The sequence below is a fragment of the Trematomus bernacchii genome, unplaced genomic scaffold, assembly GCF_902827165.1.
Source record: "Trematomus bernacchii unplaced genomic scaffold, fTreBer1.1, whole genome shotgun sequence".
Lineage (NCBI taxonomy): Eukaryota > Metazoa > Chordata > Actinopteri > Perciformes > Nototheniidae > Trematomus > Trematomus bernacchii.
Window position 1 is genome coordinate 6,090,973 of NW_022988066.1, and position 60,948 is coordinate 6,151,920.

At 39.9% G+C, this 60,948-nt stretch overlaps 1 protein-coding gene across 1 annotated transcript; it reads right to left on the reverse strand.

Annotated features, from left to right (window-relative positions):
• Nucleotides 1–31,031: 31,031 nt before the first annotated feature.
• ugt8 (UDP glycosyltransferase 8) lies at nt 31,032–58,278 on the reverse strand. Its single transcript, XM_034120751.1, has 6 exons — nt 58,085–58,278; nt 49,138–49,970; nt 42,287–42,429; nt 35,410–35,486; nt 34,379–34,598; nt 31,032–34,235 (listed from the first exon to the last, which is right to left on the reverse strand). The coding sequence occupies exons 2-6, from the start codon at nt 49,966–49,968 to the stop codon at nt 33,854–33,856; spliced, it is 1,653 nt and encodes a 550-aa protein (XP_033976642.1). The 5' UTR covers nt 49,969–49,970; nt 58,085–58,278; the 3' UTR covers nt 31,032–33,853.
• Nucleotides 58,279–60,948: the final 2,670 nt, after the last annotated feature.

Sequence of the window (60,948 nt, forward strand, 5' to 3'; positions counted from 1 at the left end):
ATCGACATGAGGAAGGACTCAACTTTAAAGTGTGTGTGCATGTGTGTGTAGTAGTGGCTTGAATTTGTTCAGTCTGTATGTGTGTGTATGTGCATGCCTAGTACCGCTCAAGCCATTACTGAGCAACCAGATAAAAGTAGTGAACATGCTGCCAAAACAAGGTGCTAAAAGACTAAAAATACTGACGGCTGAAGATTTGTCACACACCCACATGCACAGCATGAAACATAGCATGCGCACAAGCACACGCCTGTGCACACACAGACACCAGACAAAGGGCACAAGGACAACAGGGACATCTGTTCCACAGTTTTATCTCCTTTCTAGCAAAATGTTCTAAAGGCGCAAAGTGATGTATGAAGAGAGCAGTAACTAACCTTATTTAGAACAATGTTGAACTCCAAAATGCCACCTTCCACTCCCCTAAACCCAGTATGAATGACACGTTTTATCATTTAGGTAATCAAAGCCACACACAAGTACAGTATGAAATAGGTAAGGTAAGCAATTACAGGGGCATTAGGGAGAGGGAATGTATTTTCTGCTCAGCAAAAAGTTTTTGTTTATTCTTTTACATCGCAACATTTTGAAGCGTGTCGTTGTGAGGCCTGTTCCTATTAAGCAATAGCATAGACATCCATTTGAAGGCCTACTAGGGAGTACTAGAACTGCTGCTCGTGTGTAGTGTGTGTGTGTGTGTGTGTGTGTGTGTGTGTGTGTGTGTGTGTGTGTGTGTGTGTGTGTGTGTGTGTGTGTGTGTGTGTGTGTGTGTGTGTACCAAGTCCCCCACAGGCCCTTAAGTGGTGTGTATTTATAGAGTGTGCGTCTCTCGGAGGCACAGAGGCTGGTTATATGAGCCCCTTCTAATGGCTAGGAGGAGAGGAAACATCCACAGTCATGTTCCCACAAAACAGACACTCATGCATGCACGCATACGAGCATACACACACAAACACGGGCATCAGTAAGGCAGTTAGACGGGCTGTTATTCTGTCCTCTCTTGGATAAATTCTGGCCTCTGAGGGAAACACCTTGACCTTTTTAACATGATAAAAAACGATGCCAACAGGATAGTTCCATACCAAACTGGATCTGCATCACACTGCAGTGTAGATGAGAGGGAAAATGTTATTCAATCTAATAATTTAATCTCATAGTCTTGCTGTAAAGCTAGTGGCGGGGCGTAAGAGGCAGCAGGAGAGCAGTGCCCTGTACTATGAAGCAGGATTTTGGGTGACCTAGGAATCTTAGAGTTAACTCTGAGTTGTAAATTCTACGACGGTGATTCACTTCTTCCCGGGATAGATCAACATTGTGACTTGTAATGCACACATAACATGCTACGGAGCAGCTAATGTTGAAGGTAAGAGATCATCTCATGTAAAAGTACCGCCTGCTGACCAATCAGAGCTCGGTGCACGTAGTTTAAAGCTATGAAGTCATATTCCAGGCTACAGGATACATCAGCTTAAATGCAGGAAAGATGTGTGGTAATAAATCGCCGACTGTATGAGTATGTCATTTAATAGAATATTACAGCCCTTCTACAGAACAATCTGACTGTAATTACATTTGCGGTAAGCAAGCTTATCTTATAATGACTCGCAACATAAGTAACCGTAGTAAAGTAATTAAAAGCAGTGCACGACTCTGACGTGTCACACTTATAATTCTTATTTCATCATATCACATCCTTTTTGATCATATATTAATTTATTTGTGTCAAATAAGCTCTTGAGTTGTGTGTTGCCAAGCAAGTGCTGCAGACTGTATACAAAAGTGTTATTTTGCTAAGGGGGAACATTCTTCTATGTACGCAGTGACTGATTTTAAGATATGAAAAACGTTATACAAAAGCAGAAACACTCCGACGACAGGTGCTGGACAGAAGAAAATGTAAAAGACGGAAAAACGAAGTTACTCAGCAAATTATATAATACTTAGATAAACTTCTAATAAACCACAGCTATCTTTTAAGAAATGAATCTGTGCATCAAATGCTTCTAAAAAACTGGAAAGCTTAGCGAGATTGCTTTGGTTGGTAAATATCCAGCGTGTTGAAATGACTTCATAGCACAGGCCACAGGGAGCTAGGCTGACTCCAGGCCAAATTGAAAGTCCTGTGTGCACAACATTACACTTCACCGCTCTTTCTCTGTTGTGTGGCCTGCAATGACAGGTGTTGCTGGCTCCTCTTGTCCTTCAGCTGCACCCGGGTTACGTACAGTAAATGAGGTAAATGAGGTAAATGAAGAAAGAGAAGGGCCATATGGCTTTGTTTGGATCTGTACACAGGCCAGCCAGCCAGCCAGCCAGCCAGCCAGCCAGTGTGTGTGTGTGTGTGTGTGTGTGTGTGTGTGTGTGTGTGATCTGCACGCAGGCAAGGCAATGCTGAAACAGCAGCAATTTAACTGATGCTCCCACCATATGGTTAGAGTGATAGCATTAGAGAACCTGCACTGAACCTGAAAAGAATCAGAGGGAGAAAAAGGGAGTAGGGTGGACCAAAGCTGGAGGATTTGTAGAGCAGCCCCATTATGCTGCACTGGTATGCAAATCATGCACACATACAAACATGATTGTGCAAGGATACACATATGGTCCCTAATGTCCCTACAAGTGTGCAAGCACGTAAATGCAAATGAATGTTTGTGATCATCACATTGACTGAAGTGTGCTTGTAGGGAAATACTCTCAGGCTAGTGTGTGTGTGTGTGTGTGTGTGTGTGTGTGTGTGTGTGTGTGTGTGTGTGTGTTTGTTTCAGCAGTCTGGGTGATTTATGCGTTGAATACTGCAGTGTTTTAGGTGGGATCTCAGGGAATTCACAGCCATATGTCCTCATTTTCCTCCCTCTATCTTACACACACAAACACACACTCTTAAAAATGAACCCATATTTATACATACTGTATCACACTCTTGCAAACAGGCACAAACACTAGTTTTAGCTGCAAGGGCAAGAGGAGAATGTGTCCAGTTTTGGGAGTTTGGGGAATATTTTTGGCAACTGCTTTGGAGTAAATAGACAAGTGGGATGAAAGGATGAAATTTGGACAAGATGGAGTCTTAAAAAATGTAAAAAACCTTGTACCGTACCACTGTTTTGCTCTAACAGCATGGCATGTTTGTTGTGGCGTTCATTATGTGGGTGTGTTGTGAAAATTGCACTGATTGTGTTCAACTGATTAATGCATTCCCACCTGTGACAAAGCTAAATGGCTCAAATATATAATTTACTTATATGATCTATGGCGAGGACTGAGCTGGGGAAATCAAATGCAATTCATTCAATCAGGATACACAAAAGTGAACAATTAAAAACAGTTAATATAATATCATACCAGATATGAATAAAATGCCAATAAACCCACTGTTGATAAATGCAACAGGCCTAGGGATATCATTTTAAATGTTTTAAACAGTTATGTAGGAAGAAACTTAAAATTAATTAAACAACACGTGGTTAAGAAAAAAGCTACTGTTAATTTGGACATTTTAATATTTATTTTCAAAATAATGTCACACTTTTCCTCTGATTCACTTTCCAACAATAATGGATCTCAATTAATCAAAAATGGTCAGCTGAACTGAAACTTGACATACCTATTACATTTAGTTACAATTAAAGTTCATGAAGTCATTAGCTTACTGTGTAGTACTTGTAAAGAATTGCTGGGTCGTGGAAGTAGGAAACATGGCGACAGGAGTAATCCTCATGCTTTCCTGCTTGTTTTACCACAACAGTAAAGTTTAGGCTGGTTGTATTTGTAGCTAGTGTAAACTTCAGAATATAACATCATAAAACATAGCCTTTTGCTGTTGGGCAGCTAGTGCATACTCCATCCAAAAAGCTGCAAACAGACTCTAAAATCAAACTGAAGTGAGGAGCTTCTACTCCTGACTTTTAAACAGTAAGCCCCTCCTACAGACAAACCAAATTTAGATTATAATCAAACATATAACACCATTTAACATAATTAGAGGATAGAAGCAATATGGAAATGTCCACATATGATTCCAATTACATAGAAATGTTGACAGTCTAAATTGTTAAGTGTACATAAATAATGAACCCCACTCCCAAACACACCCCTGTAACTCACTCAATATGGTACTGTCCACTCCACACTATTAGCTCAATTGGATTCCTCCATTTCCTGTTTGACAGTTTGGACATGAACTCAAGGTAAGGGTTAGAGCTAGGGCTGTGCAATTAATCGTATTTTAATCTCGATTACGATTTTGGCTTGCAACGATTACGAAAACAACGTAATCGAAATAAAACGATTATTATTTTTTTATAAAAAAAAAAAAAAAAATGTAATTATTATTTTTTAATTTTTTTTTTTTTGGTTTTTCAGTTGAATTATACTTAAAGTTCAGGGTAATCAACTGTTAAAAACATACTGTTCACATTTTTGTTTCAATAAATGGATGTTTTCAAAGTAAATGGATAATCGTTTTTAATAATCGGGATATCAATTATTGACCAAAATAATCGTGATTAGGATTTTTGCCATAATCGCACAGCCCTAGTTAGAGCTCATGTTACAAACATGTTGGTAACTCAAGTAGAATATAGCCAATAGATTGATTTGGGCTAAATGAATAGGGAGCGACAAGTACATGTAGTTATTTTATTAAAACCTGTGAATGGTATACTAAACCCAGCTGAAGTTGCCAATTGGTAGCTAGTTAGCATGCTAAATTACACATGTGCTCAGGCAAACATGCTTAGCCTCAGAGGCCTGGGTTACACACTGCAATGGAAAACAGAAGGCTATGGTGACAGCTTAGCTACACAACTACAGTAGAACTATGCATTTATTGTTTTGGCAGGATGACATAAATAATAGACCTTCAGAAACTAGAGTGTGTTTGGCCAGTGTACGACCTTCTCTCAAATGCCACTGGTTAGTACAGTGAGAGTTCCAACACAACTTATTATTCAATATCAACCCCAGTCAGTCCAGTTCCAGCTTGCACTTGTACAACATTTCCCCTACAACTAGAGACCTATGAATTAGAATGTCAAAAGTGGAGGAACCAGGAGGAAGTACCAGAGTAAAATAAATGAAGACGTCATGCAGGCATTAGGAGAGCAGGAAGTGTATATGATGAGCAGTCTCACAACATGAGTCAAGACACTTTTCAAACACAGTGACTGCTGGAACAGATGAGATGTAAGGTGAGTATATGAGTGCATCAAGGTGTATCAGAAAGTAATTGCCAGCTTGACTATGTGTACAATCCAACTGTGATTTCCATTTCTTCTGCAGACAGTTACGACTTTTCGAAGCTGTACACATCTTCATCTGAATTTCCAAGTATTCAAGAGGCTTCATCATGTTGTTTGTGAGTATCCTCAGCAGAGCAAGATCGATTAGCCCCCAGTTTAACCCATCCAAGTGAAAGCACATCCTGATAGCAGGGCTCCAGAGAGAGGCAGAGAGGAAAAGATCCAAAGTCGAATTTTATTATTGACATTTTTTTCTTATATTAATATTGAAATATCTACATTCTGAGAGCCATCATGTTCCATCTCCGTCTCTATTTCCCTCTTTGCCTTCCTCCCCCTTTCGACCTCCTGGTTTCTCAAAGGAGAACTGACAGACTTGGCGTGCAGACTTGGGCAGACAGAAAAGCATTTAGTTAGAAGGGGGGGGTGACAGGGAAAAGGAAAGACAAAGAGTGAGAAAAACTAGAAGGGACAGAAAAAAGGGAGAGGAAGAAAGGGGAAAAAATCTCCAAATGGTTTCTGCTCATCTATCTCAGTGCGTTCCACTCCTCTTCAATTGCTTTTGCTCCTCCCTGCCTCTGTCCCTTTCTTCTTCCCTTCCTTCTGAAGTCTGAAATCTCTAAGGAAGCTCGCTCGTGAGGCCTAATTTATTTACCACCACCCCAGCTGTAGCACGTCGTCATTAATTTACCAATGTCAGATTGGTGTGAACAGTAGGACACCAGCCCATGCCAAGCAGCAACTACTCAGAACATACATGCAGTAAATCTCATCCATAAACATGTACTCTATTATTACTATTCCCCGCAGAGTTAAAGCACTTGGTATGAACCACTAATGAGCGCGATCCGACCTATATATTTAAATCATCGATGTTCTTCTAATATCAGCTGTTTCGACATTAGCATGAATCGCCCTCATTTGCTGTTTAACACCACTACATGGTAATAATGTGTTGTTTCCATTTGTTTAACAGCTAAATGAGAGCAGTTTTAATGAATGTGGAAAAGGAAAATAATCCTAGCCGAGCCAGACTTTTACATTTCAAGAATTTAGTCAAATGCATTTGCTAAAAACACACACACACAGCGATACGGTGTTTGGAAGACAGAGACCATCTGTGTTTGTGTGTGGGTGTGAAGGAAATAAGTGTATGTGTGTTGAGTAATGGAATTTGCTAATCTTCATTGCTCACTTGCCTGCTAAATATTCAGGCTAGTATTACATTGATTTTGCATCACTGGGAAGAACATTCCAATTCATTAAGACTCACGTGAAACATATACATTCATGATGTAAGAAGATAATACAAATTTGATGGAAACCTTTCAATTATACAACCGCGTAATGAAGCAATAATTCTCAATGCTGGCTTGGTTTACCACAAAATGTCTGTGTGTTGATGTATTAATTGATCATTTGAAAGTTAATTTTGAGCTTATTTTTGTATAAATAGTGGAGGAATATTCAGCTTTGCTTTTTAGCAGCAACAAAGGAGGGAGGAAGGCCATAGATGGTTTCATGGGGCTGAGATTAATGAGATGAAACTGCAATAGCTCGCTGGATTTTAACCTCTGTGCATTAACAATGTGCGATCTGCCCTGTTGAAATGTAATGTAATCTCAGTCTCAGTGGGGCGCAATGTAGATGTAAAGTTGTCAATGTGGAAATGATGTGTCTGTGTTGTGCAGCAGAAAATCCCTTAACCTGTTAAGTGGAGAGTAACTTTACATCTCTTTCAGACTGCAGACTGACCAGGGTTAAAGCTGCATTTACACTTCGATCTGACAGGGTCTGCACATGTTGTCCTACCAGGCTCCAAGACCCTCCCATGAATGAACGTGAGTGAAATGCTCCTCTGCTTTGGTTGACTTTAAGGCATAGGAATAGTTGGAGACTCAGTGAACAATGATTACCTGTGACAGTGGTCTAGAGAGTGTCACGCTGAGGGTCACTGAGTAAAAAGGATAAGCAAATGAATGATGCTATGGTGGCAAACAAACATAACTAGCCTTTAAAAACAAGTTTGTTAAACACTGAACACTTTATAACTTTTAATCAAGTGGCAACCTCTAAAATATTTAGCCAAAAACTGAAAATAAGTTAGTTGAATTGCCACTTGAGCTGGCTTGAAAAGCTATTCTATCCCCATAAACCCCCAGGGTATAATGTCAGATTTTACAGCAGAAATCAACATGTTTACTATTAACAAATAACCGTGTTGGTCCTTAAAACTGATTAACCTGTTCAAGACAACTGTGCTAGGGCGGGGGATTTTTATATAACTCACTAGTTTCAATTATATTTGGTCTTAAAGTTGTGAAAACTGAAGGGAGTGACCACTTTAACTGATGACAGCGTTCCCTGCTCGCCAGCTGTCTGCTCTGCTGCTCTGCTCTACCACTTATCCAATTATTTGCCCGTTTTTAGATTGGCTAAGATTTCGATGACCAGAGTGGTCCACTTTATCTTTTAAGAAACTGGTTGACATCATGGACAATATTTTAATGTGTATTCATTGTATGCTTTGAATGCCATGTTTACCCCTGCCCCAGTGCTACAATATCTGTGCAAATTAACTACATTATTTATGACGAGAGTTTGTGGAAATGGAAAATGACTATGGTTAATGTGTGTTTAAGGTTAAGAGGCTTAATGTCATTGGTTATATGCATAAGATACAGAAAATAATAGACTTAGTCAAGGAAGCCGAACACAAACAAATATGTTCTGATAGCTGCATAGCTGGAGGTTGTAAGAAAGAAAAGTGGCAATGTGCATACAATATTTGAAAGCAGAGAGCATGTCAGTGAGAGAGAAAGATGGGAAGGGTTTAATATTTAATTATTCTTACTATCCCCTGCAGTGAAGACCCCCCATTACTGATGTTGTGTGTGTCTGCATGGGTATTTGTGTGTGTGTATGTGTGTGTCGACGTGTGTACATAACTTCATGTCTACTTCATGTCTGTTAAAAATACTACCTGAAAAGGGCCATCGATGAATAAAACACAGAGTAGGGTTAGAGGATGATGTTTTATAGTGATGATGACACTCACGGTCACAAAATCACAGGCAAAGATCACAACTAGAATTATAATTAAACCACTGCAGCTTTCTTTGGTGTATTTTGCTTGACTGACTGAACACAAGTGAACAGTTAATTTGTATTTGTTATTAGTTTTTTGTAATTTAATCTGGTTTAAGTTGTGCAAACCAATCCAATGGAAAGTATTTGCCTTGCTCTGGTTCTGTACTGAAAACATACAGAGGTTTCCTAACAAACTGTAATCATCTTTGTATTGCATGCATACAGTGACTCAGGGTTTCCCACACATAGACTTTACTTGGGCGGGCCGCCCAGGTATATTAACGTCCGCCAAAGTATATTTCGCGATCCATTTAGGTTTAATCTTTTTTTATCCGTCTGCAAGCACAACGCCATCTGCGATCGATTAACTACCCCTCCTGTACCTGTTCGTTCTGCTGTCGTGTGAAGGGTCTGCTTTATGCGCTCCGCAGTGCGAGGCTCCGGCGAACAGTTCAGTTGCATACAGTATCATTTCATATGTCTGAGTGATTCTCCATGGCTTAGTTTAAAAAATAAATTGAAAAAACTCTCTAATCTCAGGATAATTCTCTTTAATTTTGCACTGCTGATTAATTCATTGTATCACTGTCCAAAGTAGCCATTATAAATTGCCAGAGAGAATGTTTTGAAGTCAAACCCACTCAAGTGCCTCAGGCTTTCTAAGTAAGACACCAGTCAATAAAGCTGAGTGAGTGTTTTCATGTCACAGAGGTGAGAATCTACATTTATACCGGAGAGCAGTTTTTAACAGACAGTGAAGAAATGCCAAAAGCATAAATGCAAACAGTGCCCACAGACACAGATAGGCAGAGGCAGCAAAGTATACGAACGCACACACAACATACTGTATATTACAACAAATGCCACTTTACTTTAACCTTAATACAAATGTACACAGTGTTACTTCAGCTGGTTTCCGGTGTTCAGTAATACCGTCTGGCTGCTGACTTGTGTTGTGTTGTGTTTATGTGTGAGCATAGAAGTCACAGCAGCAGGGAGGTGTTGATAACTTATTTGGCATTTTGACAGTGATAAAGGACATGTGTTGCCCTTAGCGATGCTGAAAAACACACACAGGCATGCAAATACACACTTACTCAATGTATGGCAGTCACCTTTTTATAAAATGACTATATAAACTCAAGAATTATATTTATAGAAACAGAAATATTGTACTACTTTGCCCACATCCTATTTGAAATAATTCCAGGGGATGTATTCTTTGACAGGAAGAATATAAATAAAGACAACAAAGTAAATAAATAGCAGCATTTTCTTTCTCTCTCTACCTCTCTTTTTGTCTCTTTCTCTCACACGCACATAAGCTCATTGTGTACACATATTTTGACCCACACAAATATTGACGCGCACAAAGACAATCACTTAGGCATGTTGCAGCATGCATAATTATTACATCCTCTGGGCAACCAAACAATTAAACAGAAGGATACGCTTCATAGATCACAGTTGTTCCTTTAGGGCCCAAAGATGGCTGCAAGTGAAGCTTTACTGTGTTGTCAGTACTGTCAACGTGGGGGTGTGTGTGTTTGTATACATATTTTAGTGTCACTATGAGAAAAAGTGGGAATTAAAGTTTTTTTTGTATGTTCAAAGCACACGCCCAGCGAATAGTGACATTCTTGACAATATCACGACATAGCACACAACGTACTATAACCCACAGAAATAGTGTGTGTGCACCCTGCTGCATGACAAACGTAAAGAGGGATGTTAACATAAATTAGATGGGAGAATTGCTTATATATATATATATATATATATATATATATATAAGGCAAAGACAAGAAAGAAAATAGTATTAAAGAAAGAGGTAAAAAATATTTTCTTTCCATGGGCACACACAGCATGAGATGCCACACAGTCTGTATTTTATTAGCATCAATCTCACAATATTTACGTCTTCTCCCCGTTTTCATTTTCCATCCTCTAGACCGCTGCGTTTATTTTTTGTTTTTTCAACCAGAGCGGCTTTGTGTTTTTCTAAACATTTAAGCGTGTTTTCTCTCCCACTTGCTGGAGCACTTCTGGCTGAGAATTATCACAGCGTGGTTCTGCAAGAGCCATAAACAGAGAGACAGGAGCCCACTCTTTCCTTATCTGAACATACACAATGTAAACACTCTCATGGTGGGTATGTTTAATTCACTCATCATATGACAAGAAACATCTGTTTGTGTTACACTTTATGTGTAGACGTTTTTAGTGTTTGTGTTGTCTCTTTCTTTTCTGTCACTCCTTTGATGGTGTTGTGTGTCTGTGCTGTCTCTTATCCCCTGTTGATTCTGATCTGAGTTGAACCCTTATCCGATTGGATCTTTCTCGCTCCCAGGGGGAGGGTCTGGAAATAGGCTTATCCTCTGATTGGATCGTTTGCCCCTGAGGGAAGGGTACAAGGGAGGTCAAAAGGCCTCCCTATCTTTTGGTTATGGCAGACAGCGATCCCGCATTAACAATCAAACACATAGAGACACTAAATACATCAAGGTCTCTGGGGATTACAGTGAAGTGTTTGATGGCCCCATAGAGAGCAAAAGCAAAGACATTAGAGTGTGATCGCCTCCACAAAAGAAAAACAAACATTCAACTTGTTGACCTCAATGACCTGCGAGAAAAACAGGAGCTATCCAGGATTTATGAGGATCAATCAGCAGTGTGTTGTGTTTGGGACATTAGATATGGATATGGTGGGATGCTGGCTTTGTGATGCTATGTGGTTGGTTTTTTGTCTCACAATACTAGTACCGTATAGATTTTCTGTTTAAAATCATGAACTGTTTTCAAAAAATATATAAAATCCCCAACAAACAAGTTAATAGGATGAAGAAGGTTGAGGATATCACTGTTCACAAATGAAAAATGAGTCTTCAGGTGATAATATTATAAACACCAAAGGCTATTGCAATATGTGAGGCACCTGAGGCCTGTAAACACAACACTGATGTAACAAGATTTCTCTAGGTTATAGTCTCTCTGATTCTTTTTCTGGCAACCAAGTGAATCTTTTTATTTCAGTTTTGGTCTCTACCAACTCCTGAGGTAATTATCTGTCTCGTTAACTGCTAAATATTCCAATATCTTCACAAGCTAGTCCTTAAATATCGTTGCCTGTTGTTAGGCGCTGGAAAGGGAGCGCACAAGGAGGATTATCAGATACCTGAGCCTGCTGGGAACAACATTAATAAAAGTGATGAGAACGGACTAAAACAGTAAAGCTGTTGGTTGTTAAAGAAAACAAAACCAGGTACTACAAGAAACAAAAACAGTCATGTGCTGAGGAAAAAATGCCTAGTCTAGTTACAATTATCTTTTGGGTCACCACCACTATGAGCTTGCCTTTCACAATGTACTGTACATATTTGATACATTGTTAACGTACCATTTTTGATTACTGCAGCTATAAATGAGTAAGGCTAAGTTAAAATAATAAGTCCATTAAAGCACACAATGCTTAACCGTCCTGCAAAAATAAGTTGTCAGTTGTTTCAATAGCAATGTAATGTGCAATTATTAGCCAGTAGCTAACTCAACGTTGTTGTTGTCTCCGTATCAAGCACCATTAGGCTGGCAACTTACTATTTTTTCAGAAACATCAAAAACAACATTGACTTCGGTGTGAATTTTAATGCTGATCTTCAATTTTAAATTAAACATGCAGTACATTTGCATGGCTCTCTGTCCTTAGAACACACACACACACACACACACACACACACACACACACACACACACACACACACACACACACACACACACGAACAGTTGGTGTATATGTAACACTTGTCTGGGAAAAGATAGAAATAGATCAAGACGTGGCTTGTCAGAGCAGGAGTTAGCCATAATGACAAGAGGTGTTAGAGGCAGAGGAGATGGGAAGGGAAGAAGAGAGGAGAGCGAAAGAAGAGGGGTATAAAAAAAGAAGTATAGTGACAGAGTGGGAGGATGGTGGAAAGATACAGTCAGGGAAAGTTGCTTGACTGCAGGAGAAAACATGATAAGACTAAAATACAGTTTTAAAATAAAAATATTTTAAATTGCCTATGTATAAAAAATCTAATTAGCATGTGACTTGATTTGAAAAGCAGAAAAATACACTCTTGAAATCCGAGACTACAGAGCAAAATATATATTGCATGGTTAATATAATAGATCATTAAGCGAAAAATGATTAACTACAATTAGAATAATCAATTTTATTTGTATTGTCCTCACATTCTTCCACCATTAGACGTTACCTTGGAAAACTGAAAACATTTGACGGCTAATTGCACTATTATCTGACATTTGATGGGCTTAAAAAAAGACGTGGTTGATATATACCTTTTTTTATTCTGATATTGCTGCTGCTTTAATTTAGCAGTGTGTGAGCAGCGCAACCCACTCCCAGAACCACAGACCCTTCATGCAAACCAGTTAGACACATCTGTTACCTATTGTAATCACATGTTTTGCTTTGATTGACCAGCTAACCTTCTCTAGGGCTCTTGATTATGGCATGACTGGTCTTGTCTGACCATGTTTTAACTCATTAGAATTACTGATTTAATGGACTAACTAATGGATTAATGCTAACAGATTTTCTTGATAAGGTCGGCAAATGCTCACAAATGTTTCCTGAATAACTGACACTTGGTGGTTGTTGTCTAGTGATGGAGATATCCATTGTCTATTGGATAATTGGTTTCAACAGTTCGTAAAAAAAATCAAAACAGAAATTGATCCACTGATATTGATAAGACAAATGTTTTTCATAAAAAGTCAATGTGGGTACCTATATATATATATATATATATATATATATATATATATATATATATATATATATATATATATATATATATATATATATATATATATATAGTTCTGACAGAATGACCTCTTATTTGAAAGAATAAATAAACCACGCAAACAACTTTTCAGGCTGATTTGCCCAGTCAGTTTGTTTACTCCGGAGCTCTATGTTTTCCCCAAATGTCTGCAGAGGATGTGTCAAGTTGGCCCCAGGCAGCCTGCCAGCTTACCTGCAGAAAGTGTCTTCTTCTCCGTAGACATGGAAATAAATAGCCACGGTGTTCACGGGAATCTATTGGTTTCTGTGATGGATATCTCCCCCTTTCTACTCTGCTGACCTTCCTCCTTAACCTTCCCTTCCTCAGCCGTTTAGCATCCCAGAAAGAAAACCTGACACACTCATCCATGCGTACCGCTAACATTACAAACACACATGCAAGGTGTGCATATATGCACACACCTGCATGCACAAACAGACACGCAAAGACACAAACAAATGAAGCCAAGCATGAAAGACGTGTTGACAGGTCTGATTTGATTTTACTTTCTAGGACATATGGCACCAAAAAGAAAAACAGATATTCAAATGTATTTCATAAGTTACACAACTTTGTCTAACACCCTATGAGAAAGAGAAAGGAAACAGCCACAGATAAGCAGGATCAAAGGATCTTGTGTTGTAGAAATACAGGAGAAGCAAAATAGAGCCAGAATATGAGAGAAGGAAAAAGCAAACACAATTTGCTAACTTGCTGAAACAAAAGTCCACTTTTCAGCCTGATGACAGGTAATCAATGTGGAGAACAGAAGAAAATATGATAACATGACAGATCACAACGAGAGCACATGCTGCTGCGGCTGGACACAGAGGTAAAGACACACACATAAACGTACTTACACACACATGCACACCACACACACATAATTTAAAGGTCACCAGCAAGTCTGAGTACCCAGAAGACGCCTGACAATCAATAGAAGAAAGAAAAAGATGGAACCACAAGCAAGGCTGTAATTTGGTATTTTGTTCCCTTAAAGACGAGTGAACTTGGTTTTTGTTTCAACTGACCTTCAAATGGCATCCGGTCTAAAAAACATTGAAGGACATTACATTACATTGTTTCTCTGTGCAGCCATCAAAGCATTGTCAAAATGAGATTGAAAATATAGGCCACACACCAAGCCAGCAATTTGACTGAAAGACAACATGTCAGCCCGGCAGGCCGCCACTTACCTCTCAGTCTGAGTGTGCTAGCTGTTTCAATCTTAGCAAGAAAATCGCCTTAATGGAAGAAAGAATATCCATCCTTCAGCGGATTAAAGAAGCCTAACAGCTCCCCTGCTATCATGGCTGGAGGGAAACTCTACTCTAGTGTGCCAATGTGCCATGCTCAGAACCAACTCCTCCCAAGGCTGGAGAACCCTGGGGCAAACTAGGTGCTAGACTGAAGGCTTCGACCAGTTCTACCAAAAAGAAGCTGTGGACCTCTGTCTGTGAGAGCAAACACAGCAAGAAGATTCATTGTTCCCTCTCATCATTCCAGGATTCCATCCAGCTTGCCAACAAATGTCACATAAACAGGATTTTCATGTATTACCTCCCCGAAGGAAGCGTGGAGTGTTGGTTAATCTACTCCATCCAGTCCACATCACACTCCTACCACGCCAACACATCAAAACGGTGACTCCATAGACCCGAAAAGTCAGGATGAAGAGGGCAAAATGATTCTGTTTTCCTGGTGTAAAGGACCAGGAAATAGCAGAATCCATTATGCGGAACTATCGAAGGTTGAATTGAACTGTTGTTCATGTGACACAACCATCATCCCTAATAAACAGTACCAACTGGTCAAACTGGACAACAACCGCTTGTTAAAGCTCCTGGAGACTATAGTCTTTATCACAAAATCAGCTTTTAGGTCAAATAAGGAGTATTTTGTAAGAATTAGATCATCTCTTTTGTTCAGCATTGTACAAAATGATTCATTATATTGTCTTCAAAATTCAATCAACCGTTTCCAAAAATACCACAGCTTCTCCTAAAACATGAGCACATTACCCCTATTCTCGCCTCATTGCACTGGTTACCCGTGGTGTTTGGAATTGATTTTAAAAGTGTATTCCCTGTTTTTAAAACAGTGAGCAGTCTTGCCACATCTTATATTATGGATTCTCTCGCCCCTTACACCCCTCCTCAAACTCTCCTATCTGCAGATCAGCTGTTGCCCTCGGTCTCCATGGCAAAGCTTGAGACAGAAGGTAGTAGGGTTCCATAATTGAGGATAACCTTCCATTGGGAGTCAGAGAAGCTACCTAAAGCTAAATGACGATGATTTTATTAATTTATTTTCTGGATTGCACTTTGTATTTTTTATACTTATTATTATTATTATTATAGAGAAAACAAGTACAAAATGCTCATTTGGGCCTCTGGCTTTCACTTAAAGTGGACCTATCATGCTATATTTGAATAATATAGTGTAGGACCATACCTATATAAGGCATATTTATACTTTTTTTTTTTCAAAATACCAAACAGATCATGCATTTTAGCCATGCCTCATTTTGTTCAATTTGACAATTTCTAGCTCTGTTTTAGCAAGGGCAGATTCAGTGAGAACAGCACCATCGACAGGCCTGGCATATGTACTACAGCGTCTCCAGCGCTTTCGAACAGCAATGGCCGTGGCTGTCTCCTCCTGATTGGTGGAGTTGGCCCAATAGCCGTAGCGCCACTGTCCTGACGTCAGGACAGTGTTCAAATCTGGATCAGTTTTTATCAGATCCGTTGCAGCCCCTTTTTTAGAGATTTGGGTATGGAGGAAAATAGAGAGGGTTGTGTTTTCTGACACTTGGTGAGTTCCCTGGAACACCGGGGACACATATTCATGTATAAAAGACGTACAAAAGTGCATTTTGCATGATAGGTCCCCTTTAATTTGTCAGATATTGCATTTTTCTATGATCTCTTCTTTCCTTTTTCTGATTAATCCAGACTCGTACCGATGTTCTGAATTCTGAAAATCATATTATAGATGTGTTTGAATTAGTCATGTGTCTTCAGCAACAATAATTTCTCTCTCTCCAATAACACCACTGTCAGAGCGAGACATAATGAGGGTTTATGCACGTGTGTCTGTCCCAATGTTGAAGAGACATTCATATCTAGGCTGTGGCAGTGCTCTGTGAAATGTGAGCTCTCAACCCTTTGCATGATACTGAATGAAAGTAAAATGGATTTACACAAGTGTGTGTTTCCCTGTGAGAGTGAGCCATTATGGGATTATACGTGGCAAGGATCAGTTGGAGTTTCTTTCGGTCTATTATTGTCACTAAACCATTCGTGTCATATTGTTCCTGCCAAATTAACGTGAACTGCAGTTTGTAGCCTTTGATGTGCTAATTTTGCTCGGCTGAATACACCTAAAACGTTTCCATGAAACAAAGAGGCAAGGAGGTATCCTGGGGAGCCAAGCAAGGACACGTTTTCAAGGAAGCAGGGGAGAAATATTAGTATGGAGCTGATATTTTACCCTGAGCAGCGAGGATAATATAGGTATCTCGAAGGCATTAAAGCTTCGTGCTGCAGCTGGTAGCAAACCATTTTCTACCTCCGGGCGCGAAGAAGAAACCCGTATACAGGTGTTGGAATGTGGAATATGCCAGCAAGCATAGTCTCAGCTAATTATTCACACACACCCACAGTGTAATAAATGAGTATGCTTAACCTCTGTGTATCCCGACACACCCCCCCACCCTCCTTATCGGGGGCAGGTGACACAAATGAGGGTGGCTCTAGTAGTCAAGCAGAAAATCACGCCGTTATTGGGGTATTTACTACAACACACACAGAAACGAGCCATTCTCTAGGGACAGTCACGTCTCTCTGCTTGATAATCTATCTCCATTAGGCACAAGTGATAGGTTCTGATTAATAGGGGCGCAGGCTATAAACACCCATACACAATCACACAAAAATACTAACATAAACTCTTATCAGCTTAGCACCACCATCAACATCACAATCACAATGATTTATTATTATCGTGTTGGTCACAAATGAGAATACAATTTATACAATTATGGAAGGCATTTATTCTTTTTTTTGCCTGCCTAATGTTTTGGTTGAGTGAAGAACAATGTAAATGAATTTTAAAACCGTTTTTATGGCATCCCACATGTTGATTCATTACTACATTTATTAATTTAAAAAAGATTTTTCGCTAAATATTTAGATATATGACATTTATATGTATTTAGTTACATACATTTACACATAAACACAGACAGTGGCAGAACTTCAGTGTTAGTATTATTAGATCTCAGTGCTGCGTTTGGCACTGTTGACCACAACATATTACTAGACCGACTAGAAAACTGGGTGGGACTTTCGGCAACAGTTCTAAATTGGTTTGAGTCCTACTTAAAGGACAGAAAAAACTTTGTTTCTATAGGTAAATACACATCTGAGTTGACAAATATGACATGTGGGGTACCTCAAGGCTCCATCTTGGGGCCTCTTCTCTTTAACATCTACATGCTACCACTGGCTCAGATAATGAAAAACAACAAAATAAGTTACCATAGCTATGCGGATGACACACAAATTTACGTAACAATTTCACCAGGAGATTATGCTCCAATTCAAACACTGAGTAAGTGCATTGAACAAATCAATGACTGGATGTGTCAGAACTTTCTCCAATTAAACAAAGATAAAACTGAGGTAATGGTTTTTGGAGCCAAGGCAGAACGTATAAAAGTTAGCGCTGAGCTTCAGTCTGCAATGTTCAAAACAACAGATAAAGCCAGAAATCTAGGTGTAGTCATGGACTCTGACCTGAGTTTCAACAGTCACATTAAAACAGTTACTAAATCAGCCTACTATCACCTAAAGAACATATCTAGGATTAAAAGACTAATGTCACAGCAGGATTTGGAAAAACTTGTCCATGCTTTTATCTTCAGTAGACTGGACTACTGTAATGGTGTCTTTACAGGTCTCACTAAAAAATCTATTAGAAAGCTGCAGCTAATTCAGAACGCCGCTGCTCGAGTCCTCACTAACACTAAGAAAGTGGATCACATCACTCCTGTTCTGAAGTCCTTACACTGGCTTCCTGTGTGTCAAAGAATAGATTTCAAAATACTGCTGCTGGTTTATAAAGCTTTGAATGGTTTAGGCCCAAAATACATGTCTGACCTACTGCTAAATTATGAACCATCCAGAACTCTCAGGTCTTCAGGGACTGGTCAGCTTTCTGTCCCCAGAGTCAGAACTAAACATGGAGAAGCAGCATTCAGTTATTATGCTCCAAATATCTGGAACAAACTCCCAGAAACCTGCAGGTCCGCTGCAACTCTTACTACTTTTAAATCCAGGCTGAAGACTTTTCTTTTTGCCGCTGCTTTTAATTGAACTATTCACATCTTAAACTGCACTGTAACTTTTAACTTTTATCCAGTTATTTTTTCTTTTAATGTTTATTTTATTATCTTTTCTTTTTAATGACTGATTTTAAATGCCATTTTCATAATGTCTTCCATTTTTGTAAAGCACTTTGAATTGCCTTGTGTTGAAAGGTGCTATATAAATAAACTTGCCTTGCCTTGCCTTGCCTTGCCTACATTTAAAGTGTTTTGTAATGCATTTGTCAACAACTAAACTCCTCTCATATCTTCCTGACACTGTATAACAGATCTATGAGTTGACACATGAACACAATTTATTTATTAACTGTTTACACACATGTACACAAATGTAACTAGATTTTAAACACTCATTAAAGCATTTCACAAATATACTGGGTATCAATACCACTGTTGTATAATGTTACCAACTATTTATCCAGTTATGAAGTCTTTACAGGAGGAATTGTAGAGCTCATACCTTACATTAAATAATGATCATTTTCAAACACATCATCAACCTGCTCTCAATTAAGTTGTTGTGTGCTTTATTTGTTTATGTGAGGAGCTGATAATTGGTGCAATATCACAACAACTATTACAAATTATTATCTAAATCTTCTGATTTGGTTTCAGATAGAAAGTAACATATGTCACACATTCTCTATTTGTGTAATGAACACAATAATTTACTTTATAATAAGCAGTACATTCAAATTACAGACTAACAAATCACCAGCTTGCCATCACTGACAGATGTAGTGTCACATACATAGTTGTAATTTGCAAATCTATCAAAAGCAAAGTATTAAACTTTGGATTTGATCAACATGTAATGTTTTTTCTTTATATTTTAAAGGCACTATAAGGCAAACATTTTTCAACTTAAATTGTATTTTAGTGAATAGGAGGTGATTCAAGACAAAGGTATGGTTGGGAATCGGAGATTTTAGTTGCCAATTAAAGTAGCAACTCAGTACGATATGTTATTTACCCCAAACACTTCTTTTTAATTAAGATTTGTGAATTATTACACTGTTGTGTTTTTGTAACCTTGTTTATTTTCCCCAAACAGCCAACTGCCCAGATGTTCACAGTAACAAGCTCATTTACCGTGTGTGTGTAAAGTGTGCAAGTGCTGTGTTAGTGACCCCAGACTGTTTCCTCTAAAAAACCACAACTTCTTTCTGTAATCAAGCTCATACTTTCAATGAAAGTGCCATAAAAGAGATTTTTATGTTAACAAGCAAATGTATGCACGCATATGTCTGTGTTTGTACATCACAAACAAAGTGAGGACCTACATGTAAATGCAGTGATAACAAGCATGAGTCTTTTCCTTAAATCTAAACATTGTCAACTTGAGCAGACGTGTCTCTGTCTATCCAAACAAGCAGTCTTTTATCACCCTCTCTCTGTCTCTCTATCTTATCACTTTCTTGGCTTTGCACATACAGCAACAGATCCAGAACAGCCCTTTGCAGTCACCCTTTCATCATATAACTAGAAATAGATTTGACTCAAGAGTTTTTCACACAGAGCTCACAATACAAGCTTCTCCACTCTGACATGGGCTCTAGACACAGCCATTTTCATTTCTGCCCGTGTCTATCCATTTAATCCATATCTGTTCTCCCAGTTGACATGAATGCACCATAATGTAGGTGGCATGTGCACACACAAACCCCCCCCCCCCACACCCACACACACACACACACACACACATAGACACAGACGGACACACATGGTCAAGCACGTGCAATTCACCTACATGAGACAATAGTGCATTATTTCCCCTGTGACTTTGAATGGCAGGGTTGAGTAGGAACATTGAACCAGATGCTCTTTAATCCTGTAATGAGAAAACCAGCCAACCACACATGCAGGCGGTCATACACACACGCAGGCGGTCATACACACACATATACAGGCCCAATAATCTGTTAGACACAATGAAACAACACGGTCTTTTAATCCTGATCCCTCTCTCCCTCTTAATGATGACACTAAGACTCCCTCTTCTCTATTGCAACTAATCATTTATCTGTTTATCTCAGTACGCACACGGAGAAACACAGATTGCCTTTGTGTTGCAGTCTGTTCCATTCCAACAGGCTGAGAGCAGGACTGACAAGCTGGTTAGCAGAGTGACAGACAGATGTGCAGAGAGACAGCTGCACACTGATCTGGGGTCGGATTGCACCAGCGCGACCATGGGTACTTAGCATTCAGGATTAAGTTTGGCAAAGTAAAGTGGGTATGTTTTACACAATGTCCGTGCCATCTGAAAATGAGAGATGTTTGTATGAGCATGTAAGTGTTCATACGTTTATAAGGGTGGGGTAATATGTCTAAAATGGTATGCATGCAAACTGCAAGCAAGCAAACAGACTCCAGTAACCAGGCAACTGATTCACTTCTAAATCTTTTTAAACCTCAGATACGACTGTCATTGTTTTAGAAAGTGAGCACACAAATAAACACAATCCCTATGTGGCAGGTGTGTTGAACTTAGAATAAAAACACACCATTTCTAAACTGCAAAGCATTTGAAGGATATTTTCTCACAGACATGCTGGCATCCAGAAATAAACGACAGTGCGAGCACATCACACGCTTTGTTTAGGCCTAACGATTGAGACGGGTGAGATGTTGGACGATAGATAGATACTGCATGTATGCTAAGTGAAAGGGTAAGGAGAGAGAGAGAGATTGGTGAGAAAGGGTGGTAATCACAGTTCCACCCAAACAGATCTTTCTCTAGCATGGCTGGGCTAAAAATCAATAGCACTTCTCCTTCTCCCTCGCTCTGTCACCAATGCTGCCCAGAACAAACTTCAACCACACACATGCAATCGCACACACAAACATGCACACACACACACACACACACACACACACACACACACAAATTGTTGACAGAAAGAGATTAAGCATATGCATGCACATAGACAAATGCACACGTGCATACGCAGCAGATGATACACAGATCACTTTAACACGCTCACACACACAGTCACGCCTGTGGGCCATCTAACTGCCACCAGATATGAGGGTTTGATCAATACAGTAATATCAGTGTTTACCCCAGCCACACTCCGCTCCAGCTTCTCTTTCCTTTTCACCTCTTTTTTCAGAGCCAGAAATAAAAAAATAAAAATCATACACCCACATTTATCATAAATTGTTGTTTAGTTGACACACACGTAGTTAGCCTTTTTGCATGTGTATGGTCCAAACACACACATCTATATATATATATATATATATAGATGTGTGTGTTTGGACCATATATATATATATATATGCACTTACAGAAGTAGTGGAGAGAGTCGGTGTGAATAGGAATGGGTTGTTTTCTGTTCTGCCAATTGCATACAATCATGCACATTAATGCTCAGTTTGTATTATACATTTACGAAAAGCGAGCCTTTGTGCATCTGTCTTTGCATTTGTCCTGATGTGTCTGCATCTATGTGTGTGTATGTATGTCAGGATAATGGCTTGTTTGTTTATTTGCCGTTTGACACCGGTCCGCCCTCTCCTATTGATTAGTGCTCCTGCCTCTCTCTTTAGATCTCCTCCCAGTTGGCTGGTTATGAAAACACTATTGTTGGGCAGACAAGTACTTTGCCTAAAGGCTCCAAACGCTCTGCGCTGTGATTTCACAGGTGGTCATAGCAAGGCATATCCAATATCCATGGGTGGAATCGACCACCAATCCCTAGTTGTGATTTCACTAAACCAGTACTTAAAGGTTAAGTCAGTCGTTCACGAGAATTACTGTTGATATTTGAACTCATCACCCAAACAGATATCCCTATGTATGAACGCCACCTGTTTGACTGCATAGGGTTCTGTGGCATGGTCTGATCCTCTGTGCATGTTTCCCATTTACAGAGCCAGGGCTGAGTGTGATTACCAGATTTATTTTTCAGCGCACAACGGACAGCTGGTTGACCATGTGTAGATATGTTATGAATTTGACAAAAGGTTTATTGGATTACAATTGCTAATTCCACCTTAAATGTCTTCCTGCGACTCACATTAGCCAACCTTTTTAGTTTAAATACCCTGGCTTTGTCATTACCATTCTTCTCCTTCACACATCCCTATGTACATCCAGAAAGCCATTCATACAGATCTGGTTTTAGGTCTGATGTCTGTAGGCTGGTTGAGTAGGTGACATATTGCGACTTGTCTTGTGAGTCTAAAACAAAGTACCCCCTGGTGCTGCCAATAAATCTATGGAAACCATTAGCTGGTGGCTTGGGACTCAACCTCATCATTTAAAGACACACATACACACTCACACTCACTCACTTACTCAAACACACTCCAGCCCAGCACAATCCAAATTCTGCAGGACTCCATTGTGCTTTAGCTTGATGTTTCTGAAAGCCCCCTGCTTTTAGCAATAGATTATAGCTAATCTCTTTATAGCCTTACATTTGTTTCATCAATACCTGCCATCTAAACCTATGTGTTCACCCTGTGGCCCACAATGCAACTGAAACACAAAGATTGCTGTGAGCGCAGAGGTCTTCCTTTACCCACCTTGTGTATTTAAATGCTCCATCTATTTGAGTGAACATTTGAATGTAAACAAATATAGTCAGAGCTAATGGAAAACAAGTCTTGCTTGTGTTTATATTCCTAATATTTCCCTTCTCCCATCCGAGGAATAAACACCCTTTTTGGCATTCTCTCCCCCTGTTAATCCATCTATCTCTACCTTCCCTGCATCCCCCACTCTATGGTATCTCCCCACCACTCACTCCTATCTCCATCCCTCCATCTTTCCATTTCCTCAACATGCTTACCTCTCTATCCCCTCAGCCTCCCTCCATCCCTTGAGGAGAGAGATACTATCTGTTCAGCCCTCCCTCCGACACCCCTGTCCTCTTGACCCATCTGAAGGACAAAACAGCCCAAGCCAGCAAACTTAATGTAGCTAAGGCCTAAACGCTTTAGAAAAATCTCCTTTTGTTCTTTGTCCTTCCTTGAAACATGCCTGCAGGACCATTTTTCCTGTCGCCCAAAGTCTTTGTGCACCTCTAGGGCCTAATTTTTTCGAGTCATTAGCACGTATTACTGTCTCCTTTGCTTCTAACTTCAAGTGAAACTCATCTCCAGAACTCCCTATCTATCTGTCACAGCTCCATTACAAAAAAACATCATCAGAGGGTCATGTTAACATAAAACGAAAGACTGAAAAATCTATCCAATGACCCACTAATTTGTGAGAGAGGAATAGAGACAAAGTGAGGACTTAAGAAAGGACAATCGCGAGCCGGAGAACTCAGCCAGCAGTGAAACCCAAAGTGATGGTTTACTAAATGCGACAAAATGAGGAGAGACCGTGATTAATCAAACTGATGAATGACAACTTCTGGGCTCATGAATCTTTAAGGGAACAAGGGAAGGAGATTAGAAGAGAACTGTAAATGAACTATATGTGAATTTTTCCAATGTAAACAAAAATAAATAAATCCTTCATCCTGCATCTATCACAACAAGCTGTGTTTTGACCGTTTTACGTGTCTCTGTTGGCTTGTTCCAAGAGCATACTGATATTTACACTAACTACCCGCTCTGCAGTGCCAAATTAAATTAATCTGGAGGCAGCACAAACACAAAAAGATTTTTTTAAAGTGTGCAGGTTGTTTTGGCAAGCGAGTGCTGTGCATAGCAGCTAACATCTAACAATCTGTGGGCAATGTAGGCCTGGTTGTTTAAAAAATAAACACATCACTGCCAGGCTGGCCTAAGTACAAAGCTTTCTCATTCATACTTGCATATCTCAAGAAAAGAGGAGTATTACCCACACACAAAGAAAGTCAGATGCACAAAATAATACCTCCCGTGAAATCAGGAACACCTGCATCGTCCATTGAAACAAAACTGTGGGACCGCATTACCTCACCTCTGACTACAGTAGGTCAACTGCATCTTTATTCCAGAAATCAGCCCTATTAATAATTCACCCAACTCCATCAATATTTTAGTCATAAGCAGTCATATTTCTGTCCTGCCTGTAAGACTAAATCATTAATGGCCAACGGAACTCTTGGAAACAACACAGCAGCAGAGAGTTGGTGTACGGGTGTTTCTGTCTGTCTATCTGCACGTGAGCTTCTGACCCGAGTATGTCAGCACGCTCTCATCACTATATCTCATCCGCCATCCTCAAATCACTTCTGCAACAGTGATTTAACACTCTGGGCGGCACAGTCTATGCTGCTGATTAAAAGGAAATTAGTCTTTATTTTTAAACCGCATCATCAGTTCAGACTTATCTCCAGGCCTCACTGGGAAGTACCATGATTTCATGCTGAAATTGCTTTTTTTGTGCAGCTATCAAGTTTTCAAAGCAATTTACTGGAAGTGTAATGGCTTTCACATTGTTGTGTAGTTCATAAAGAATGTCAGGCCTGACTTAGGGCTGCAGTGACCACGCAGCTTTGGAGCAATAAACAACACCAATATCCCCAACTGCTTCTAAGATGAGGAGTCGGAAGGAATTGTTCTCCTTGTATTTCAGCAGACGCACTACACTCAAGCAATTAACCTGTATAAAGATTTGAAATGCCTGCATCGTTTAACAAAGACCTAAAAAAAAAAGGATAAAGATGCTGCATATCATTTAAAAAAACTATGTTAGAGGTGAATGGGGCAGGACTGCCAACACATGAAAGCCATACCAGCGTCACTAACACGAGAGCTTGCAAAAAATCTTCACAGCTCCCTGGTTTCATTGTCATCAGTATTCACTGACCAGAATGGATGAGAGTAATAGCTGGTAAAATGGTCTGACTGTCACAGAGCAAATTACTTTCATTTTAACGCGGCACCATCAAGCAGTGAAAGCCACTGACATGTAAATAGGAGACGAAAAAAGAGAAAGGCACTTACACAGAAGTAATTGACATGTAAATACCATCGGAGTGAGATGAGAGAGAGAGAGAGGGGGGAGACTCAGAGAGGGGGAGCAAAAGATAGAGACACATACATACAGACAGAGTCAAAGCGACACAAGGCTGTTGAATTTTGAAGTGCTGTAATGGTCCTCATTCTCATTCAGGTGTAATTTAAATGAAAAGGTGGGCAATTTGATTGATAGAATCTTGGATGAGGCGTTCAGTTCTGAATGTAACCCATGAAGAATGGAAATAACACTCTGCTCTTTATGAGCATCCCTCTCCCTCATGCTATCTCTCCTCTCCAGCCAAGTGCAGCGCCACCCATGTGAGACAGAGTTGTACATGAGTCACATAATATCCTCTCTTTGCACCGAAATGGCTTCCTCAGCGCGTCAAGCTCTGTGCTCCATTGGCTGTCTCTGTTGCATCTCAGGCCTATGCTGTATGAGTGATGACAGGGAGCAACTGGCTTCCATTGGGATCTAATCAAATGTGAGGGCCCATGCGGCTGCAGCCTGATAGAGAGGCGCTTTAACAGAGCTGCTCAAGGGAGACTCATCCATCAACCTGCAACCAACCAAAGAGCACCGGGCTACCGCTGGCAATGATGGAGAGCTCGCTGACTGACTCAATGGAGGTGTGTGTGAGTGTCTGTCTGCGCGTGCATGCATAAATATGAAGGGGCAACAGATATACAGTAAGAGCGAAGATAACCATGTTATCCCCTGCTTTAACCCAGACTTTAAAATGAGCTATGTTTGACGTATATCTGATATCTGACAAGATCAGATAAGGCCTTCAAGAACAGCAAAGCAGCATGGCTCATGAAATGTAGTGTCAGTATCACTGTCATATCATTGAAGGAAAGTTATCAGCCAATACAGATAGGGGTCTTTTGTTGTTCCTCAAACGCAGCACGTTTTTACGATGCCCCCCCATCATTGATTTATTTCAGTCTGTGTCTTAGGTGAATCAGCAAAATGGCATCAGCAAAATCCAGATACGGCAAGTTTACCTTGTTTGAACTTAGTTTTGAACTTAAAAAACATTCCCAGTGGAGTGGAGAAAATGAATGAGACTGCATGAACAATAGATTGTGAGAACAGATCATGACAAGATTATCTTTTTTCTTAGCTTTTGGAAGAACAGATAGAAAAATGAAAAGCTGGAAAACCCGGAGCGAAAGAGACAAGAGAGAAATGAAATGAATGAACATCTGATAAGAATCAAATGATTTACTGGGTTCAAGATATGGCATGGAGTAGAGTGCGTGTGTATGTGTCTTGCTGTTTCTTTATCAGTGGAGACAGCAGGCCCATGAGGTCAGTACCTAATCACAGTGGAGGTTAGATGTCTATCTTACAAACCCCCCCATTCTCTATCTTTCCATCTCACTATTGGCCTCTCTCTCAGCTACTGTCTGGGATCCGCTATGGGGCAAAGGATTCAGATAATATTACTGATATGTTTCCAGGTAGTAACACACACATATAAATAGAGTGGAAAGCATTTGGATTGTTTTGGCTAAAGTAAGTAAGCAGGGGAGGTTTAGCCAGGGCAGCAGCAGGGGTTATGTTTCTAATCAAGCATATCATGGGCGTTATGTTTATTTAGTGCTTATTTATTGTTTACTTAGTCACATTACCTCTCTGCTGTGTCCCTTCAGCGACACAGCGATAATTCACTCCCATAATTAAATATCTGGCTGAAAACTCAAAAGCCTGATTTTCTCCAATTGAATTCCCAATTCCTCACAGATACGCTGCATCAGCTTACTGAGGCCCTGGGTTGGAAGATGTTTGGAGGCAGGGAACGAAAGTGGATATTGAGAGGGAGGGGAAGATTGAAAAGGAAGTGGGAAGAAAAGTTCAGGAAGGGGGATAGGAAAAGAAGTGGATAGAGAAGGAATAGCAATTCCAACAGGAGCGGAAAGTAAATTAGTGAGAGAGATTTAGACTTTGGTGCCAGAACAACATTTGGCCAACTCTATCAATCTGGCAGTGGTCCAGGCACTTAGGGAGGGGGGGGGGGGGGGTGGTTGTGTGTGTGTGTGTGTGTGTGTGTGTGTGTGTGTGTGTGTGTGTGTGTGTGTGTGTGTGTGTGTGTGTGTGTGTGTGTGTGTGTGTGTGTGTGTGTGTGTGTGTGTGTGTGTGTGTGTGTGTGTGTGTGTGTGTGTGTGTGTGTGTGTGTGTGTGTGTGTGTGTGTGTGTGTGTGTGTACTGGAGTTTAGAGATTACCGCGAGAGGTGATGCCAAACTGAACAGCTGTTGACATACAAACCGTATGACATTGATTTATTTTTTGATTCCATCTTAAAACCCTTTCCTAACCCCTTAACTAACACACTCTCTCACACACGCAGTTATAAGTCAGTATGATTGATATAAAAGCTGTCATCCTCACTCCCTTGCTGTCAGGCTTCTCTTATCTCCATGTTGACACAGTGACAGGGCTCCATCTATCCAAAACACTATGACACACACTCACACACACATACGTATTGGTTCACGCAAACACACACATCAATACTCATGTAAACAAATGTGCACATATAAGGCCTGCATGCAAAAATATAGCACATTTATATTTGCTCATTGCAATTATTTATTTCCTCCGTTCAACTCTTTTTTGCCTTCGTCTTATCTTTGAGGCTGCCAAAGGGACCCTGTTTCTCCACACGGATCATTTAACTTTCTTTTGAAATCTTACTCACACACACTCATGCCACACTTGAAGGCCTGTGATGTTTGAGCTGATTCTACCAAGGCTTCCACCAGGGCACATCTGTCATGCAGAGTCTGGGACCAGAGATTTTGAGGGAGATTTAATAGGAGTTACAGCTGGATACTGGGCCAGAATGACAATAGCAGCCCGCCTCCACACAGGAAACTTCAGGAAGCCACACAGACACACACATACACACACACACACACACATTTGATATTGCAAGATCTTTGCATCAGAGCTCAGAGCTTTTTAAAGTTGAAACTTTAGTCAACAGGTCCATCAGCTGTTAGTGGAGGCAGAAAAGCTAGAGTAGGGGTCTTCCCATTTGTCATGCCATGGAGCAGAAAGATAGACTGAGCTGGAACCCAAAGTCTTCTAGAAATGTATAAAACTAAGTAGCATATTATGGACTACAATGGGCATGTTTAAACACTCCTTTTCATGTTGCATGCAACACTAAACTATTAAAATAATATTACATAACCACTATTTTTGCCAATATGGATAGGTGCCACAAAGTTATTCAGTACATGTTGGCTAGCTCACATGATTGCATGAGAATTCATGGGTAACGGTAAGGCTAAGGCTATCAATGCTGTTTGAATAAAGTGGGATGGATTTTCTTTATAATTTGTTTCGCCATTTTACTTTAATCAATGATTTTCCTATTACATTTACAAAACAAAAAAAATAACAAACATTTGTTTAGAGGTCCCCCAGCAATGAATCTGAGGACCCCATGGTATCATGGATCGAGATAAAAAAAATGAGAGAAGCATGGGGTGACCAGAGCCATTCATTATGGATTACTACTACCCTCTACTGGACATATGGGTAACCTGCAAAATAATTCTGTCTTCACTTCTATGTGCTTACTCTCATAAACACATGGCATGGTAATAGTTACACTGACCATTTTTGTATTGGAAGCTGCCCTTGGTTGTATTGATGATAACCCTATACTGAACAAGAAACACCCAACTTTTCTTACGTTCTACCTTTTACTGGACTAACAATGGGCAAAGACAATGAGAGAGTAAAATAGGACCAAAGATAAATCTTTGCAGTATTTTTGATGATTGTTCCAGTGATCCTAATATGTAAGGTAACACAACAGCACCAAGTTCAGGGCTTCCGGAGGAAAAGCATATCTTTTTGGCTTTAAGAGCAAAATAGCCTACATACTGCACTCACTGAAGCACCTTGCTCTGCTGTTAAAGGACAAGCCAAATCCCCACATAATTAGAATTTAGGCTATTTTTGTCCAAGGGAACAGGGCTGTTTTTTCACCTCGTTTTACAAGACAATCAAACAACGCATCAGGACAATCTCACTCGAGATACATTTGATTATTTTCCACAATGCAATGATCTCACTAGCTTAACAGGACTTCCATTGAACTAATTGATCTTTCTCTCTTTCCACTACATATATACGGTCAAGGTCAGTTTAGCTTTGGAGTTGATGTGGTTGATTTCTCTTTTCACTGCACTGTTAGTGTACAGTTTTACTATTATGCTGCTGTGTTTATTGTATTTTTGTAACTCTGGCACAACAATTTCCTTTGGGATAAATAAAATCTTATCTTAGGAAAGTCTTTCAATCCTCACAAACATGTTGCAAAGAAATATGATATCCCTCTCTCCATAGGTAGAGCTCTTGGTATATATTTGCTGTGACAGAGATGAATGGAAGGCCATCGCTCATTTATGGTTATATAAGCTAAGTCAACAATTTCAAAACTGGTACACACCCTTGGGCATTGCTCACACACACTACCACGCACAAGCTTGGTCAACAACGTGGTTAAGTCCACTCATGCAATCCCCACTATATCCTTTTAGCCTAACCCACACATGAAAGAGTGTGGATGTCAGTTAGGAAGATTAGACCATACCCTGTTGTCAAACATTTGACAAATCCATCACTTAGATCTTGTGCAGAGAGGCAGGACTTTTAGTCCATGAAGTAAGCCCACTTAGTCCAACACAAAGTGGTTAATTGCTCCAGATGATTGTCTGCTGAGGTGGAGAGGAAAGGTAGATAATAGGCACTTACAAGGTCTGAGGAGGGAGGGATGGCTGAGAATGAATGGAGGATGTCATGAATGATGCCCGCTGTGCTTTCTGTGATATCAGATTCCTCATCAGCAGAGGCCTGTCCTCTATTCCTTCCCCCCTTCCTGTCTCAGTTAACAGAACAGTGCCTGATTTGGCCACCAGCGACAACAAAAGAAAACAACTTCAGGAACGTAAATTAAACATACCTGCAGATGCTTCTAACTGTGTGTGTGTGTGTGTGAGGACAGCGGGCCCCTACAGGCGGTGTGAATAATTAACAGGGCCGGTGAGCGAGGCAAGGTACCAGGCGGGGTGTTTTGTTACCCCAGCCTCACTCAGCACGAGTATACAGCATTAGATAACCCTATCCACCCGTCTTGTGTGCATGCGTCTGTGCAGTTGGCTACTTTAGATGATTCTACCATCTGATACCTACAAAACCTCTTTGCTGCCTGGTAACAATTCCCGACAGAAAGCCTATACATCCCCTATCAAACTGAGACTGTCAGCATCAAATGCTTCACCATCTGCCTTGTCAGGACTCAAAAGTATGCACTGTATGCCCTTGTCTGTTCAATATTGTGTACTGATAACATGCAACAGCAAATAGGAGAAGCAAAATATTGATTGACCATACATCAGAAACTACAGTACAACTTTTTCCCTGCTTTTCATTTACTATTTCATCAGTGTTCTTTAACTTTATTTTCTCAAAACTAAGGACAATTGAAATGCCATGGCCACTTTTTTGAGGAAAAGAAGTATCAATCATCTCTGCAAACAAAATATGTAATTTTTATTCAGCATTAGTATTTTGTTTACACTGTTCTATTTACAACATGGACACACATGACAGGAAAATGGAGGACTTTGTCATTTGAAAATCAAAGTGAAAAGGTTTTTAAAAAATAAGCGGAGACATCTGATATTTAAGGCGTGAGAGTCGGAATGACACAAGAATACAATGACACCAGGAAGTGAAAAAGTAGGACAAAGAAGTGGACAAATGGAACAGGCAGTGCACTATTGAAGACAGAACAAAGAGAAATTCAAGCTGATGAAATGCAAACGCCACAAGAACAGAGACATGTCGGACTGCAGGGAACAGACGAGTAAAGAATGGGCATGGGTGGACATTTAACCAGAGCTTTAACATTTATACTGACAATAATGAAAAATGATGTATATTCACAATTTGTGTTTTTCTCTCTCCAGACCCTGTTCATAGCTTGTGTAGCACTTGCAGGCCCATCTTGCAAACCCATCAGTTGAACTTTTATAGAAGATGATTATAATGACAATGATTCAAGTATAATGGTTTGTTTTCAGCAGGGCTGGGTTGGGGGCTGTGCAAGTGTAGTCGTAGCTCACAGAGAAAGGAACATAACTAACTTTTATTTATTATCATACAGGATATGTGAATGCACATGTGGTTTGAATTATCAGCCCTCAACAGTTTTTGACATTTAAGTGATATCATTTTCTTTCGTTTCCTGTAAAAACACTGCTGTATTGTCCATGCTTGAGTAAGTTGCTAAACAATATCTGAATGCCAATTTTCCAAATCCAAATATACATGTCTGTGCCGTCATGCTTGAACAATGGAGGAAAATAAATGCATTTATTTAGACCTGGTGGTGTGATAAACCATCCATCTGCAAGTCTGGGAAGACATTCCCTCCTGAAATGCCCATTAGCACAATACCAAATCCGGACTAACTCTAAAAATACTATTCTGCTCGCCCTGTACTTTGATCTCATCGACAGGGGTTCAAGTAAAGAGAATTTCTTTGCAAGGATCAGTGTCACTTTGACATGGTATTACTCATTGTAGAAGTAGTAAGGAACTAAGTCACTCTTTCACCCTCCGTACACCCTTCCTCCATCTGCATTAAGAATTAACAGACAGTTACCAGAGTAAACTTGGAGTGGATTGACACATAAAATGATAAAAAAAAAAGCTACAGGGTGCAACTTTGGTCTTATTGAATGAAATAAAGAATCAAGTGCATGGGTGTACACCTAATTTGATGACTTCACAGAATGGCTGAAAAGCCAATGTTTGTTTTAACATCTCTTAGTGGGCTAAAACATACCTAATTGTCCTTGGTTCATCCATCAGTCTAAGTGATCTAACCCACAATAATTTAACAGTAACAAGCACAACTACAAACATGCTGCATAAACAAATATTTGCATTACAAAAGGCCACAAACAGAATGTGAATCATTCACATTCAATTTTAATATAATTAGTTACACAAGGCCTACCTAGTTATTTTAGTTTTTTTTTTAAAACTCAATTGCTAAATCTAATAGAATTTAATTTGCAGAAGTCTTGAATGGATTTCGACCTGAACTGTGTAATTTGAAACAAACTTTGTTAGAAATGAACATTCAATCCAATCATATAGGAATGATGTACAAAATCAAGTGTAGCACTAAAAATGGCCAACAAGTGATGAATTCTCAATAATCACTTATAATGGATGAGGGATGCAGAATAAAGATAGTGGACTCACGGAGCGAGTAGTCATGAATCAATAATGCTCTGACTCACCCCTGATCACATGACTGGATGAGCTTAAGCACATCTAGAGCAGTCTCTGCCTTTCCACAGTATCATTGGTAGTAGCCTTTATTGTATGATATGTTTTAATGATAACATGATATTCCTTTTCACATTGTTAAGCCAAATACAGTTGAGATATTATCTACTAGAACAAACAGTAAAGTCACGGGATGGCGCTAACATGTGAAAAGGGAAACAATTGAAATGTTTTCAACACTGATAAATCTGAAAATAAGAGGACCATGAATTCTGTGGATAATGCAACTGTAGAAAGCAAAGACCTGTGCAAACGTATAATGATTGCAGCTCTCAGTCTTTGCTTTGTATGTTCCACCTTTAGGACGAACACAATGTTGTACGTATAATTAGTAAAGAGGGAGTGTACAATTAACATAATGCTCTAACACCATTGATACATGTAATACATTAAAAATAAGATAAGGTTAAAAAGGTCCTTCATTAAAAAGCTTTTTTACAGTAATAAATAGATGTTTTCTCTATTTACAGTTCAGACATTTGAAGAAGCAGAGTTTGCAGTTAAAGACATTAAATCTAACTATTTCAAAAGTTATCTATTTGTTTTCTAAGGATGAGTTGTTGGCGCTCAGGATTTCTCCTCTTCATCATCCTTTCACTGGTAAGGAAGGCAGGAAGACAACAGAGATCACGTAGGAGAGACAATTTCCTGCTAATGTGTCTTTCCTGTGTTTCATTCTTAATCACTTTCCTATTTGGTGTTGTATTGCTGTAGCTGCTTTTGTTAAGAGTTTTCGTTACATTTGCCTCAGTGCACACATACACATACACCCACACACACACACAAACACAGATTTTGAGCACCCGATGCCACACACGATGCATTGTGTATCCTCCTACAGCCTCTTTCACGCTTTGAGTAGCAGTTGCCATTCGACACAGAACTAAGAAACTCTTTCCTTCAAAGCTTTTATAAAATCACTTAACAACACCTAGAGCTGGGTCCTTGGGGCAACTTCCTCCTCGTCCTTCTTGGCCATTTGAAACATTAGTTAATCTTCTTCTCGTTTTTCAAGGAGCCGTTGCGTTTGTGCTTCCCATTGGCCAGGCTCTCGCTATGACAATGTCCGTTGGCCATGTTACCGTCATCGTTGGAGACGCCATCTCCTCTTCTCTTGTCATCGGTCTTCCCCCTCAGCATTCGTACCAACCGTCGCAGTGCAAAGACAAACAGAGCCAGGGCCGCTCCTACAGTGAAAATCACATCCAGCAGGAAGTACTGGTAGGGGGACACGTCGTACACAGCGGAGCGAAGGTGGTCGGCACCGTTGTGACGCAGGATGTAGCTGATCCAGTAGACGGCCCTGGTCACTGGATGGCCTGGCTGGTCTTTGTGAATGTTGGAAAGAGTTTGTGCTTTCTGGCGGTACCTAGGTAGGAAGAAATGTGGAAACAACCTTTATCGGCAAGCTAAAGGGCTCTATATCTGGTCAACAGATGGCACTAATGAACCATAACACTCATATACAAAGCATGTGTGTGTGACAGTGCATACAAGACTTCGAAATCTAACCTGCTGTCTTTGATGACGCTGTTCAGGGCTGTATAAAGGTCTTCCTCGGTCATGTACTTCCAGTGTAGCATGATACCCATACCTTTGGCTGCCACACGAGTCATGGTGTCATAGTGGTCTCCAAACAGGGGCACACCTACCACCGGCACCCCGTGATACATGGCCTCGTAGATGCTGTTCAGACCACCGTGACTCAGGAAGGCCTTTGTGTTGGCGTGGCCTGGACGACAGGAGGGATGAAGGATGTTCATTTGCATGTTAGGTGTTAAGTTCACAAGTCATTTTTTGGTGCATATTTTGCTAGGTTATTTACAGTTTAAAGAGTAAAGCCCAAAAATGTCTGCACACTCTGCAGTACTTTACTGTTGCTCTGCACACGGAGGTGGGGGTAGGATGGTTTACAGTTAGAGGAATACAGACTGTATGTGTGTGTATGAGTGTTTATTTTCTAACAGTATATTTAACCAAATATTGTTTATAGTTTTTATAAAGAAATACATTTCAAAGTAAATGCCCTTCATTCCTTAATAAAAACGGCCCAACTTGTTTTCCGTCTTAATCTGGGCCCTTTATGTTTACTTGCATGGTTTAAGGTAATTTAGCACCTAAATTGAGATATAGACAGACTGGTGTAATGTATTTTGAAGGCTTGGCTAACCACAGTTCTATTGCACCAATTCAGAATATAATGCTTACTGTCAATATCTGATTGTTGTGCATCCCTGACTTGCACAAAGATAGCAAATGTGGCTTACACATTCACATTATACCATCCACAATGGTTAATAAGTAGGTAAGGGAGGAACCCAACCATGAAAAACAGTACACAACACCATGAGTTGTCTGATGCTTGGTGTTGTATAAAACACCAAGCATCAGATGTGTGTTAAGAAACACCTTGAAGCAATTCATTTCAGTTTACCTTGTGCAATACCATACATTCAGTAAGTCAAATTGACTGTTGATAATATACACATGGTGGGTGGACTACACGTTACAGTAAGTGGTGTTTGTCCTTGAGGTGTACTTACCTAATAGGTCATTCTGAGGCATCCAATCAACAAGCTTGGTGTTATTGCCGAGGTTACTGGGTGGAACTCCAGAGAATCTAAGAAAGCAAAAAAGACTAATGATAAGATTTAGCTCACCATCACAATGTGTGAACACCAATTAAAATCCCCTAGACGCTATTCACACATTATTGTGTGGCTGGCTTCATTGCGAAATGTGCTCCTGCAAACACCTACTGAAGCGTGAACCACTACGGAGGTGTTTATATGTCTATCTGTTGGTCTGTCTGCGGTTAGATAGTGTGTTGCAGAAATCTACCCGCAGAACTGTTGCTTCAAAGTGTGTCAAAACTGTGCAAGACACAGTTATGACACCTTACTGGTGTGTAGTTGAGATCAAAACCATGGGCGAGTTTGAAGATAGGTGCGGTCAGAGCAGGGTGTGGGAGAAAGAGTGTAAGGGGCCATTGGCATTAAGACTGGTGTTATTTTCAGGAGACACTTCGAGCCAGACCTTAAATCTATTTTTTCTGAGATTAGTTTAGTATTTCCTAAGCTAGCCATTTTACTAGCTGTCTGAAGGTAATGTGTTTTTAATACAATATTAAAATACTGTTGGGCTAACTGTATTTCACTTAATGTTGATCTTTCACTGGTGATACTTGAGGGACATAGCGAGGGCAGAGGATGTATAGTATGTATAATTGGTCCTAGAGATACTGCAGAAGGCTAAATGAGGAGTCTAGTTACATGCAGAAAGTGAACAAAGGGGAAAACAAGAGTTGATCTATTTTCCTCAGAACAAAATGAAACGGATGGTAGAGAATGTGTACAACATTGTGTATGTTTGAAAGTGTCTGTGTTTGCATGTGCGGAAGCAATTTCCACCAAATGCAGCACACAATATATTTACATGGAACATTACGACCCCATCCGTCCATCTCTGTCTCCTACCCTCCCTAACCCAAAGTCTTTCATCTCTCTTTCTCTTTTCAACAAAGCACCAATTCACTGCCCTGCCAATCAAAGCCTACATTCATGCAATTATCAATGCTTGGTTCCTGTCCCTTTCATTTGCCCTCTTCCCTTTTCCATCAGTTTGGAAGGACCGAAAGCCAAATTACCATTGAATGTCAAATACTAAATCTTGGGGCTTAAGAGGCTCCTGCCTTTAGCAACAGATTTTAAACCAATGCAGTCAGATAACTACATGTAGAGTACCATTTTCTGCTACCTCAGTGTAAAAGGTCGGTGATTGATGTTGCCTTTGTAGTTTTTCAGACACAAATTAGAAATGATCAAACATGCATGTTGCATGCAAAGTTAAATATATCACCTCACATTCCAACACACAAAGCCCTTTAACTATAACTCTGGCAAGCTTACTGACAACCACAAACTGATCCTCCTAAATCACAACAGTGACTCTGCCCAGCCCCAGCTACTAAAAGGCACTGGCTTCACAAACCTGTTGTTAAACCCTGCTCATTCCATGCCACAGAATGCTGCTTTTCATATTCTCTTTTCCATGTGATTAAATTCAAATGATTGCAGGCACTTATATATATTATATATTAGTAGACAAGCAGTCCCACACCTTATCGACTGTGTTAATGAAGGCATGATCAAGAGCCAGTAGGATGCTTTACTTAATAAATATATACAAATGTGAGCAGCAGGGTCATAATTATCTCCTTTTATTCCTCCAACTTACATGATCCCTCTTCGTAGTAGTAAAATACTGCACTCATTTGCATATCATACTGTGAGACAGGATGCCAGAAAGAAGTTTAATTTGACAATGTGATATTGTCATTAAGAGTTATTTAAGTAAAGTTTTTACTAAGTAAAAGGAGAACTTTTTTTTAAAGAAAATTCAGAGTTTAGTTATCCATCCCCAGTGAGTCAATTATAACACAGTTTGGACTTTGAACAGCAGTGCTGATGATCATTTTAAAAATGTGAGCTAAATAGAAACAGAATGGAAATTAAAATCAAACTAAAAAAGCTAAAAACATTAACTACAGCAAAACTGGAGTTCAATTCTATGAACTAAATAAATGTTTTTATTGTAGAACATTTAATCCAATTGTATCATCCCTGGTGTCAGTCGTGACATCATTGTAAATTGTGAGTTTCTACAAGTGAAGACCTGTGCACACTGGCACATGTTTAAACATTAACCCAGCAGTCATATACCTTGGGAAAGGTCAGGTTTGGGAGGGGCATGTATATATGAACTAGGATCAAGGCTTTGTTCCTGCAGTCTACATAAGTAATGCCTACATGGACATCCTAGGATAGATATTATAAAAAGGTTAATTCAAAAAATACCATGCATGATTACAAAAATAATCATAGTACAATAAGTTAAATAGAAAACACAATTTTATATAAAATATTTCTAGAACCACCAAGGGTTCAAGATCCGTTATTGTGCATTTTTGGTGCTTAACTGGTTCTTCTCTGTTTTTACAAGTGTGTGGTCACGTTCTAGTCACTTTGCTCAGCGCTACTGCTTGTTACAACTTTTATTTGCCATTCAGGTCATAGTCAGTAGATCATATCCATAAGACTCTATGTAAATGATAACCACAGATTAGATTATAATCAAATATGTTTCCCTTTCTTGGCAAGCACAAACATTATAGATAAGGTTCGCCATGGCTCAGGAGGTAGAGCGGTCGTTTTGTTATCACAAAGGATCCTGGTTAGATCTCTCCTCCAGAGTGTTTTAGTGTCCGTGAGTCAAACCCTAACTGAAGGCACTTATGTCAGTATATCAATGGGTGAATGTTGGTTGGTAGATATGTTTTGCTAAGCACTTTGAGTGGTGGGTAAACTAGAAAAGAGCATTATGGATGCCGTCCATTTTAGATAACTCTGAAGGCCCTTTGATGTAGTGATGGGAATTCCGGCTCTTTTTAGTGAGCCGGATCATTTGGCTCAGCTCACCAAGAAGAGCTGGCTCTTTCGGGTCCCAAACGGCTCTTCATTTTACCACATATACCTTTTATAATTCAGTCAAATGTAGCCCTGTTTTGACTAATGATGTATATGTGTACCCATATACAGTATCACTTTTCTTTTTGAAATTATTCAATACATCCTTTGTAATTAAGTATTTAAAAGTAAAAATTACATTTGTAATATAAATGATGACAGCTACTGTATCGACATTTTAAAATTGTATTTAAAGAAAAAGCCCTAACAAAACAGCAGGGCTCTATTTCAGTATTAACTAAAGAAAAAAAGACAGCAACAGCTGACATCAAATCTTTGCTGAGCCTAAAGTTAATCATAAATAAATAACATAGTGAAAATAAATATATTGCAATGTTCAAAACAGCAGCATCCAACCGTCTCTAATCATAAACAAAACATAATAAAAATAAATGTAGTGCAATGTGCAAAACAGCAGCATCTTTCGCGGGCGCGAGACGGCTCCCGTCGTTCACTTAAAAGAGCCGGCTCTTGAGCTCGTTTGCGACCGACACATCACTACTTTGATGGTATATAACACTATGAGGGACACACACATGCGCAAATACATTACAAATGATTCCCCCGGTAAAGACCATATTTCCCCATTCCCATGGCTGTAGCAAATGACTGTCTTTATGTTGATAGAACACTGTCAAAAACTAACCAGCTCCCACGGGCACATAATGTGGTACTCTGCAGGTTTAAAAGTGAGGCACTGAACTTTGTGTTTGACTTAGCAAATGAAACGTTTTTCCTTGAGAAGAGAACAAAGGATTCCCTACTCAATATTGTTTGAACAAGTGGACGACATGAGATAATACCATGGAGCAAAGTAGGGTAGAAACATGGACTTTGGTCCCACGGCAAATATTATCAGAGGAACAACATAGTCGCCTCAATTTTACAATGTGCCATTGCACAAGGGCTGAAGGATATGAGGAAAATATGCGATAAAGTTAATGAATATCCCAGTAACAATATGACTTGATAAATAAACAAATAAACAGACGTTAAAAGTATATTCCTACGCCTTGCTGCTGCGCTGAGTAAACCAAAAAATAAATACATTTTGTTTTTAAACGGGGATTATTTCCAATATTGCAAGTCACGCAAGTTGACAGTGTTGACAGTACTGCTGTTTAAGTGGCCGTGTCAGACCTGACCTTTACCTCACCTACCTCTATTAAGCTTACCATTGATAAAAAGATGCTAAATTGGCTGTAAATAGAAAGGATGTATGTTTCCATCTAGTGTTAATTTCGTCAGCTATTTTTTTATTTAGTTTTAGTCCTGTGTTAAATTTCCTTTTTAGTTTTAGTCATATCCTATTCATCCTGTTTTTATTTAGTCAAGTTTTAGTCGACTAAAAGTCTGAGCATGTTAGTCTTATTTTAGTCAAAGAAAACTAATTATTTTAGTCTACTTTTTGTCAATGAAAACTGTTGAGTCTTTTTTAGTCATCAGATTATATAGAACATTTCAGTCAAACTAGTCTAGCCAAAACCAATAATTTGTCATTTTAGTCAAACTTATTTCACAATAAAATTATTATAGAATTCGGTCAACGCGACCACTGCTCCCAAGCCCTGTTGTTGCCATTTTATTTTCTGCCCAGCCGCAGCACCGGAAATGGAACTGCTGGGAGAAAAACTGACTATCAGAGATGTAACGTTATCTTTGATAATATTTCGTCAACGAAAGTAAAGAGAGATTTTGGCATAGTTTTTATTTAGTAAACTACATTTTCGTCTGGTCACTTTTCGTCAACGATATTGCATGTTGATTTCGTTACAGTTATTGTTTACTGCCGTCTCGTCATCGTCTCGTTTTAGTCATGGGAAAAAAGGTCGTTGACGAACATATTTCGTCATAGTTTTAGTCAACGAAATTAACAATATTTCCATCATGTCTTTTCAGACGTATGAAACCAGGCATGTGAAACTAGATAGGACATTCTGAACTTTTGACCTATGCGCATTACGCATTCTAGATGGGGCAATAAAAGCGTAAAAGTTCCAGCCACAATTCTGAGAAGGCGCTTGTGGTTTTTGACACCTTGAGAGCGGTTACAGCGGGTATGAAGCACAGGATGCAGGCGACCTACGCAAAGGGTCGAATCAACTTCCTGGGCCAGCGAATCGTAGAGACAAGCTGTCCTTATTGTCTCTGTTAATAAATGAAGTCTCTGTTAATAAATTAAAGTATAAAGTTTGCATATTTGAAATTAAATGTTTAAAGAAAAAACATTCTGATTCTAAACATGACATTGACAATAGGGATGTCCCGATCACCTTTTTTTGCTCCCGATCCGATTCCGATCATTTGATTTTGACAATCTGCCGATACCGATTTTTCCCGATCCGATCTTTATGCAATGCATTAAGAGAAAAAAAAGGTAACAGATAACGGCTGGTCATCCAACGCGATGAATTCAGCTATCTTGGCTGTTATTTTTTTGGCCTTTTCACTGTTCTGGGGCAGTTTCTCTTTCCTTTTAAAAGTCTCTGAAAGTGTCGGTTGTTTCAGTGCCGTTACCTGAGTGGCCGCTGTGTACTCGTCGTGTTGTTGTTGGTGTTTGTATTAGATTGGTCGTGTTGAACGTAGCGCTGTTCTTTCCACCACGCGGAACCTCCGCCTTGCAAACATTGCATCTGGGTGTTACACTGCCTTCGCTTTCAATTTTATAATACTTCCAAACTCCTGACATTTTCTCTGTCCCGACTCCCGAGGCACCAGCTGAACGTAGCCTCTTGTTAGCTTACTGCTACTATTAGACACTGCGCCCTGCCCACTCTGTTGCCAGATTTGAGAGAAATAAGCAACCAGGTCTATGAAAACAAGCAACACATACATGATGTTGTGTAATTTTAAACCAAAACTAAGGCCTCAGGATGACTTTAAGACGTGAACATGGTCATTTTAGTTTTGTAACATTAAATAAAATAATTAAAATATTTGATATAAAAAAATAAATAAAAAAATTCCCGATCCCCGATTTTTTTCTCCCGATTCCGATCTTTTGAAAATCACGTGATCGGCTCCGATCCCCGATCACGTGATCGGATCGGGACATCTCTAATTGACAATGTGTTCTGCCTTCATGAAACATTTTCATATTCCCTCTTGTTAAAATTGCATATTATTACTATAAGTCTTTATTTGTTTGATTTTAACTTTACATATTTAATTGTTCATTAAGTAAAAGTTGAACATATGTGACCTCCTTCTCCCTCAAAGATAGAAAAGGGGAAACCACCTGATGCAGAGGGAGGAGGGAAGAGACTATAAAAGATGATTTGTGAAGAGAAAGAGGAGCTTTTTAGGCTTTTTGAGGCTTGAGAGCTTGGGGGAACTTTCTGAGGCTTGATTCCGGGTCTTGGCTCCTGGGCTCCAGGGTGAACCTGTTGCTTTTGTTCTTAGACCTTGTGTCTTTGTTATTTTTTGGATTCTTGTACGCTACACACTCCGTTTTACTATCCTGGCGGTCGGAGACCGACGCTTTAGTGCCTGAAATAAGTGATACGACGGGCAGCATGGTGTTAGAGGCCATGCTGTAAGCGCCCCCCTAAGCAGATTACGTTGATCTTGCGTGTAGATTCTGGGGGGTTTAGTCCTAAAAAGATTGGACGGACGTTTTCTGGAGCCTTATCAGCACCGGATCTCGGTATCGGAGACGGCCTAGATATTAACATTGGTTGTATCGAAGTTAGATTTATTTTCAACAGCTCGATGACAATTTAAAAAACGATGTATTGTGCACAGTATAGCTGATAATGGGGGTTCATATAAAGCAATACATTTGCAACTTGAGTGCTGATTGGAGGAGATACAGTAACTTGAACCTTATTAGAAAATCATTTTCACATCTGTCACTGTGTAAGTGGTTTCCAGAGTGAGAGAACAGATACTTCACCTCCAGACGACATGCTGGGGAAGCCTGGCGAGGGCTCCTGCCAGTTTGTGAGCTATGTCATGGGAAAGGTACTTGACCCCAGCTCCAAACGAAACGACCACAAAGCCATGCTCCGCTGTGTCATTCACCCACGCCTCAAAATCCTGTGGGAGAAATGAGAGAAAGAGAATAAGAGCTAAAATTATTCATTGTGTAGAGCAGGGCTATTCAATTGGCGGCCCGCGGGCCAAATCCGGCCCCGGGGTGATATTTACTGGCCCTTTGAGTATAATGTTAAAAAGTCATCAATTTCTTTTTTTAAGATTTTTTTTTTTTTTTTTTTTTTTGTGCCATAGTGCCTTTATTCCAGAGAGGGTGTTACATTGAGAGATAGAGGGGTAGACAATGCCTGAAAACTTCGACGGGCTCGGGTTTCGAACCCACCTACTATACTGTAGTGACAACTCCTGTCATTGATTGCATCTCTGCGTGAATGATTAGATAATTTCACCTAAATGAAATCAAATGAAACATGTAGGCCTACTGAGTTCTGAACTTGCCATTTAGATCTATAAAGGCCTTGGGGCTATGTTGTTTGATTGAATTAAACACAATATATGCACTCCACTATGCTGTTGTAGTATTTACTGTATCTGAAGCTCTTAAATATGATTGCTCATATTTCAAGCCATCTTTTTCCCGGCCCCTTGCTTTGGATCATTTTCATCAACCGGCCCCCATTCCAAACTAATTGAATAGCCCTGGTGTAGAGGTTCATAAAAATGCAAACGCTAATAAATGTGTTGTTGTAGTGAAGAACCCTTTGTTCCCCTAACATTTTTAACCTCACCAGTCACTTATTTTATAGTAGACTTATTTATTTGTGTTACGACCCCCTCCACTCCACTAGGGGTCTCTGCCTTTGTGTTCTGCTGGCTGGCTCTTGTTTGTGTTTCAGGTGATCAACCTGATGAACCACAACTGGGCCGTCAACATAAAAGGCCAACACTAACCCATACTGCCCTCTCACTCTTCTGTTGGACACGGCCGCGTCTTTGTTTCTGCACATTTTCACACACCCATACACGCAATCATTACTGATAACTGACTTCCACGTTTATTAGGTTTCTTTGAAGACCTTTGGTTTTGGTTATAGTAAATAAATACGCTTTTTGTCACACTTAACTTGTCTGGTCTCCCATCTTTGTTGCAGCCAATGAGCCAGGCCGTAACAAATGGGGGCTCGTCCAAACCTTTTGACATTGTTTCTAATTCTATAGTGCAGCCATCCTTTTCTGCTTGTAAGTGGATTGAAGGGCTGAGACTGATTACAACAATCAGATCAGCTGTAACTTGGTAGGCAGGTGCACCTCGTTGTGTGCATGCTGGTTGTTTGGGAGACATGGGGTGTTTCTCAATCGCGAGTAAAGCTGCTGCAGAGCCACTATTTCAAGCATACTACGTCATCGAGTGCCGCCGAAGTACTGTTCCAATCTCCAGCATACTTGGAAATCTACCGAGCCCGGTGTACTCCGTTTGGAGAAAAATCGAGGCTGCACATGAGTAGACTCCGCGGTCTTAAAATCCCCACAATGCTTTGCGCACGGACCAATTTCCCCAAATCTGTGGCGGAAGATGTAAGGCGGGGCCTCTCATATGACGCACACCTGCACACTTGCTAGCGTGTTCCACACTTCGTTTTCCGAATGCCAGGAAGTATTCTTGACTCGCTTCTGAAGCAAGATGCTCAGCAGACATGTGCTACCAAGCGTACTCGCGATTGAGAAACACCCATGGACAAGTGTGGTGAGTAGATGTTTGTTTTTGTTGGATAATGTAAGCAGTTGTAATGAAATGCAGGTGGGTGGTGTTTGTTTTTCGTCGCTAAGCTCGTTATATTGGTGATTTTTCGAGCCGATTTTTGGTGGTCCTGTGAGTGTCTCTCACTTCTGTCCCTGTAGGCTTCAGAACGGACTCCCTCTGGAATTCGTTGGGGGGTTTTAGTGTGGTGTGGACGTGGTTAGAGCTATTAGCTCGGGAGCACGTCCAAAGCTGCGGGTGGAGTTGCCAATTGCTGGTTGCTTTACCGGGCTTGTGGGTTTCAGTGCATACATACCCACCATAAGTAGCACCTGAAGACTAGGGAGGAGTTTAGGTAGTTTCGGTTTGGTTTGGTAGATAGAGGGACATGACTGCTGTTGTATGTGCTATTTGAGATCGGCTGCAAATGTGTTAAGTGACTTTACAATGTTTACATGAGTGTTTGTTATCTGTCTCGCCTTAGTTAAATAATGTTGGTGTTTTCCTGTTAGTACTTAATCCTGGTAAACCGTTTGGCTTTATTAGTTCTAAAACAAGTCTGGGTTGTGGTGATATCTTATGGCACATTTCCACTACAGGGCCTCGCTCGGTATGGCTAGGCCTTGTTAGGCCTCGTTAGGACTGGCTCACTTTATGCTGCGTTTCCATTTCAGTTTAGTAGCTGGGGCAGTAACTATAGTAACGCAGTGTAGGCGGAGCCGTGACGTCATCTTCAATGCGAACCACAGAAAAACAACATCAGCCGTTAGCTGTTAGCACTCAAGCTCACAGCTCCTCATATCTGTTCAGAAACTAGACAAAAGTTAAACAAGTACAAACCACAGACTGTCTGTGTCATGGCGAATACAGTCGCTGGTTTATTTATGTCTGTATAGGCCGTTGTTGTGAGTGTGGACGGTCGGAGCATATACTGCGTTAGCTTAGCCGATTTCCATTTAGAAAACACGCATTTTAAAAGGTTTTTTGCCTGCCGTCTGTCTGCCGACTTGTCAAAGCATTAATTCATGGTTTTTACTAACCGGTATCAGTATGTTGTTACTTCGGCATCATTTTGAAACGTGTATTACAATTAAATCACGGTCAAATATGTTCATTTTGTTGTAGTTGTAGCCCCCTTGCCAGCGATTCTCTCTCTAGTTTAGCATACTCAGCCCGACTCAGCCCGGAAAGAACCTCGATTTTATCGGGCCAGAAAAACTGTGAAATAGTACCCGCTAGCCGGAACTACACCAAGTGGAAACGCAACCAAAAACGGGCATGCTTAAAGCGAGCTCCGCACTGTAGTGGAAATGCGCCATTAGTGCAGGATGCTACAGTGGTAGTAAGCAGATGGTAGCAGGAGGGGAAGTGCAAAATGGTAATTTTTTGGAAGTGTCTGCAAGTGGTTAGTTAGACCTGTAAGCTTTGGGAACATAAGCGCTGCAGTTCATGCCTTGGTTGGGTGAGCTTTGCGTAGTTTGGTTGCCTCTTTGTGCTGTGCTTCTGAGGAAGACTTGGTTGGCTAGTGAGCCGTTTGTTTTAGAGGAACCTTTGGTTTGACGCTTATGTTGATTCTAGTTTGTGATAGCTGGAATCTTGGTGAAGGCAAAGCTTTGTCTAGCTGCAGGTAATTTGTCGGACTCTGGTGAATGTTTATCTGTTTTTGGACCTCCTGTTAATGCTCTTCCATGCATGGCCCATCACCCTTCTCTTCAGTGTGTGTTCTCTCTGATCTCCATCTTTCCTATAAACTCTTAAAAAGCTTCCTTAGGCGCTGATGTTGCGGGGTTGCATCTCTTAAAAGGCTTCTTCAGGCACTAGAGTTGCTGGGTTGGAAAATGGAGACTGGGTGAACACAGATGTGAAATTCAAACCGGTCAGTATGGAACATGTATATGTAATTTTGAACTTTGCATTTCAATATTATTCTGTGTTGGTTGCTATGTTTGGACGGTGTTCCTAGGTGTTACGACCCCCTCCACTCCACTAGGGGTCTCTGCCTTTGTGTTCTGCTGATCAACCTGATGAACCACAACTGGGCCGTCAACATAAAAGGCCAACACTAACCCATACTGCCCTCTCACTCTTCTGTTGGACACGGCCGCGTCTTTGTTTCTGCACATTTTCACACACCCATACACGCAATCATTACTGATAACTGACTTCCACGTTTATTAGGTTTCTTTGAAGACCTTTGGTTTTGGTTATAGTAAATAAATACGCTTTTTGTTACACTTAACTTGTCTGGTCTCCCATCTTTGTTGCAGCCAATGAGCCAGGCCGTAACATTTGTATTTTGCAAGTAATATCATCTTACCTAGATGGGAAAAATAAGCTGATCACTACAATTAAACAGCTGAGGTCAATCTGAGGCTGAGCAAATAAATAGCTGACATCAATAGAACAGACCCTTTAAATAAACATTTATCACTGAAGCATGTTTCCCACACATGACTTGAGGATGAGTGAGTTATAGCTTTACAGACAATTGCTAGAAAATGTCATACACCTTACAAAACTTTGCAGAAAAACTCTATCAGTCATCAAAGGGTACAATAAAATGTTTCATTAGGGTATCATTTGATAAGCAACGGGTAGATACAAGGAGACTCCCAAACTATAAACCGCTTAACAAGTGTAATCTCTTATCATATTGTTCATAGTACAGGTTGTATAAATATGTCCCCTTCCTTATCTTTGTTAAAAAACAAAACAGCAGTGTAGATGTACAACAATGATAGGAACATGTAAAAAACAGGGAATAAATACAAAATAATTAATCGTTTTTTATTTAGAAGTATCAGCTATTCCTGTCAAAGCTTAAGATAGGTTACTAAACTTAATGGTATAATTTTATAATGATTTTACATCATTATAGACAGAGCCTAAGAACAAGAGTACTGAGTAAAATCTGCAGTATGTTTTCTTTTGCGCAAACTTTATTCTTCAGTAAATGTGACATGAATTTAGATCTCTTCTGAATTGCTGCCTGTTGCACTTTGCTTCAAAATAAACCTATAAATGAATCTGAGAGTAGCATATTTGCCATGATATCATCCTCAAAGCACTCATTTGTATCCATTAAAATTATATTTCTGATCAATTAATATAGAATTAGAAACCAAACAAATGCTGGTTTCTTATGGGGACGTCAATAAAAAAATATGTTGTAAGCAAACCTTTCTTCAACTATCAGCAGTGCTGTTAAACATAATGTATATCCCAATCTAAAGTCCATTCGAAAACATTCATACATTCACAATGCACTTACGTCCTTAAAGGGTCAGATCAAATAAGTCCAAATGCATCAATACAATGGAGGTCAAATTAATTAATTCTTCTTCAAATTAAACAGCAGTATTTCTCTCCTGAAACCACATACTAGGTACTTTGGGTAATCCAAAACTATTTCCTGAAGAAGAAAATAGCCCCAAATCGTGCAGTTGATGGGCTGAAGAGGAGCTATAAACTCATGACATTTCACCAAGTTAGCATTAAATTAGGGAATATCCATGGAAGTTATGTGTCCAGGTTTGTTTGTTTTTAGACACTTCTTAAATCCAGATTGATGTCTGATATATCAGAGCTCCAAGTCATGATTACAACTTGGACGTTGAGGTCAACATCTCTTTGCGGTAAACACCATTATCTCATTACTTTTGAGAAGAATTCCCTGTGAAGGAAGTTGACTGACTCATTAGAAAACAAAGACCCCATTGACCTTGTTACATGATCAAATGAATTCCATATTTAAGAAATTACATCTGACATCCATCCTACAGGGCATATACCCACTAGTATACTGTAACTTTGGTCTATCAGTTAAAAGTTTCCGGAACATTTTAAATGTCAGCACGGTAGTTATATCAAATGAAAAAGGAATAAGTCCTGCGGCACTAATCGGTTTCTACCGACTGAGAAGACTTCATCAGGAAGTGAAAACGATATTCTTGACATGCCTTTGTAAAATGAGGCCAACAATATCCTCCTTCTCCGCTTTTCCTGATCTTGGTTTCATCCAAAGGTGTAACCCACATTACTCCGAAACTAGGTCTGGTGCGTGAAGATGTATGGGGATCAGTGGGGGATCAGGGATCCGCCATGTTGGGAGTAATAGAAGTGAAGGACATGCAGATGGAGGGAGGCCTATGGTCCAGCTGCGACAGTTAAGGCTGGCACTGGCACGGAGCAACATCAGGGGCACACTGGACTCTGTGTCCCAGCAGTGCAGCCCTACTGTCCCTACAACGCAGCCTCAGTGACCCCATAAAAGAGTCTCAGTGTCCCCAAAGCTCTGCCCAGAACAATGGCCTCGTTCTCCCTCCACTTCCATTATAACTCCCTCTTCACAAAATGGCACAATGCTCCCCATTGGCTGGAGCGGCATTCCAACACCACCCACAGTAGATACCGACAGCCTGCGCTCTCTGCATCCGAACGCTGGACGAACGCTGAACTAACCCCCCCCCCTCCCCCATCACCACCCGCCTCTGCTCCCCATGACTCCCCTCGCTCTCTGCTCAAAATCAATCCTCAACCCAACATTGTCTATAAAGGATCGCATTGTAGCAGGATTGATAATACAAGTTACCAATACAAGGGAAGACAAATGGAACAAGCAAAGGGTATATACAAAAGAATACTAAAACTCAAACTGACAAAGAACAAAATACAAAGAGAATCGTCTGTGTATTTTGGGTTTGGGTTTTTTGTAAGTGAACTTCATTATATACATTTGTAAACATCAAAGATGTTTGCCCTATGGTTAACCATGCAGTAACATTACTTTACCTTATTAGAGTGATGTGGGATATGTTTCATATCAATGATAATATATGAGAACATTGCATTTGATATGGTGTTTGAGTCCATAGCTTAATGTATTGGGTATGTTTGCTGGATTAGCGGAAAAACTACATTGTTTTCCAGTCATTTTATCCTAATAGTTTCTCACTTGATTTGATATTCATAATGTGATCTAAAAGTACTCTCAGAGTGAAACACTGCATAAACCGTCAACATTTTAACAGTCTCTGAATGTGCTTTTTACCTGCCTGTGTGTCTGTACTGACCTGTGGCAGTGGGTTGGGGGGCTTGGTGAGGATGCCTCCTATGTACACCACGTGAGGCAGGGTGGGCCTGGGGAACTCCAGAGCCATGTCGGTGCACAGCATCCACAGCCGGCTGCCCTGCACCAGGTCAGACATGGCCACTTGAGGCGTCACTCCATGTTTCTTCATAATCCGGTCATACTTGGGTAATGCAATATAACGGACACCAAAGCGCTGCACCAGGTAAACAGCTGTGTTGGCGATCCTCTGGGGCAGAGACATGCGGTCCGTCAACAATGAGTTGAATTCGGGAACATATGAAAGGGGGGCTGGGGCACCTGCCTCCGCGGGGTACCACAGGCCTGTGCTGAACACCGCATATTTCACACCCAGGATATGAGCAATCACAAAACCACACATCTCATTAGGGTCCACCAGCAGCAGGTCAAACTTGGCCTCCTTGAGGCGGGTCATTACCTCAACACTGCCAACCACAGCATCACAGTTCTGGGAGTAGTGGTCAAGGATGTCAAAAAGTTCAAGAAATGTTAGTCTGCCTGAGAAAATGTTGCTGACTTTGGACTGAAGGAAATTGTCAGCTGTGGTGCTGTTAAAGATCCCTGGGTAGCGCTGTAAGTGGAAGTTAGGGGAAGGGGGTACACCACGACCCTCTGAAATTAAAAAATGGGTCTCATGGCCCTCCTGGTGTAGAGCCTCGGCCAGCGTCTTGAAGATGTACAAGTGTGATTCAAACATGATGGGTGGAACCACGATCACTTTAGCAGCCCATGATGCACTGGGACTCCAAGGGAGGAGGCCAAGGAGGAGTAGTAGTGACGAGGGAAGTAGCATGGCTGAAATAATAAAAACAAATAGCAATTGTTACACAGAGACATTCATAAGAAAAAAGGTCATAATAATCAATGATGTCCAACAGGTCTAGACACATACATACATTGTATGTTTAATATTAATAATAGGTTTGGCAAATGGGCCAAAAACTGTTTGTCTTTCATCTTCAATGAGAAGCCTGACATGAAACCACAAGTCTCAGAGAAGGTAAAGAAAGAAGGGGAAGACTTATGTAATTAGTTTGTCATCTTAACTTTGTATCTACAAATGTTTTACATCTTACATTGTTTGCATCAAACTTCATGCAATCTGGTCTTTACTATTTTTGTGTCTGTTTCTGTCATAAAAACGAGTATTAAAAGAATACAACCTGGGATGAAATTCTTGGAGCAAAGAACAGGAAAACAAAGAGTACACCAGAGAGCTTTAAAGTTATCTCGGACACTGAAGATTTATTGGAAGTTACGGCCAGATAATTGACATAGACATTTTCTGAGACACAGCAGTGACACAGCCTCTGCCTTAACCAACTCTGAAGTCACTGATACTTCACCAATTCTTAGATCATAATCACCATTATCACTCAGTATATGTTTGTATTGGTTTCTTATCCTCAAGTGTACCTTTGCTAATTATCCTTTGCCTTTCTTTATCTGCATTTCCATTCCACCCCTTCATCCCTCCTCTCTGAGCACAGCCATCACTGACTTGGTGTGGGCAGTACCAACGTCATTCTAAACCTTCGGCCTCTCTATTCACAAACACAAACACAAAGAACTATTATCAAGCCACACTGTCAGAGCCTCTGCCCTATATGCTATTGCCTACACTCCCCCTCTCACTTGGATTAATCATTAACAATGGAAACCTCTTTTGATTAATCATTTCTTGATCCATTTACATATTTGTAGCCCACCATGTCCTTTCAAAGCTTACCTTTTGGCGCACTGGAGATAAGCAAATATCTATTTGAATATGCTGTTCCAAATGTTCAATTAGAGGCCAAAAGAAAATAATGAATAATGCCTTGTGAACAATTGTTACACATGTGTTGAGTATTAAATCAGCATTAAAATGTGCTACACCTAGTTAAGTAAATATACAAAATTGAAGAGGTCCTTTGTTAACCTACGTGTTATCTGTGTGGAGTTTGATTCCACAGTCCAAAAACAGAAGATTAGGGGAATAGGAGATTGTAAAGTGCCTGTAGGTGTGGATTTCATTCTGCGTCTGTATGTTTCAGACTGGCAACCTGACAAGTAATATCTCCTGATGTCATTACCGTTACACCTAGGGCTGAACGATTAATCGATTTTACATCGAAATCGCGATTTGAAATGATGCGATTATCAAATCGCAAAGCCTGCGATTTTTTTAAACATTTTTTTTTATTGTTTGTTCTTCTTGTCTGTCAGTCATCCACACCAATCAGAAGTGCTGTGCTCCACATGTACCAGCCATTGTTAACCAATCAGAAGTGGCCCATGATAGAAGGTGATAGACAGATTGATCCAATCAACAACAGGGACGTGCACAGACATTTTGGTGGGCGGGTGCTCAAGTGAGAAAAAGGGCACTTCCCATAATCATTTATAAAAAAGTGTTTTATAACAAAAAGTTAAATATAGTTGCACATCTCTGACTTACTGACCAATTTATTTGAATACCCTCACACTCACGCAATTGTTTAATACTCAACAGAATTCTACAAAATAATCAGCTAACAGAGACAATGGTCTTATTTAGTATTCACTAAGCACAAGAGCAGACAACAAACTAGTACAATTAATAGTTATTAAATGAGCAGCCAACATTCAAAATTATGAAGTTACTGTTTAAGGACATTACAGGCAAAAAGATCGTTTTTTCATGTACTTGTTATTTTGGTCTATTTTGCTTCCAAGTTTTCTTTCACTCTAATGGAAATAAAACTTCAAAAAACACATATAAATGGTGTTCGTTTTACTACCATGTCTAAATTCATCTATAGATTTAAAGCTAATCTGCATTTAAACATAACATTTCAGGGGAAAATACTGACTTGACGTAAGTAACTATCTGGGGAAGTTGTGAGGTGATGTGTTTTTTTGTTTTATCCTTTTCACCTGCAATGCCTTGGTAACTGCATGCAGATTAGCGCATTTTAATTAGGCCTAGTTAACGCCTACTTTGCATATCAATGTGGCGATATTGTGATGACGTTATTAGATACACATTTTACTGTATTCACTTTAAGTGTCTCCCCTTAAGTACAGTACATTAGCCTGTATGCCCATGATAAATTGCCTTAGCTAAACCTTGAGCTAACTTATCCATTAGCTAGTAGCCTACCATAGTTAACTATATTTGTTATTGTCTTTTAGCTAATTAGCTGTAAACTCGAGGCACTGGCAGTTTAGTAATTTGTTCATCACCAATCACCTTCAAACAAGCCAAGAAAAGCCGGCATAACATGGAACAGTAAAGGTGGAGGTGCTGCTACCTGTCTGTCTGAAGTGACTGCCGATGTCCGCACCGCTGTGCAGGAGACGTGGAGGGAGGGAGGGAGGGTAGAGAGAGCATCGGAGCTTCACAGTCTAATCTCCTGACCTGATATTTTAATTTTGTATTCAATCAATATATTTTTGGAAAGGGAAACTGTGCGCAAACAGCAGTAGATATATATTAATTTATACAAATTTAAAAAAGGGGAAAAAAGGGCACTTTCTCTGGAGGAGGAAAAAGGGCAGGGGCTCAAGCCCACTTTGATGTATATGTGTGCACGTGCCTGCTGCCAAGTATTTTTGAAAGTGCCTGCCCTTTCCAAATGGCTTCCAATGGAGCTTTCCTAGATGGTTTGGTGAAACAAACCATCTGAGTCAGGTTAGTAATGCTCCATCACATGTTTTACATCTATTACAGGGTGAATCTTAAACTGAAGCTTGACTTTAAAGCAACCCAACGGAAGTTTCATGTAAGTTTAGTTCTTTCACTTGTAGCTCGGGCTGCGGGGGTGCTAGAGACGGGAGCATATTGATGCGACCTTCCTAACCGGAGATATGGCCGCATTTTACAATAAACTTCCGTTGGGTCACTTAAAAACAAATATCGCAAATCGAATCGCAATCGCAATATTTGTCAGAAAAATCACAATTAGATTTTTTCCCAAAATCGTGCAGCCCTAGTTACACCTCAATCTATATCAAATGGCACAGCCCATATTGTTTCTGGGGACCACCAGATAGCATCCTAAGTGGATTATATAGTGTATCTGCCACCTGTCTGTCACCAATATGAAGTTTATGTCCGGAAACAGCTGCGGCCTGGTAGGAAAAGCACTTAAAGGTAGGGTAGGTAAGTTTGAGAAACCGGCTCGAGATCGCTAGAATTTGAAAATACACAACCGGAGAAAATCTGCCACTTCCTTATAGAGCCCCTCCTCCAACACACACGAACGCGCACATGACCAATGAGGGCACGAGATAAGTTTGTGCACAGATGGAAGGCTGACAGGCAGGTAGGCCATCCAGTTCGGCTAAAATGATTGGTCGTGCTTTTTACAGTACTACGGCTTCCACAGATGACATTTTTTTATGGATTTTTTGTCAAAGCACTTAAGATATTCATTGCTATCGGGATGTTAAGAGCATTCCATGGAATATAACAAAAAGTGTATCTCGAGCCGGTGTCAGTACCATATGTGTTCGCCCTACCATATGTGTTCGGGGTCCGTCGCTTACCAATGACGCCACGCATTGTGATTGGCTGTACGGTAATCGCACGCTGATTGGAGTAACTAGGGGCGCTGACTAGGGTATACCGGGGGTCTGATCAAAGGATGAAGCTGTTAACGTGCTGCTACCATAAACTGGCTGTAGCCCACAAACTGAAGCAGAATGATCTAGGGCTGTCCCGAATACCATTTTTCGGGCTCCGGATATTCGGTAGTAATCAGCAGCGAATATTCGAATATTCGGCCCGCGCGGGGGGGGCGTAGTAATCAGCAGCGAACTGCTTCAACACGTGTATTTCGGTGTAGTCACGGCATTCATTTTGTTATTCTAGAGTATTGTTGTTTTATAGTTATTTGTTAATGTAACCCAATTTGTGTTCTTTGAAATTGAAAAGGATATCGCATTGTGTTTGTTACTTTCGTTGCAGTTGTATACGTCTTAAGTGTAATTTGGCTTGGTTTCCTATTTATGGACATGCTTTTATTTTGAAGGAGAGTTAGCGCAGTTGACAGGAAGTTGTTGTTGCTTTGGAAACAGCGTGACAGAGATTAGCGGAGAAAAGTAATATCTACATATAAAGACGGAGAAAGTAAACGATAACGTTTATGGTTAAGTGTTAGCACCCCCCGAAGAGGCACAAGCTCCTACGTTGATATTGGAGATTTCAATAAATTCAATTTGAAAAAAAATGGGAAAAAACAAACAAAACGAATATCCGAATAACGAAATTGAAACCCGAAATAGTACTCCAATGAACGAATATTCGGATATAGTAGGGCTGTACCCGAATACTATAATAAAGTTATAGTAAATAATAACAAACTCCAGTGTTAGAATTCCATAATTCCATATTCATAAATAAAATGATATGCAAATAACATTTTATTGGCTGTGGACTTGTACTCTACATAATTATGTTGAGCTCATGGTAATCTAATTCAATAAACAATAACTGCAATGAACAGATAGCATTTTCTGACTCGTAAAATGATTGGATATGGTGTAATTTGGTAAATGATTCTGTGTTAAAAAATGTATATCTTTAAAAACTGCGTTGGTGTATTAGGGCGGGCCATACTATTTTTCTTTTGTAAATCGATCGAGAGGGGTGTTCAAATAACGTATTTTGGTGTGTAGAACACACATCTATTTAGATTTATTTATTTTGAAGTTGTTGCTATGGAAACAACATGACGGAGAAAAAAGTAATATCTTCTACATATAACGGACAAAGTAAAGAATGAAGTGTATGTTTAAATGTTAGCATCCCCCGAAGAGGCTCAAGCTCTTACGTTGAGTCTGGAGTTTCAATACATTAGGAATTTGACCGTGTAAAATGTCCTCTTGGGTTACCGTACAGCCAATGCGTGACGTCATTGGTAAGCATAACGGACCCCGAACACATATGGTACCTACACCGGTTTCTCAAACGTACCTACCCTACCTTTAAGGTGGCCACCATTTTGTTTAGCATTGTCCTGAAGATAACGTTACAAACACTTCTCAGCCCAGACTGTTGATGGTAACTATAGAAACCAGCACTGTCTACGGAGGACTGCGATGCATCATGACTTAAATTACTAACAATGGAGTCTGGTTACCCTGCGCACAGGGAGGGCAGAGGAAATTATCTGATTAAGAGATTTAAAGAATAGAAAATGACACCGACGAGATGAATAAGGCACAAAAGTTCAAAAGGAGGGAAACGCATTCAACATTTTGTAAAGAACGCTTTTTATGAAGGCATAATATGTTATAGTAAACAGATAAGAGCTGGAGCTACGTAGCCTACGGTATTGTGAAATAAGAATTATTTTCTACAGCTACATTAATGTTATGTTACAATACTGTCATATTGTGTTTGATTTGATCACAATTACCCATTTAGACTTGATTATTATTACCAGTAAACAATAAATGTGGACCATATAACAATGTTACACAAGACATTGCCTTGAACATCAAATACATTATTGTATATGATTATGCAAACAGGTACTATACAGATAACTGAATCTGTTAAAACGACATCACAGAAGAGTTTATTGTGCAAAACAAACTACAGTTAAGGCCTCAACAAACAATTGGCATAATGGCATAAATAATTAGAAATTCCCATTGTATTGCAGCTTTCAATTATGTGATGTTAAAAACAAACTATTGAGAGTGAGACAAGAAAGTAATTTTACAGTGATTATCATTCTCCAATACCATAATCTGGACTAACATTTTTTAGATTTAGCTCAGCGGGAGGAACACCCTTGCTGTTTCCACAGTGGGGGTCCATTAGCTCAAAGCACCCCGTTGAGAGGGGAGATGTGACTTCCAAGAACTGATATTAGTCAAACACAAGACAGTCATGCAAATGATGATGCCTCATATATATAATTGAGTATGTTACACTGATCTTGGGTTTGTTTGCTGCAATGTTATCCAAATGTGGGCCCTGAGGCCAACTGGCAAGACTAGAATAGTAAGGCTTTTTGTTTTGGAAAAAGATTAAAGAAAAAAACAGTATACAGACAAAATGAGATTAGACACAGGGTGTACTTCAAGAATCAGGTCGAATTTGAGATGCCAAAAGCTTTAACGTCTAATTTAATAATTGCATCCAATGTTTATCATACCACAAAACAGATTATGATAATCTAATCTAAGATGCTAACATAAATTGTCTGGTCTACAGAGGGTCAATAAAATTGTCATGTCTGGAAGATAACGTTATTCCTTTTTAATATAAGATTAAATATGCAGCCTACTGCACTTTGTCGATAAATTAAGCTAAGGTCCAGAGCCTTTAGATCTTGAATTTGTGAAAACAAAATTAAGGTGGGACGATAACGCTTGTTTTTCCCATGCCAGGGAACATGAGGAGATGTTTATAATAGCAACAAGATCTCTCCGCTTGCCCTTATATATGTATGCTTCATCAGCATCTGACAAAAGATATACATGGATATAAACAAGCCTGAATGTAATATCCTCTGTAAAGTGTACTCCTTATACATACAAGCTACGTAATTATCCCAGCCTACTAGGCATTCAGCATAAGAAACCCAACTGCCCATATTACCTCAGTCAGTCCAAGGCTGTTTTCAATGTAACTCTGAAGATCAGACAGACATTTAATGTCATATTAAACGCCATTCCTTCCAACAGTCTCCTTCCTCATGTCTGTAATGTTTCTTTACATGCCACTGCTGATTTTTACTTTAAAAATGTTATTCTACCTCCACCAAACCCCAACCATTGGCACACAAGAACAGGTCTGACAGGCCAAGATTGAAAGCAGAGGACTGAGACAAAGCACCAAGGTTTCCAGTGACCATCAGCAGTATCTCATTAGCATAATGTACTTCAAATAAACAAGCACTCATGAATGTGAAAAATGGTTGCAAACAAGGATGCACAGTTAAAAGGTAGTCAAACAATATATATTTAACCAATGGTAATTCCTTGGATAATTTGAAGCCTATTATGACATTAAAATTAAAAACCGTAATATTATTAATACTTTATCTAACAATTTCTAAAGTAGCCTGTCTTGCTCTTGATATATTTATAATGTTTCACTTATAATCAGGCTCTGGGTAAAGGCATACCTCCAGACAGTGTCCAAGCAATACCACAATGTATTCATGGAGGATGTCAACTTATTCAACATTGTTCAATCATGAGGTGATCGTTTTGGCATAGTTATGGCAGGAAATATCCACTGCATTCAGGCCAAATAAGCTTTGAATGTTTTCAGGCCATATAGAGGTTTCAGATCGAGCTCTTACCTTCTAAGAACAGTAACTGCACCATAAAGTGACGTGTGCAATTTTGATATCTCAAATAAAACTCTGATAATAACTCGTAAAATGTCAAGCCAACACAGCTTGTCAGGCTAACCGTGTTTTATGACAGTGTTTGCTCTTCTGGAGGAACAGGGTCCAACATAAAATCCTGAAGTCTGATGACCTGATTACCTAAAGCAAGCAAAGAATTATGCTTTTAAGGTAAAACTGGAATAGCAAAATAAAAGTAAATCTTTCATAGTGATGCTACTGAAAAAAAAGAATACCAGAATCAATCTACTGGTGAGTTTACAAATACTTCATGACAATTCAGTAATCGCCTACGGCGGCATTATTGTAAGGGAGAATTTACAAAGCACTTGAACGCAACACAGCAACCTGGCTACACCTGCTTCTCAGGAGGCTTCCACCGTCGCACCTAATCTTCCAGTAAAAGCACTCAAACAATACGGTACAGTCACACCTGTCAACTTAAGCAATATCAGATCACTTGTTTTAACTATAAGCGTGGAAAAAAATAAAGACAAAAGTGGAGTTTTGTCGAATAAAGTTCGGAGTTTACGATACACCTGTTTTGTAAGTGCTCGCCTGTGTCGGCCTTACCTTGTGGTTTGAAAGTTGCCCAGTAGATGTGGAGGAGTGAAACTGTGGAAGATGTTATATCAATTTAAAGTTTCAAAGAGGTCAAATGTGAGGAAAAATGGCAGTTACAGTAAGTAAAATGGGTCCCCGGGTATCGAAGACGGGCATAGGGAACATTAAACTCCCAGTCCCTCTCTCAGGGGCGGGGCTAGCGCGGTTTCAAGATGGAGAGGAAGGGAGCGGCGCAGGGGAAAACCTGTGGTTGGTGGAGTGAGGCACAAAGAGGATGGAGTGGGGAGTATCGGCCCACACAGGTGACTGAAACAGGTGACTGTATCTGTGTTGATACTCTCAACACTGGGATGATGTAGCTCATGGGCCATAGGTTAGTGAGTTTTGATAAAGGAGACCATCAGGGCCAGCTTTCTTTCCTCTGACTGACATCATTTTTGTTAGATTAAATATATTATTGATCAGTTGTGATTTGATTACAGAAAGATATTGCCTTTGAAGGCGAGGTAAAGCTTGTACTGTTATGTGAAATGTTGAATTATTAGTGAGTTGTGCTGTAGTTGTATTAGGCAGGCTAGGTATTTTATATAGCAATGAACAATTTTTCTAATAAGGTATTTTTAAATGGTTTGTAAATTGTAGTATTGTATTTTGCATTCATTGATTGTTAAATTGCTTCATTGGTCCAAGGAACACAATCCAAAGATATCATTTTTTCCAGCAGCATAGAGATATTTAAATTTATGTAAAACCGAAGAAAGAAAACGCAGTATGAAGACATTCCGTTAACAATAATATAAAATTGAGAAAACAACATATCTAAAAATATAGGAGACAGGAACCAGAGAATATATGCAATATTTGTTTGATAAATGACTTAAACAATGTATCAAAAAATAAACTAACTTTTAGTTTGAATACTTGTTTCAGCTCTAATCATTTAAAAGTTATTGTTATTTGGTTAATAAATCGTGAACCATTATTTTTATATCAGATAGTAGATAGTATATAATGGCTTTTAATATATTAATTCCGCAGTTGTACATGGTGTCAATAAATAGATTTATGTTCAAGTAAATGGTAAACGCTCTAACCACTCCACCCACACAGGGAATTTTCACAACCTAGCTAAAGAAAAGTGATTGCATTTTAATGCAATGTAAACTATCTATATAGCCTAGCATAAGTACATTTTATTTTATAGACAAATAGATCTATCTCACTGTATACACAGATCTCAGTGTGTGTGTGTGCGATGTATGTGTGAGCGATGTGTGTGTGCGATGTGTGCGGTGTGCTCTTCTAAAAGATTGATGAAGGAGGGCTGGAAGATAAAGTTCCTGATGGTGCTGGAATACAGCACTCTATTCCACTTACACCATATCGGTGAAAACACTTTGTAATATAGCTTTATAATCAGCAAAATAATTAGCTCTCCACAGCAATCTGTTGTGCTGAGCCATGTAATAATAGTGTGTGTGTGTGTGTGTGTGTGTGTGTGTGTGTGTGTGTGTGTGTGTGTGTGTGTGTGTGTGTGTGTGTGTGTGTGTGTGTGTGTGTGTGTGTGTGTGTGTGTGTGTGTGTGTGTGTGTGTGTGTGTCATTTATATAGGTTGTTATAGTATTAAATAGGGTACCAGCTTATGGTTTTGAAGATTGTGTTTTAGATAGCTTAGTCTTGATTGATCCAACAACTCATTCATTTTCATTCGATACAGCACATTACGCATGATACGCCCTCCTGAACTGTAGAAGTAGAGGAAAGCTGTTGTGTCACAGTTTGCCTGGAGGGAAGGTTTGGAAAGGGGCTTGTTCAAACTCCCAACAGGCAATAAGTCAGGAGAGGACAGATGCTTATCAGGCAGAAAAGAGGCAGAGATAAAGGATTTAAGTATTGAGGTCTTTGTAATAATGCTGACAAATGGACTTGACTGTCACACAAAGAGGTAGGTCTGTTTACATGGTAAACACACACAAAACAACTGGAGGGAATGTACATCATTTTGGAGGGTGGGGGTTAGAGAGCATAGCCATGGTGTGTACTTAGAGACAAGTGGATGTTTCTTCTCTAACAGTGATCCATTTGTTTTGCATCAGCTCTCCAAACACACACACACACACACACACACATTGATGCTGTTAATCTCTTGCGATACATTCACTGCCCTCTGCATCTCATTTCCTCAGCTATGCCCTGACTCATCACAATATGCCACTCTGCTGTTGGCTATCGCCCACTTCGCCCTCCCCTCCAAAAAGGGTCTGTATGTAGCAGTTTATTCAACAGTTAACTCGTGTTTTGTCTGTTCACTTTTTTTTTATCTCTCTCACCATGTGTCCCTTTCCCACTTTGCCAACATACCACATTTCTCTCTGTTTCACTCTCTCTTTTCTACCGCATCATTCTCATCCTCTTTCTCACCTCCCCCTCCCCTTCTGTACCCCCCTCCCTCCCTTTCTCCCCCTCCCTCCCTTTCTCCCTGTACCCAGATATCAGGTGCGTTACCTGAGCTCCATATCAATAGTTAATCACCCTGGGACACCCAATCTAGAGAGCATGACAGAACTCTCCCGTGGAGAGTTGTGGTGGTCATGGTGTGTGTCATTGTGTTACTGTGTGTGTGACAAGACAGCGGAGAGAGTGGGGGTGCTAAGACTTGCATATTTCGACAGTATGGACAAAGAGAGAGAGAGAGGAAAGAAAAATGGGCAAAGATGAGGCAGCAAAGGGACTACATTGTGCAGGACTCTGCAATAAAATTGACACACAATGCAAATGTTCTGATGTATGCCTTAGTTCCGGGGAAACTGCTAATTCATCATGAACTTACTAAATAAATAAATAGTCTGTGCCATTATAAAGTTGCTGATTAA

Excerpts from the sequence above, each read along its gene's own strand:
- ugt8 (XM_034120751.1), bottom strand. The coding sequence starts at position 49,968 with ATGCTACTTCCCTCGTCACTACTACTCCTCCTTGGCCTCCTCCCTTGG. Across the intron at positions 42,430-49,137 it reads CCCCCAACCCACTGCCACAG|GATTTTGAGGCGTGGGTGAA; the intron begins GTCAGTACAGAC and ends TTTCTCCCACAG. Across the intron at positions 34,236-34,378 it reads AGCGTCATCAAAGACAGCAG|GTACCGCCAGAAAGCACAAA; the intron begins GTTAGATTTCGA and ends CTTCCTACCTAG.